At 33.7% G+C, this 72,089-nt stretch overlaps 4 protein-coding genes, 2 long non-coding RNA genes and 1 pseudogene across 18 annotated transcripts; 3 read left to right on the top strand and 4 right to left on the bottom strand.

Annotated features, from left to right (window-relative positions):
• Positions 1–15,440: 15,440 nt before the first annotated feature.
• On the bottom strand, positions 15,441–19,452 carry LOC106374448. 2 transcript variants are annotated; one of them, XR_007319763.1, is made up of 2 exons: positions 18,007–19,452; positions 15,441–17,920 (listed from the first exon to the last, which is right to left on the bottom strand). It is a non-coding gene; the product is annotated as an uncharacterized LOC106374448 (long non-coding RNA). The 2 variants fall into 2 exon arrangements; XR_001274953.3 differs by having other exon boundaries at positions 18,024–19,452.
• A 5,410-nt stretch (positions 19,453–24,862) lies between these two features.
• On the top strand, positions 24,863–26,587 carry LOC106442908 (branched-chain-amino-acid aminotransferase 6-like). The gene is made up of 5 exons (XM_048748781.1): positions 24,863–25,060; positions 25,856–25,951; positions 26,091–26,207; positions 26,295–26,390; positions 26,471–26,587. The coding sequence occupies exons 1-5, from the start codon at positions 24,863–24,865 to the stop codon at positions 26,585–26,587; spliced, it is 624 nt and encodes a 207-aa protein (XP_048604738.1).
• Positions 26,588–28,665: 2,078 nt separating this feature from the next.
• LOC125582206 lies at positions 28,666–34,363 on the bottom strand. Its single transcript, XM_048748780.1, has 9 exons — positions 34,294–34,363; positions 34,016–34,189; positions 33,718–33,933; positions 33,205–33,517; positions 32,165–33,111; positions 31,320–32,028; positions 30,570–31,168; positions 29,338–30,363; positions 28,666–29,255 (listed from the first exon to the last, which is right to left on the bottom strand). Exons 1-9 carry the CDS (start codon positions 34,361–34,363, stop codon positions 28,666–28,668), a joined length of 4,644 nt encoding a protein of 1,547 aa, XP_048604737.1.
• Positions 34,364–35,745: 1,382 nt separating this feature from the next.
• LOC125582205 lies at positions 35,746–38,036 on the bottom strand. Its single transcript, XM_048748779.1, has 9 exons — positions 37,887–38,036; positions 37,539–37,800; positions 37,402–37,455; positions 36,971–37,055; positions 36,755–36,887; positions 36,491–36,675; positions 36,294–36,417; positions 36,000–36,215; positions 35,746–35,907 (listed from the first exon to the last, which is right to left on the bottom strand). Exons 1-9 carry the CDS (start codon positions 38,034–38,036, stop codon positions 35,746–35,748), a joined length of 1,371 nt encoding a protein of 456 aa, XP_048604736.1.
• Positions 38,037–47,162: 9,126 nt separating this feature from the next.
• Positions 47,163–51,909, top strand: LOC106444800 (annotated as a pseudogene).
• On the bottom strand, positions 51,804–54,759 carry LOC106441217 (probable polyamine oxidase 4). The gene is made up of 8 exons (XM_048748230.1): positions 54,383–54,759; positions 54,011–54,218; positions 53,828–53,941; positions 53,392–53,479; positions 53,106–53,294; positions 52,844–52,941; positions 52,318–52,750; positions 51,804–52,245 (listed from the first exon to the last, which is right to left on the bottom strand). The coding sequence occupies exons 1-8, from the start codon at positions 54,420–54,422 to the stop codon at positions 51,922–51,924; spliced, it is 1,494 nt and encodes a 497-aa protein (XP_048604187.1). The 5' UTR covers positions 54,423–54,759; the 3' UTR covers positions 51,804–51,921.
• Positions 54,760–54,980: 221 nt separating this feature from the next.
• Positions 54,981–59,449, top strand: LOC125581952. Of its 12 annotated transcripts, XR_007319758.1 has the most exons (13): positions 54,981–56,882; positions 56,963–57,055; positions 57,127–57,200; positions 57,285–57,362; positions 57,452–57,493; positions 57,555–57,696; positions 57,820–57,915; positions 58,005–58,191; positions 58,273–58,382; positions 58,508–58,579; positions 58,713–58,740; positions 58,826–58,855; positions 58,936–59,449. It is a non-coding gene; the product is annotated as an uncharacterized LOC125581952 (long non-coding RNA). The 12 variants fall into 12 exon arrangements; XR_007319761.1 differs by lacking the exon at positions 58,508–58,579 and having other exon boundaries at positions 58,286–58,382; XR_007319755.1 differs by lacking the exon at positions 58,508–58,579.
• The last annotated feature ends 12,640 nt before the right edge of the window (positions 59,450–72,089 follow it).

Below are 72,089 nucleotides of genomic sequence, written 5' to 3'. Positions count from 1 at the left end.
CTTATGAAGTCTACTAATGTATTTTATGCTAGAAGACTTCCCGCGAACTCTTCGGAAAGTCTTCTGCCCAAAGTGGTACAAAGGAATGATGTCAAGTGGAGTCCAAGCTTATCTATGTTGAGAAATGATATATAGTTCCCTGTGTAATAGTTTTGTTTATGGTTTGTTTTATGATTTGTATGTGTACTATTTTAGTTATGAATTCTTTCGTAAATTTGAAGAGATGTTAATCAAAAAAATTTGGTATATATGTTCATGTTTTTCCCAAAGTTCTTGACATTATTGAAGTTATTGATACAACATACCAAGAAACTTTTTTAACCATATTACCCACTCATAACAATACACAACAACACAAAAACTTAGCCAAATTTACTAAAACTAAAAGAGAAGACTTCGCAAGAAAACTTAGTCAAATTCACAAAAGATCAAACTTGAATTTTAAGTGAAAGTTGAAATTTTAAATCTCATGTAAGTTAAAAATTATACCTTATAATCTAAAAAGACACATTAAACCACATGACTTGATATTCTTGAAGTTACGTAGCAGTTTTGAAAGTTAAAAACATACCTTGAAGTTACTTAACACTCTTGAAAATCTAACGTAGAGAAGTCTTCTAGAGAAAATTTCTTAAGAAGTCTTCTCGGATTAGCTAGAAACATTAGTAAACATAAATATTTGAAATCTCATAATTATCACCAGATTAGTTATGAATTTATCTAGGAGCCCCAATATTGACTAATACACATGAATTAATAAGAAAATATTAAAAATGCATTTTAATTGTAGAGAAAATGAAAGTTTATTAAACATTGACGAAGTCTTCTACTTACGTCATTTTTGCAATTGAAATTGTAGGAATCGATCAACCATGTATTCTTCGAATGTCCTCCTGCACTTCAGACATGGGCTCTTTCAAAGATTCCAACAAGTCCAGCTATGTTTCCAACAAGTTCTCTCTTTGTGAACATGGATCATCTCTTTTGGAGAATTGTTCCACAGATGGAAGATCATCAGTTTGCATGGATACTATGGTATATATGGAAAGGAAGAAATAATAAAGTCTTTAGTAATCTGGATGTGGATCCGTTGGATACCCTTAAACTGGCAGAAACAGAATCAAAACTCTGGGCTGAGGCACAAATACTGACTGACCACAAGAGGATTCCACAGGTAGAGGCTATGATTCTTCCGGCAATTCCAGGAAGATGGTGTTTTACGGATGGTTCCTGGAAAGAGAATGAGATTTTTTCAGGTCAAGGATGGTACAGTACTCTAGAAGGATTTGCGGGTTTGATGGGTGCAAGGAATGTTCGGGCTTCTCTTACTCCTCTTCATGCGGAGATGGAAGCTTTATTATGGGCAATGGAATGTATGAAAAACTTACGACAATTTCAGGTTACGTTTGCAACGGATTGTTCTCAATTGGTGAAGATGGTTTCAGAACCAGAAGAATGGCCAGCATTTGCAAGTTATTTGGAAGATATAAACAGCCTGAAAGAGAGTTTTTTCCGAGTAGAGATTATCTATGTACCAAGAACGCAGAACAAGAAGGCGGATAGCTTAGCCCGCAGTGCTAGGAAGGAAACGTCTTTTGTAGTTCACATGGATCAAGATCTCCCAGTTTGGTTCACAGAGTCAATATGAGTCTGTAAAATTGATGACAAAAAAAAAAAAAAAAAAAAATTTACAAAAAAAAAAGACTTTTTAAGAAGTCTACTCTACAGAAGATATCTTAAGAATTCTTCCTTTGTAAATTTTGGCTTAATTAGTTTTGAATTTGAAAAATTCTCGAAAATGCCACAGAAGACTTCTCGAGAAGTCTTCTCGGATAAACATGTTAGTTTTGCAATTGACTGAACTTTGTTAGAAACTTGACTTTTTATAGAAGACTTCCCCGAGAAGACTTCTATAGAAGTCTTCTGAAAGTCTTCTCATTGTCGCAAGAAGTCTGCATAGAATACTTTTGCAATTGACTATATTTGACCTTTCCAGAGAAGACTTCTCCAGAACCCGGAATAAAATTTGAGAAGTCTTCTTCCAGAAGTCTTCTCATTAATATTAAATGTTTCACTATTATTTTTCAATTGAAAAGTAACATACACAGACTTCTTGCGACAGTGAGAAGACTTCGGGAAAACTTTCAGAAGACTTCTATAGAACTTTTTTCCGAGAGGACTTCCCGAGAAGTCTTTTATAAAAAGTCAAATTTCTGACAAATTTTGGTTAATTGCAAAACTAACCTATTTATCTGAGAAGACTTCTCGAGAAGTCTTCTCTGGGATTTTTGGTTTTTTTTCTTAATAAAGGAAAGTTAGAAGACTTCTAGGGAAGTCTTCTTGATGGAGAACACATCTAGCGAAGTCTTCTGAAAGTCTTCCCGAAGTTTTCTGAAAGTTTTCGAACAGATCTTAGAAAAAAAGATGATTTCATACCTTGAGCCTATGAGATTACTTGCTTTGCTTCTCCAAACACCCAGAACTTTATGACCACGAATCATTAGCCTCAATGTCTCTATGAACCTTACAAAGCTTGGAATCGAAATCTTAGTTTTTTTGGATGAATTTGAAGAGAGAGTGAAAGAGATGTGATTTGTGTGCATAAATAATGAGATATAAAGAGTAAAAATTGAAACTTTGGTGCATTAAGAGCTTAAAATTGGTTGTTCATAGTGGTTAGTGTATTGATGGCAATGACAATATTGTAAATACTTGGTGAAGAAGATGATGATAAGGTAAAAGAATCGTTTTCAAAAAAAGGAAATTCACAAAATGTAATGGCATTTCGTGAATAACTCAAACTTCTAGGGTGAATAGACAAAAAGTAAATTTCAAAAAAAGCATGGGCTATTTTTGTGTTTGACTTGAAATTTTAGGTCATATTTGAAAAAAACCCAACTATTTTTGAATATATTTTAATAGTTTTAGAGATTATAAATGTTCTTACAATTGTTTATAGTATATATTAAGCGTTTTTAATTTTATAAAAAGAACTTATTATACATAAACGTTTAAAATTAGTTTAATTTTTTTTACAAATTAGAAATAGTATACTGAAAACATTTTATTTTTAAATATATTTTGAATTTAAAAATATTTTTATTGCTAAGTTTTACCGATTAGAAATGGCATATTTTTTAAAAAAACAATCAATTTATAAACATTATTAAAAATTTATAAGGATATATTTTTTCATATTTTAAAAAATTTTAAAAATAATATTTAAAATTGAAAATTTTGAAAATATTTTTAAATTCTTTTATACAAATTTTCATTTTATATTTAAAAGTATTTTATACATGCTTGGTTCAATTTTCATATTTTTGTTAGAGAATTTTCCAAATATGACCATATGACATAAAAATGAAAACATAATTTAAAAATGTAGTAAAATTAGAATTTTCCAAATATGACACTTATGACCATAAGAAAAAACCAGAAAACACTTTTATGGTTATATTCATGGGAAGTCTACTCTAAACAGTGAATTATTTTCCTACTAAACTTCTCGAAGTCTACTCATCCCGTGATGACTTGTCGAGAATACTACTCATTTTGTGATGACTTATCGAGAAGTCTACTCATGTATTTAATTTTAAATTCATATAAATAGAAAATATTTTTATAGAAAATAAATTAAAATCATGTAAATAAAATATTAAATCTTATAAAATTATATTTAACAAAATTGAATTTTTTTGAACATAGATGAGTAAATATATATTGTAAGTCGTGATTGTCCATTATTTAGGGTTTGGTAACACATATGGTCCAATAATGTTAGTATTTTTAGGGTGAAATTTTTGAATCTTAAATATTTTTTCTTAAAAGTTAAAATTTGACATATATATATTATATATTTTATAAGTTCATTTTATGTTTAAAGAAGTGTTTCTTTCTATCTAGTTAAAAATATTTGATTTTAAGGTTTAGAGGTAGAAGATTTCTTAAGTAGTTTGTATTGGAGTTTGGCCTCGCACCTCCATCAATGTCCAGCCTGGTTCTGGGAAAATCCCACTTAAGACCAAGCCCCAAAAAGCAAGATCGGCCCAGCTCGCTGGGAAACGTACGAATACCGAAAGTGATGTGACGAGTTCGCGACCCATATCACCAACAGTCGTGTTGACCGGTCAGGAATATATGACGATTCAGTGATACCTCATCGCAAAGGACGGCGAACTGTCTTTTATATGATTTAGAGAGCCCTTCGGCTATAAAAGAAGACCTCTGCTAACCGAGCAAAGGACCGACTTTCCCCCCTAGCGAACTGAGATATAATTTTACTTAGCGATTTCAATACTTTGTAAGAGCGAGCTTGATTCGTATATCAACCTCGCCTCACACTTATAACTCCCTTTTTTACTTCGATTTATTTCTAATATAAACGCGATTTCCGACCTACTTTGTCCCTTAATCATATCTTAATCAAACAACTCACACTTCAATATCCTGCCAAGAAGTTTTGCATTAGAAGATTTGTTTAAAAGTGTTCTAGACGTAGGATAAATTTATGGTTAGAAGACTTCTAAAAAGTCTCTGTAATGCATTAGCAAACTTCTTGAGAGTCTACTAAATTGCAATACACTAGCAAACTTCTTGAAAAGTCTTATACACCAAATATTTTAACCAAATTGAAATTTTGTCTCTTTATATAATTTTTTTTTACGTATTCTCTCTCTTTTTCTCAGATAGTTGCAACAAAAATGTAAAGTTTTTCAATATAACTTCTCTTGAATGTCTTTAAACTTGAAAGTATCAAAATTTATATCAATTTTTTATTTCTTTGTCTCATGTTTTCTCACCATTATATTGTTTTTTTTGCAGATTTTTCATTCTATGGTTTTCATCTTTCACTCCTAAAAATAGTTGATCTATAAATTTTGGATATGCATTTTTGTATTTTGTGTGTGTTAGATTTGAATAAAAATATAAATTCAAACTAATGTGATTGTTTTGTTTATTATTTAAGCATAAAAAGTTTTTCAAATTTTTCAATGTTTTGCCATTTAAACTGTAATTCACTAGTAGACTTATGGAGAATTCTGCAATGTAAACTGCAAAAGTTGGCAAACTCTTATTTTTCACCAATACTTTTGTGTGCTTTGTGTGTTAAATCAAATAAAGTTACATATTTAACTTAATTTGATTGTTTTCTTATTATTTTAGCTTGAAGTGGCATTTTTATGGTTTATTTTTTCTCAAAAAGTAAGATATAGTTCATTAAAATTTTGATATATTTATTTGTTGTGTGTGTTAAAACCAAATAAATTTTTAAATTCAAAATCATCGTGATTTTATATTTTTGTTATTAGTTTAGCTATAAAAGTTTTAGTTTAAAAAAATATAAAAGTATTTTTATTTTTATGTGTTATATTCAAATAAAAAATATATTAGCTTTTTAATTGTTTTCTTCTTATTTAGGATTAAAATTTCTATTTTAAAAAAAAAATCTATATTTTGAAATCATTTTAAACATTTATAGATATGCAAGTTTTTCGGATACGAAGACTATATGTCGAACTTCATTAATAGACTTTTGGACATACTGTTTGAGCAGACTCCACCGAAAAAGTCTGTTTCAGAAAATTAAATTTAAATGAAATCTTGATCGCGAATATGAAGACTTCTATAGAAGTTTGTTAATGGCAGACATATCTAGAAGTCTTTTAATTCATGATCTAATTTTACTGATTTTTTTTTTTAGGGTGATGAAACTTCTTCGAAAAGTCTGCTAAGCTATATTCTAAGTCGTAGTCAAATTTCACCGAAATTTTAATTTTTTGTAGGGTTAGGAAACTTTTTCGAAAAGCCAGCTACGATATGATCACTTTTTCGTAATATACATATATATTAATTCTCTTTTTTTTTTCTTTTTAACATCTCAATATTCCTGACTTCTTAACATGCAAATAATCACTCTGTATTTAACTGACGAAGACTTTTACGAAGTATATTAACAAATAAATGTATTCCTAAGCTTAATGTGGAAAAGCCCTGGCGAAAGAACAAGAAATTAAAACTAATCTCCGCAAGTTTATCGTTCGCTCTTAAGAAATAGTTAAAAGGTAGGTGGTGTTCCATCGACATATATAATATTTAGTTTTTAACAAAGTAGTTTGGCGAGAATCAGTTTTAAAATCTCCATGTGCTGCATGCGAGGTGGACCGATGATTCTTCGAATATATAATATATATATATAAACTAAAACATGGTTGTATTTTAATAGAATTGTGTTACAAAAATAATAAAAAAATCCATCTTTATTCTTAACATAGAACTTCTTTATATGAGAGATTACATCGTTATACATAAATGGAAAGATTACAAATCATAATCTCTTGGTTATGAGGTATCCACAATCTGGTTCATAACACTCCTCATTGGATGCCATAACCATTTATAGCTTGTAATGTGCTTTAATATTGTCTCATTAAAACCTTACCAGGAAAACTCAATTGAGACAAAACTATGGTGAAGGAAAAATAGTACAACACACATTACTCCCTCTAATTTGGACATTACTGAAGGTCCCTTGGACCTCTCCAATTTTTTGCAATCTGCGGGTGATGAAGATCTTGGACAGAATATGTTTCGTCCTCGAACATGATAATTGGTTCTTCTTTACCATCAGTCATGCCACAATCGGATCGAACATATTGAGTCATCGATCTCAAATACAACCACCATGTGTAAAACATAACCTGTCTGAAAACAAATCAACAAAACCAAATAACCCCTCTTTGGGCTGGTTAGTATAAAATAAACCAAAATCAAAGGCTTCTTCATCGTCCTTCTTATGGACCAATTAGATCAGTGTCTAAAACAAGACTTCTGCATCGTCCATCTCAGGACTAAATGGACTTCTTTATCGTCCACCTTTGGACTGAATAGATCAGTGTCCAAAACAAGTGATCTCATGCCCATGTACTAGATAATGGGTGAGACTTGTCCATATTAAATCTCTTGAGTACCCTTTTCTGTATATACTATTTGATGCATAAGGATTTCATTGTTAATGTACTCAAGCTGTAATCCCAAACAAAACTTTGTTTTCCAAGATCTTTCATTTCAAACTCTTTCTTGAGATATTCAACTGTTTGGGAAATTGTATCCAGAGATTCCTAGGATATTCAGATCATATACTTTGATGACTATCAATATTGCTCTCAAGAACTTGTTGTACTTTCAGCTCAATACCCTCTAGTACTTTCATTATCCAGTGGACTATATAAATATGCAGTCACTACATCAACTTGCTGCAAGTTTAATTTTCTCTCTTATATAGCCAGACTTATGAGAAATCTAAAAGTAGTTGCATCCACCACATGGGAGTATGTCTCCTCATAATCTAGTACTGGTCTTTGTGAGAATCCTTGTGCAATATCAGCTTTATATCTCACAATTTCTATTCCTCACAAGACCCATTTATATCCACTGGTTTTAACATCATATGGCGTCTTAATCATATGGCCAAATACGCATTTCTTCCTTAAACTATTTAACCCCACGTTTCCATTCAATCCAATCTGTTCTACGAGTGCACACTCTTATATTGACGTGGGTTCATGATCCTCGCTTATATTCATAAATTCAAGTGCTACCTTGTATGCAAATAAATCATCTTATGTCGACATTCTTTATTGGTTCCATTATGTTCCAGACATGATATAATCGATTGAGATTCATTATTATCAGGACCTTTAATACTTTGCAGCTTGGCGTCCCAAGCTACATTGTTTGGTACATGTACCTTAGAGCCGGCCAACCTTATCTCCATGTCTGGGATGGTTTCCTTAGTAACCTCGGATTTAGATTTTGATTATCATTCTCTGCACCTTTCTATTGTTTCCGAGGATTCTTATCTTTTGGAACCTATTTGGTCTACCACGTTTCATACGTTGTCTAGACTCTGTAGCAACTTGACTGTGTCTCTTCTTGGACATCAAATTCATTAGTGCTTTAGAAGCTGGTTTATATATGACTTAGTCATTCTTTTTCGGGTCAGCAAATGTGTCTGGTATTTGATTAGCTAGCTTTGTAAATGTATAATCTTTGGACGTCTATTTCACATTCTTTAGTCCGAGGATCTTGCCAAGACATTGATGGTTGATTCCATTCTATTTCTTTTACCATTCTTTTACCAGCTTTATTATTTTTTTTCTCCTCATGGCCTTAAAATAATATGTGTACGTGGCCTCAAATATAATCACACATAGTTGGCTCAAAGTACTTTATTATTGTGGGAGAATCATATCCAACATATATCCCCATCATCCTTTTGAGGTCCCATCTTAGTTCTCTGTGGTAGAGCAATTAGCACATAAACAGCACATCCAAATGTCATACGATATGGTATGTCTGGCTCTTGACCCGTTAATAATTGTGATAGGGGATGTCTATGCTCACTAAATGGCCTGATGCGCATTAACTTAGGTGCATGTAAATTTCGTGTGGCCCAAGCTGTGAATGGGAGTTTTGACCTCATAAGTTATGGTCTATCAATCAGCTATTTGCGTTTTAAAAGATTTCGGCCAAGCCGTTCTTGGTATGGACATGTATCACATAATTGTCCACACTTACCCCCATGGACATACCATAATCATTTAAACGCTTGGGACATGTATTCACCAGTATTATCTAGACATATAGTCTTTATTTATGAAAAAGAGGCTCGTAGCCGTTTTACTGGTGATGGCCTAATGAGTTTCCCTTGTGTACATGCTACACACGTGAGATTCTTTGGGATAACTCTTCTTATCTTTAAATGTGTGCCTTTTGAATATCAATTTTCGCATCATGTTTGGACCTGGATGGCCAATCTGGTCGTGCCATAAAGTGTATATTTTCGCAGGCTTTTAGCCTCTATCATACTGATCTATGCATTGTCTAGGTCAGTAGAGAATGCATGTATAGTCTTTAGGACTTATTATGGCTTTGGGCGATTTTATACATATACCTGAAGGAACTCTTTGTTTCTTTCGTCCATTATTTCAATATGGAAACCATTCATTCTTATATCTTTAAAACTCAATAGGCTGCTCTTGCTCTTAGAGCTGGGTGAATATAAGACATCACTGATTTCTAGATGCATACCCTTAGGCAATAATATATTAGCCTAGCCATAGTCTTCTTTCAGACTGGTGATACCTGCTTTAGTACTTATATTGGCGTTTTTCAGTGTACTCATATAGAAAAATCATTTATTCATTTAATCTAAGTAGACAATGTAATAGAAATAAATTCAAAGAGATAAAAATCAGAGAAAGCATACAAGCAAAGCAATCACACAAGTTTGATGTCGAAATCAGATTATCAACTTGATTCTTTTAGGCAATCATAAGTCTCATATTCCATAAGATCATCTTGATCATGTTCAAAATTATTTTCACCATCTTTATAGACCAAGTGGGTTTCATGATTCTTCCCTTTCAGACTCTCTTTGATAAAGGTTACAAAAATGTTTGGGAGTCCTTCATATCTTAGCCCAATGGTTTCCCATTCCACATCTATGGCACACTGATTTGGTCGAGCTTTGTGGTTTAAAGGATATACCACGGCCCCTGCCTTGACCACGGCTCAAATTGGGTTGATACCCACGGCCTCTGCCATAGTGATTCCTACGGCCAAATGTGTTATAGTGGCCATGGCCACGTCCTTTCCACCCTCCACGGCCATGACCGTTTGGTCTATCATTCTGGACGTGGTTACCTTTTTTTTTTCTTTTTTTTCTGCGGCCTTATTGCTATCAGGTAATGGGGTTAATCCAGGAGGTCTCAATTCACTGTTTCTCATCAGTAATCCATTATTTTGCCCAGCTAGCAATAGACTCATCCACGGACTTATAGTCCTGGATTCTGGGATTCCTCCAATCAAATAGGACATTTGGTAATAACACCGTTCTTTGGTGATCATATCTCGATTTTTAACTCTGTCCAAAGGTCTAGAGAATTCTCTATAGTCAGATACTGATTTTTGAGACTCTTAATAAGATGATGGCTAATAATTAATATTGCCCTGTATCAATCTTTCTCATTGACATTATTGCCTTCTATGATACATTCACCAAGTCTTTTTGACTTTAGGATAATCTTTGTATCCAATGCCCACCGTAAATAATTATCTCCAGAGAGATTTATGGCAGCAAAATCCAGGTTGATTTTCGACATCTCAAATCATATATCACTCAATATTTAGGTATAATTTTCATGTGGCCTTACTCGTAAAAACAATCAATTCGGATTTCAATCTTGTGAGGACAATGAGACTATCACTCTTAAAGGCATTTAATCAATCAGTCAATTTCTAGCAAGTCTCGGCAATACTATTTCTATGTGCTCATAATATTATGGTTTATCAAGACTAGCAAAAACAGATTCAATTAATCATGCAATTAGGGTTTAACAATCAATGGATTTTAGCAAGACTAGTAAAACTAGTAAAAAGATTTATTAATCACTCAATCAGTTTCAAGGCTGATTTTAGCAATACTAGAATATAGATTTCAAGCATGAATTTAAATGAATCAGTTTCAAGGCTGATTTTAGCAATACTAGAATATAGATTTCAAGCATGAATTTCAATGAATCAGTTTCAAGGCTGATTGGTATTTAGCATAAACCATGTGTAAATAATTTATCTAGTATCCGAATTTATCAAACCTCAAAAACATATAATCAGATCAATCAATTTAATCGAACTTAGCATACAATCTTAAACCTCAAGACATTAGATTTTATCATGAATCTATCAACCTAGCATACGGATTCTCAATTCTCAAAGACATCCAAATCAGATCAATATAACCTATCATACGGATTATTTAGGGTTTCTATTTAAAACATATCAGATTACAAAACTATCAATCCTAGCAGATGATATTAAACCTCAAGAATCATGCAATCAGATCATTCGGATTTTAAACAAGTAAACTTCAATCAATCTATTAACCTATCGGATTATATAAGCAAAGCAAGCCAGCAACCTATCGGATTCAATCAATGTTTTAACAGGCTGGTCGGTTTAAACAATTTTAAATCAGATGAACAATTAACCAAGCATGATGAGAAAATAAATCTATCAATTTAACGGTCAAACAATTCTAGCAACATAGCATCAGATTCAATCATATTTAAAACCTCAATGATCAAAACCGAAAACAGTTTTGATTTCAAAATATTCGATTAGGGTTTTAATATGAGATTTGATAATTATAGTATAATTAATTCTGATACTTATATCATTTAGGGTTTATAGATATAGGGTTAGGGTTTATCGGATTTTAACTTGTAAAAACCGATTTGGGGTTTTAATCATGTAGGAACATGATTTAGGGTTTAGGGTATCGAACTTTTAGAGCTTCGATTTACTCAATTAGGATTTTTGATCTATAACCCTATGGTTTTGATTCATAAAGATTAGGGTTTTAGGGTTTCATTCTTTATCAATCAATCCATGTTCGATTATGGGTTCTTAGGTTTTGAATTTCCATTTAACCTTAGATGATTGTTGAATCGGACCACCAAAGGCGTTGAGCCGCGAGCTGGACACGAACGGGACGCCAGCTGGAATGGATCGAGTCGCTTATATCGGGTCGCGGCCGTCCTTTGTTGCTTGATCGGGAACGCCTTGATCGTCGGACGCGAGCTGTCTGATGCTGTCGCAAACGAGGAAGATGTCGCGTGCTGGAGCTGCTTTCGGGTCGCGAACGTCTGAGCTAGGATCAGGAACGCCTTGGGCTGAAGCTGATCGGGGACGCGAGCTGGAACAGATACGGGAACAAGAGACGAGATCGGGGTTTAGGGTTCGTTGGATCGCAGGCTAGGGTTAGGGTTTTAGGGTTTTTCGATTTGGGTATTATCTTAAGGATTTAGATTTTCGTGCTGATAATGTGTCACAAAAGTAATGGAAAAGTCTATCTTTATTCATAACATAGAGGTTCCTTATATAGGAGATTACACCGTCATAGATAAATGGAAAGATTACAAATCATAATCTCTTGGTTATGAGGCATCCACAATCTAGTTCATAACAAATTGGACATTATTTAAGTACCATTGATTTTCCAACATGCCACAGTTATCACAAACACTATGATCGGGGATGATTGTAATTACATATACTAGGAAACAAACCCGCGCGAACGCGCGGGTAACTAAATTCTTTATCAAAAAATAAATAATTTAATATTAATTGAATGTATATTATTAATAGTTATACAATTTTATTTAATATTTTTTTGTTTCATTTAAGTAGTAAAAATATTTGTTAAAACATTAGTTAAAATATGAGAATGTAAAATATATAACAAATTAAATACAAATTGGTTGTTGAATTTATAGAAAAAATTCATATACATTTTTATTAAACCAACAAAATAAATGTTTCAAGAAAAGAAGGTAAAAGTTGTAAAAGAAATTGAAAATTTGTCCAAAGGACAAATAAATCTTTAAAAAAAATGTTTGTACTTACACTAACAATTAATAAAATTTAAAACATTTAACAAAATGGTGATAGTTTAACAACAAAATTTAAAAGTACTATAAATGAAAAAAAAAACTTTTTCAAGTATTATTACACGAAATATCTTTGTATGATAAAATAACTAATTTTTGGCTCTAAACTAAGATACTGAAGATACAACTAGAATATTTGATTCTCGAGATTGGTTCCGGTTCAATTCTTTGATTCTCGAGATATAGAATCCGCTCGGGTATTTTCTAGGATCGAAACCCGAACCATATCTTTTTTAGTTGGGTTTGGTTTGGTACTTCGATTCCGGATAAATGTGTCAATGCCTATCTTTTATTATCAATTGGGGTCATTAAACTTTTTCCTTTTCTTTCTTTATTTACTTGTTTCTTGTTGTTGTATTTTTCTAGTGTCCACAACTCTTGACATAGAAACCAAATGTTATATCAGTTAACCATAAAAGATTGTAATCATTGATTACCAAAAAAATACAATGAATAATCATCAAATGTTGCAATGCTTAACCTATACAGCTTGTAAGGATTTTTATAAATAGTTGGAGTGTTTATTTAAACAAAATGTTATATATCAGTTAACCATAAAAGTTTGTAATCATTGATTACCAAAAAAAATATACAATGATTAATCATCAAATGTTGCAACGGTTAACCTATGCAGCTTGTAAGGATTTTTATAAATAGTTGTAATGTTTATTTAAACAATTGCAATGATATATTTACTTGGTTCTATGCTTTTGACTAATGTTTATTAATCTTTAGATTTTCCCATAAAATTGTTCACTTTAGTAATATATATTAGCCAGTTTTGTTTGAAGTGAGATTTATATTTTTCAATATGAATAATTCTGATTTTTTTATTACTATTTATTACTAAGATATATACAATGAAGTTGCTTATCAAAATTTTGGCTTGAGGGCATCTTAAATTTCACTCTAGGAGAAGATGTTGTAGAAATTGTAATATACATGAAAATATTGGTTTTAAAAGATGCAATTGTTTAAATAAATTCAGTTATAAAATAAAAAAATATATAAGATTTTTTTAAAAGTATATAATCTATAAAAAAATACATAATCTTGAATGACATTAATGAAATAAGTTATAATAAAGAGACATATTTGTAAAAATTGTTTGTTGGGTTTTTATGATTGTGTTTGACCTTTCAAAATTCAAAAGGATATAATATTCACTAATACATTGACAGGGTATAAAACGACGAGTTATTATATTTCTATTTATAATTTACTAATTAACAACATTATAAATGTTTAATTTTCATAGAAACTTACCGTTAGAGCACCCGCAACGCGGGTTCGTAATGAATCCTAAGCCCGATTACTTAGGCAAATGACATATAAATAATAATTAAAAAAATTCGTAACCGAAGGATTGATCCTTAATTAAGGCGTTTAAGGATCAAATCCTTAAGGACGTGGCAAGGCGGGAGTGGTTCGGCTGGGGGTTGTGTTTCGCATGTGGAAAAAAAAAACATTCACTCTCTTTCTCCGTCACGAAAAAAAGCTCTCTCGAAGGCGATAGGCGATTCGGCGATCGTGAAACGGTGAAGGTAAATCTGGGCTATTTAGTTAAATATTTTTGCATTTGGAGTTGATGCATGTTGATTTAGTCAGTTTTAGGGTTCTAACGTGGGGTTTAAATCGAGTTGGAGATTTTTTTTGATTTACGGTTTTCGTCTGGGTTTGATATTTTCTGCATCTCGATTCGGTTCTTTGTTGTTTTAGGGTTATATCGTGGGGTTTTAATAGACTGAGGGTTTCAAATCGAGTTGGGATTTACTTCTGAATTGATTTACGGTTCCGGATAGAGTTATAAATCATTTTAGGTTTCGGGATTGATTTCTAAATCGATTAAGGGTTCGGGATAGTCGAAACCATTTGAGTTTAGCTATCCTTATAGGTATATACGAATCTGATAACTTATTTTTTCTTGCAGCTTCTGAAATGGAGGAAGAACTTCGAGATAAGAAAGCACAGAAAGACTACTACAACATGGTAGATTTTGTTGCAAATGCGCAACAGGGGATTCCCAAACTGTGCCCCTGTGGATCAATCACGAAGGAAACCGTTGATGAAGAGGATACAGGTACTTTGTTTGTTTTAGCTTTGTATTTCTTTGCCTTTATAAGTCTGTTTGTAGACTCGGCTAAGAACTATTTCATTTGCTCTTCTTGTACTCAAAACTTGTTATGATGATATTTTAATTTCAAGCATCTGCGTTTCATCAACCCTTGCCTTCATCTTTGTAGACTCGGCTTTAGGTATGCTCACTGATCTCATAGATGATAAGAGTTAATGATGTAGTTTAGACATGGATTTTGTCATCCATCTAGATATCTGATCGTCGATGGTGTATTTTCAATAAAGACTACAATGTTTTCCCATATGAATGATATATAAGATATACTATAAAACTTTTCAATATAAGAAGATGCGAAAATATGTGAAGAGTTTATAATTTAACCATGGCTATTTTTTACTAAACAAAATCTACTTCTTGAAATTTTAATCATTTCCAATGTGTAAGCACAATTATGAATTTGGTTTTAACAAATAGGGATGGTTATGCGAACATGTATCATACTGCACAATATGATAGTAGAAAATGAACGCAACGGATACACTCAGTATGATTCATCTGAGTTTGAAGAAGGAACCTCGACCAGAAGTTCAAATGTGGATGTATCCGATTCTCCCGAGATGCCTCCAAATCTCGGTAATATGCTTCGCATACGGAGTCATGTTCGTGATAGGCATTTACATGAACAATTGAAATATGATTTAATCGAAAATATTTGGAACAAGTTGGTAATGATGAAGATGAATAATTATTGTATGTTTACATTTAATCTTTCAGTAAATGAATTTTAAATTTAAATGTTTTGCAAATTTCATAATTTTTAATTTCTAAGATTCAATTAAAAAAAAATAAAAAAACTAAAGATTCCATAATAGATAACACCATTGGACATACAATTAAGATTAGAGTCCTTAACTATTAAAAAAAAACAAAAAAAATATTATTATATTGCTAAGGACTCCAATGGAGATGGTCTTAATGTCTCCCACTTTTTTTTCGAGACCTAACTACCCTTCGTAAACGCACGCACAGACAAACGAGTGATACACTTGAAGATGTTGAGGTCAGGGGCAGCTCAAAACGTATATAAGCCCAGTGCAAAATCAAAAATTTTAGGTTCTTTTCTTGCACAAATAAAAAATTTAGGGCCTTTGCTTGCAAGAAATTAAAATTCTAGGACCCTCATGTATAAAGGAAATTTGCAAAAAAAAAACTTGAGGGATCTTGTGCAATCACTACGTCCGCACACGTCAAAAGCCAGCCCTGGTTAAGGTTGTGATGGATCATAGCAACTGTTTTTGTCCTCCTAAGATTCTCCCTCGTTTACAATTTCCTAGTGATGTAACTTTTTCAAATTTTGAAATTGATGTACGAAGAATGTTACATTCTAATGTAAGCCTATTACAAAAACAAATGTAACATACAACAAACACATGTTAATACGTGAAACCATTTGAAAAAAGCCAGCATTAAGAGTTTTATATAGAAGTATTATATTTCATCACCATTACAATCTTCAGATATTATTTTTTAGCGATGGTATGTAATATGATGAATATGATAAGATATGTCCATTGTGCTAATTCCAACACCAATGAAACTAACAGTTCGTATATCAACATATTCGGAAAACTCATCTGTTTCTGGGAACACTTTTCATCATATTCATATGTTTTAACCATCTAACACATTTTTTGTACTTCGAGATCGAGTTTCACTCCTTTAGCATTCAGTTTTAAGAGAATACCTCTTTTGGTAAAAAAAAAAAAGAGAATCCCTCTTTCAAAACTAATGGGCCTTTGTCAACAATTTTTCCCAATTTATAATTTAATTATGCTTACAAGTTTCAAAAGAGAAAAAGGCCAACAATAGAATTTGGAATCACATACAATCACATATGTAAACAGAACAAACGTTTTACTTGTGAAATAGAAAGAATATAGATTACGTTTATAATCGACGTGCTCTGTTTCTATGGAAGAAAAACAGAGTATTACTGAAACTTATTAATTTATTAAGACAACACACATTCGGTTGTATAGGTTTGACAATACTTGCTAAACATTGTGACTTTTGGAATAGAGATAAAACTATCCAATGTAAAGTCAGGACTCTTACACACACCTTAATAACATACAACAAAAAACTCAATTACAATTGCGATGTAACAAATACAATTTAAGAAAAAAAAAGGAGTTGAAGTCATAATCTCTAAACTAGATTTTGACCCGCGCTTTCAAAGCGCGGATTCTTTTTTTTTTTTTCAATTGACAAATATTTAGTAAATGTCATATTTTATATATTTGTGTTTTATTTTATAAAAGACTTAAACTTTTTATCTTTCTTTATCGTGTTTCATTTTAAATGACTATTTATGTTTAAAAAATTAAACTTTTTTCTTTAATGAATTAAGTTGGTATAACTTTAATAAATTAATTTTATTGTGTGGTTAATATTTTTAATAAAAAAATTATATACTTTTAATAAAGATTTATACTTTTCAATGAAAAAATTCAATTTTTTTATGAATGCTTAAATTATATTAAGATAAGAAAAAAATAATAATTAAGAATGGTTGAAAAAAAATTATTTGAACTTGGATTCAATGACCCAATGGAAAAAAATGAGAATTTGATCTGATTTCTTAATCGGCCCAAAAGGCCCAAGAGAGATCTGATGTGGACAGTGGGCTGGATCCGAAAAAATGGCTCAATATAGATGTGTTATTAATATTACTTGATTGCCCTTAATGAAACATGTAATGTTAGTAAAGAAAGAGCACACTACACTAAGTAAAAAGGACAATAGGATTCTGCTTTAATAATATAGATAGCAAGAAAAAAAATGAAGTGAGTTGATGATTGATCGTTGGCCACCCAAAAAAAACACAATTCCTCTATCTCTTTTCACGCATTCCTAACCATTCAAAAGGAGTTGTATCTCTTAAAATAAAACAACCACTGGATAATTTCTCAACAAAGACGATGAAAGTGTCTGAGAAGAACATCAAACTCTTTTCAAAGTCTAATAGTGTAATTTTACAAAGATTCTTAATCGTGGATCATACATAGTCTAATCAAACAATGATTATGCAGCGCTACCAACAAACATCTAAGCGAAAGTATTCTTACTGTAATTACTTTAATCAAGTCGGAAACTATCTGTGTAGAGCGAATGATTGAGATCTTAATTGTGGATCCAACGGACAGTATCAGATGATGTATAAGAAGCGTTACCAGTGAACATAAAAAACAGAGGAAGTATTACCATCAGCCAAAGTACCTTCTCGCTGTTATGATAGAGCGAATGAATGACTTGTATTGAATTGTGGTTTCTATAGATAATCCGAATGGGAACAATTATAAATCAACAGGGAAAATAAATTTAGTAATTGTAGAGAAATAGATAGGAATACTCAACAGCGGCCGTAGACTCACAAGAAACTCATCTAACGGTATTAGTAGAGAAATAGATCGGAAAATACAGAAACTCAACAGAGCCAGACAGAGCCAGAGTAGAGAAAATAAGATGGTCCCAAAGGATTGCAACAACAGAAAAATCAAAAGTCCAGAAAGAGAAGTAAGAAACAAAGGAAATAATGGGAGAACCCTCAAATAAATCAAACAACCTATACAACTCCTTCAATATATAATACTGAAAAGACGTGACTCTTACGGGTTAAGAGATGCCTTTGTATAGTTGTGACATGTAAGGAAGACGTCGATTGGTTAAGTAAACCAATGACGTCATAGTCTAATCTTAAACAAAATCTAAACCATTAGATTATATTTTCAAGAAAAACTCTACCATTGGATGTTAATTTTTTTTTTCCTATAAAAAAAAAATACTGTCGAGAACAAAATTTGGTTTGCTATTATATATATAGATATATAAACTCCTATTCTTTAATTTTCTTGGAATACGCTCTAAATAAATAAAAGGTATGTAGTCCGATCGTTTGCGGAGGCAACTCAATCATTGTGGGAAAGTATATGATTAACCTTGCTCATTTTAAATTAACCAATCCTATAATATACGATACATTTATACATAATTAAATATTATACCTTAACGTTTTTATATCAACTAAGCTTTTAGTGTTTTCAAATGCTAAATTAGGTGGAGATTCCAAAGTTATTTAATTAACATAAAAATTCTTCTGTTTCATTACAAGTGTCGTTTTAGGTTTCGACACACGGATTAAGGAAACAATTAATTTTATACATTTCCTATAAAAAACACTATTACCTATACACCTAACCATGTTTCAATCAATAGAAAATTAAATTTTGCATAAAATTAATAAACTTTGCATTGAAAATCGAAAAACGACATTTATTTTGTAAGGAAAAAAATTCTCTAAAATGACACTTAATATGAAACGGAGAGAGGAATAAGTAAGACCTGTTGTGACCGATTGAATTCGAACTTTCGAAGGGTTAGTTTGTTGTTATTATCCTTATAAAAGGAGGCGAGATAAGCCTTCTTCAAAATACATCATCTGTCCAAAGTTCAAACCATTTTCTTTCTTTATTTCTTTGTTTTACTCTATCCAATGGTTCCGACTGTGCACCCTTCATCATCATCTTGTCTTACAAGGTTAAAAATACCATCTTATTATAAAAAAATTGAAACGTCAAATGAAAATAAACATTTATTTCTCGTAATATGTATTGCTCATATGGCTTTATCGTGTTGATTTTCCCTATTCGCCAGTTTTCTATTTATTCAAAATCATTTTAATCATTTGGGGTTCTTTTTGGTATTGTAATGCGTTGTATTTAAAACAGTGAAGCAGATGAGAAGTACGCAAATGTAAACTGGGAAGAGCTTGGATTCACTCTGATTCCAACAGATTATATGTATGTGGCGAAATGCAAACAAGGAGAGAGCTTTTCAGAAGGGAAGATTGTTCCTTACGGGGACATTTCAATATAACCTAGTGCTGGGATTCTCAACTATGGCCAGGTCTTTGTCTATAGTGTTGGTTTTTCTTTCGATCTTATTTAGATAAGCTTGATACGGTTACAATTCAATTTTTACTTCCCGATTCGCTTTCTGTTTATAAATATTAAACCATCTATCATATAAAAACTCACTCATGGGTTGTCTACTAATTCAAGACCTCTGCTAGTTGGATACTAGAGTTGACTCCTCTATTAAGATTGCAATTATGATTGGTCACTACTGGCAAGAAAAAACTTATTAATTCCTACCATATTAATTAGACCATCTTCAATAGATATATATTTTTCTACAATGTATTCTTTTATTTCTTCCTCTTATAATAGAAATTTCTTTAGTATATATATATTTCTAATACAATTAGTACATTTATTCACGAAAGTTAAAAATAACTCTATTTATTTTTTTAAATTTTGCAACATTTTTATAAAATTATGACATTATTAAACAAAAGTTTCTTTAAAAGAGTATTATGTAAATAAAAGTGTGAATATATTTATATAAACATTATTTCTCTAAGAAATAGAGTTATTACTGTATTTTTCTCATAACTATAAAATTTCAAAGTTAAAGAACCATTTTGAAAATAAAAAGGTAATGTTATATTTTCTTCTAAATGTAAAGATGGGCTGGAGTTTATTTTCCTCTATCTTAGCATTAAGAGAAGAAAAATAGCAATGAACTCGAAATGCTTTTAGAAGATTAGTCTGGAATTCGCCTAGTTAACAAAAGACCGATTTCTTATGTTTATCCAGAATCGGATATGTAAATATTTTAGATTAAATATTTTTAAGAAAAATCTTGTAATGTTACAGTTAATGTAAGAGATCAATTTCAGATTGCCTTTGGTTTGTAGGGACTATTTGAAGGTCTCAAGGTTTACAGGACACAAGTGGGACGGATCACACTCTTTCGCCCTGAACAAAACGCTCTTCGTATGCAAATGGGTGCGGATAGGCTTTGTATGACACCTCCTTCCGTTGACCAGTTTGTTGAGGCAGTTAAGCAAACTGTGATTGCCAACAAGAAGTGGGTAGCCTATGGACTACTGTGACTCTTTGTCCAATCACTTATTAGCCATTATAAGTAGCTAAAGATTTTTATGGAACTTGTTTTTTTTTTAGGTTCCTTCTCCGGGTAAAGGAACTTTGTACATTAGGCCTCTGCTCATAGGGAGTGGTGCGGTCCTTGGAATAGCTTCAGCACCTGAATATATGTTCGTTGTTAATGAGATAAGGATATATTCCTATAGCTAAGGGATTTAGTATAAGTTAACTTTCCTATTCCTAGTTAGGGTTAGTCGAGATATGTTGTATATAAACACACCCTTGGTGAATGAATGAGATACGATTCCGCATACAATATTTTATGGTATCAGAGCCATAGATCATATCAAACATTCTCTTCTACAAATTTTTTTTTTCTACATACTATCTTCCATAAGCGATGTCGGTTGACTCCTCTTCTACGGCAATAACAACTCAAGGAGCTTCACTGAATTCTTCGCCTTATTATCTACACCCATCGGACAATCCCGGTGCCTTGATTACTTCTGTTCTTCTCACTCATGAAAACTATCAGGAATGGGCTACTGAGCTTCGTAATTCTTTACAAGCAAAACAGAAGATTGGATTCATAGATGGATTAATCACCAAACCTGCTGATGAGCATCCTGATTTGAACCGATGGCTTGCGGCAAACTCAATGATCGTTGGTTGGATACGTTCTTCTATTGATGCGAAAGTACGTTCGACTGTGACGCACGTACTGGATGCACACAAGTTATGGGAGACTTTAAAGTTTCGATTCTCAGTCAAGAACGGGACTCGCATACATAACCTTCAGGATTCAATTACAAACTGCAAACAAGATGGCCAATCAGTTCTTGAGTACTACGGCAGATTTACTAAACTTTGGGAGGAATTACAAAACCTCAAGACAATACGTACGCGCACATGTGCAGCAGCTGCCGATATTGAAAGAGACAGAGAAGATTCAAAAGTCCATAAGTTTCTCTTTGGACTCGATGATGCTCGGTTCTCCTCCATTCGGTCGCGGATCACTGACGAAGATCCATTACCAGACCTCAACATTGTCTACTCCCGCGTCATCAGAGAAGAACAGAACATGGCTACCACAAGAGCAAAAGAACAACGATCTGATGCTCTTGGCTTCTCGGTCAAAACAGAGACAACAAAGGAGCTTTCTACGCCTTCAACAGACTCCTCTCCTGCTCGCTCCAGGGATCCTTCACAAACATGCACACACTGTGGACGCAAGGGCCATGAGATCTCTGAGTGCTTTCTAGTTCATGGCTTTCCCGAGTGGTACCAAGATCAACAACGACAGTACAACTCTTCTTCATGCAATCGTGAAGGACGGGGTGGTCGTTTTAATGGAAGTAGGAGCCGTGGCAGAGGACATGCTAATGCCGCACAATCAACTCCTCAATTCAACTCTGATCAAATTGCCTCCTTAATATCGCTTCTTCAGAGTCAGCAAAGCAACTTGTCGTCAGAACGGTTGTCTGGTAAAACAACTCTTACCGATGTTATTATTGATACAGGGGCATCACATCACATGACGGGTGATTTGTCCTTGTTGCGTGATGTATGTGACATACCTACTTCTTCGGTTGCTTTTCCGAATGGTCGGGTATCACACGCAACTAAACAAGGCACATTGGTGCTTAGTAAAGACTATTCTTTACATGAAGTTCTATATATTCCCGATTTTCATTGCACTCTTATCTCGGTCTCCAAGTTGCTTAAGCAAACCGGGTGCATAGCTATCTTTACTAATACGTTGTGTGTTTTACAGGACCGTTTTTCGAGGACTCTGATTGGAGCAGGTGAAGAACGTGAGGGGGTTTATTACTTTACGGGTGTCAAAGTTGCACAAGTTCATGGAGCTAAAAAGTCGTCTTCTACATCAGTTTTATGGCATCGTCGGCTTGGACATCCTTCCTACAAAGTTTTATCTACTCTACCGTGTTTGATTCTCTTAAAGTTGATTTTTCGGATTCTAGTCAATGCGATATTTGTTTTAGAGCTAAACAAACTCGAAAAGTTTTTCCTGAAAGTATTAATAAAGCTTCTAGACCTTTTGCTTTAATTCACTGCGATGTTTGGGGTCCATATCGTACACCTGCATCATGCGGCGCAATTTATTTTCTTACTATTGTGGACGACTTCTCTCGTGCGGTTTGGACTTACTTAATGCTTGAGAAATCAGAGGTTGCGAACCTTTTCCAAAACTTCTGTGCAATGAGTGTTCACCAGTTTGGTCAATCCGTGCAAGTGATACGATCAGATAATGGAACTGAATTCATGGTTCTCACAAAATATTTTCAAAAGACTGGAATCATTCATCAAACATCCTGCGTCGATACTCCTCAACAGAATGGGAGGGTCGAACGCAAGCATCGCCATATCCTAAATGTGGCTAGAGCTTGCCTTTTCCAATCAAAACTTCCTATTACCTTTTGGGGCGAAAGCATACTAGCAGCGGCTCATATCATTAACCACACACCGTCGCAAGTTTTGGATGGAAAAACACCGTATGAGATACTACACGGCTCTCCTCCTGTCTATGACTTACTTTGCGTGTTTGGCTGTTTGGCATATGCTCATCGTCGAGCTCGTGATAAGGACAAGTTTGGTGAAAGAAATCGAAAGTGTTTGTTTGTGGGATATCTGTTTGGTAAAAAGGCATGGAAGCTATACGACTTGGAAACTAATGAATTCTTTGTTAGTCGTGACGTTACTTTCTTGGAGGATCAATTTCCTGGAATGCCAGATACAGAGACGTGTCACCGCCGATATTACAAAACAACTTGATGGATGACTGGCTTCTCCCTACTCTGCAATCAAGGGGGAGCACGTCTGGTCTGGATCAGCCAGCCTCTGCAACTGCAGAGCAGCCACAAGTGCCAGCTCCGCACCCGCCCATTACTACGGACCTCTCACCACACACGGAACCTGAACGACACTCGTCTTCCTCGATGTCTGATCCAACGACCATGCCTTATATTCCATCTACGACTCCTGCAACTCCACCTCGTACTACTACACCAGCTTCAGTGCCTACGATTCCAACCTCACCGGAACCATCACACTTGCCTGGTCTCTTGGAAGTTCTTGGTAGAGTGCATCGAACTAAGAAATCGTCTGTACTACTAAAGAACTTTGTGACACATTCTGCTTCTATGATAAACCCTCCTCACGATACTCCATCTGCACCTGCTCAGAGTTCTTCGACTACGGCTCCAGGTAAGACTCCTTACCCGATCGCTGATTACTTATGCTCCTCTGGTTTTTCGAAGAAACATCAAGCTTTTCTTGCAGCGATAACATCGGATTATGTTCCTACTTCTTACAAAGAAGCAGTTCTCGATAAACGCTTTAATGGAGCAATGAAAACTGAGATTACTGCTTTAGAGGAAAACCACATGTGGGATGTAACCACTTTACCTCTAGGGAAAAAGGCGATTGGTTGTCAATGGCTGTACTCCAACAAATATCGAGCTGATGGAGAGATTGAGCGCCCTAAGGCAAGACTTGTGGCTCTTGGAAACCGTCAGAAAGCAGGCTCCGGCTACAAGGATACGTTTGCGCATGTTGCAAAGATGAATACAATTCGTTTTCTTCTAAAACTTGCAGCAGTGAAGCGATGGGAGGTTCATCAGATGGATTTTCACAATGCATTTTTACATGGTGATCTTGAGGAGGAGATTTATATGCAATTACCTCTAGGATTTAAAGCTGATGATCCCTCGAAAGTATGTCGTCTCCGTAAGTCACTTTATGGCATGAAACAGTCTCCTCGGTGCTGGTTCTCCAAGCTTAGTAAAACTCTCTTGGCGTTTGGTTTTAAACAAAGATATGAAGACTACTCTTTGTTCTCACTCATTGAAGGGAACATCTGCTTACATATTCTCGTTTATGTGGATGATTTTATCATCGCGGGTAATGATATATCAACGATACATCGCTTTAAAAACTATCTCCACAAGTGCTTTAAGATGAAGGACTTGGGTAAACTTAAATACTTTCTTGGCTTGGAAGTGGCTCGTTGACCTGAAGGGATATTTGTTTCTCAAAGGAAGTACGCATTGGACATCATTGCAGAGTGTGGACTTCTCGGAGCCAAGCCACCTCCGGTCTCGACGGAGCTGAATCAAAAACTTACCCTTGCCAAAGGACCACTACTCACTGATCCCGGCAAGTACAGAAGACTAGTCGGGCGGTTGATCTACTTGACATTCACCAGGCCTGAGCTGAACTACATTGTTCATCTTCTCTCTCAATTCATGCAGAAACCACTGGAAGAACATTGGGTAGCAGCCTTGCGTGTGGTCCAGTATTTAAAAGGCTGTCCAGATCAGGGGATCATCCTCTCATCTACGGCTGACTTAACCCTTACGGCATACTGCGATTCTGATTGGTCTGCTTGCCCGTTGACCAGACGATCCCTGTCGGCATATATCGTTCAACTCGGTGATTCATTGGTATAATGGAAGACTAAAAAGCAGAAAACTGTCTCCCGTTCTTCCGCGGAGGCGGAGTACCGATCAATGGCGGATGCTACATGTGAGCTAAAATGGCTTAAGCGACTTCTTCAACATTTTGGCTTCTCACATCAACAACCTATGCGCCTCTTTTGTGACAGTCAATCTGCTTTACACATTGCCAAGAATCCGGTGTTTCATGAACGCACCAAACATGTGGAGAATGATTGACACACGGTGTGTGATGCGGTTCAATCCAAGCTAATTACAACTGAGCATATTTCTACAAAGCATCAACCTGTGGACTTACTCACCAAGGCTTTACCAGCTCCACAATTCGAATTTCTATTGTCCAAGTTGGGCATACAACAAATGTTCTTGCCAACTTGAGGGGGAGTAATGAGATAAGGATATATTCCTATAGCTAAGGGATTTAGTATAAGTTAACTTTCCTATTCCTAGTTAGGGTTAGTCGAGATATGTTGTATATAAACACACCTTTGGTGAATGAATGAGATACGATTCCGCATACAATATTTTAGTTGTTTACGTATCTCCCGTTGGAAATTATCATAAGGGTGTTTGTCATAGAAATAATAAAGTACTCTCGGTCCTAACATGGCCGTCTTAATAGTACTAAAAATATTATAGAAGCTATTTAATCTTTGAAATGTTGATTCCATTTGTATGTAATCTTTTTTTTTATGTAGAAACTAAAATATCGATATGTTAAATTGTTTTGTTGAACCATATGCACCGTATAGCACTTATAAATTGAGATTATTAACTTTATAGGTCAGCTCAGGCTTAAACCTCAAAGTTGATCATACGTATCGACGTGCCCATACCGGTGGAACTGGCGGTGTAAAGAGCTGCACAAACTATTCTCCAGTAAGCAAAGTCATTAGAAATACCATAGAGATATCCATGGCAACAAGTTTATTGGAATATTATAAAAAAAAACAAATTGAATGGAATGTTTCTTTAATTTATTTTTTCTCTGTATATCTATTTATTGTTTCTCTTCAAGGTTGTGAAATCGTTGCGTGAAGCAAAGTCAGCGGGTTTCTCGGATGTTTTGTTTCTGGATGCAGCAACTGGCAGAAACATCGAAGAGGTTTCTACTTGTAACATCTTCGTTGTCAAGGTCAACAATTACATTAATAAAAAGTTTAAACCATTAGATCCTTTGCATTAACCTAGTATAAACTAATTGTATTCATTCATTTTGTAGGAAAATATTCTGTCTACTCCACCAATTTCAGGAACCATTTTACCAGGAATAACAAGGAAGAGCATAAGCGAACTTGCCCCTGATATTGGCTACCAGGTTCGAGCTTTTATATAATAAATAACCTTTTGTAAGTAGACATTTTCAAGATCCGTAAATTATTATTCAAATGTACACAGGTTCAAGAACGTGATGTTTCTGTGGATGAGCTATTAGAGGCGGAAGAAGTATTCTGTACAGGAACTGCAGTGGTCGTTAGAGCTGTTGAAAGTGTGACCTTTTATGAGACAAAGTGATTAGTTTTTTTTAATATACTAGAACTCTAAAGATTAGATCTTCAATCTTTGGTTACTTAATGTCTGATTTGGCTCATACCATCTGTAACCGCAGGATAAAATACATAACAGGAGAAAATGCATTTTCTACGAAGCTTCACGTCATGTTAACCAATATTCAAATGGGCGTTGTTGAAGATACGAAGGGTTGGATGGTGGAGGTCAATGATACAATTGAAATAGATACGTTTCTTAATTAAAAAAAAAAGTAAGAAAGTGGGGGAAAAGAAGAACAAAGAATAAAGGAATCAAACAATAAAAAATGGAAAGCGTGGAAGAACTGGAAGAAAAGTTTGCTATATTTTAAAGAGAAATCGCTCTGTAAAAAGCTCTTGTTTAAGAGTTTAAATCGTCAATAAAATATATATTAAAAGAGTTTTTTATAAGTAATGGAAGGATGCAACTATGTTTTCACTGATAACTACATACCTATGCGCGGATATTATTTGGACAAATTACTCTAATTATTTTTGAGCTTAGATTATATAATTTAAGTTATATGTTTATAATATGATGTCTTCCTTATAATTTAATTTTGTTTTGTTTTTTGAAGTATATATAATGTTTGCTTGTTTAGTACATACATCAAACACACGTTTGTTTGTTAAAACCCAAAATTTAAACAAATTTGGCCCATATAATAATACTTGATAAATGTTTGTGATCCATTAATTTGTAACGTAAGTACAGTTTAAGTATTTTGATTTGGCTCATTTATAAAAACAATATAGTTTGATAAAAAATTAAAGGAAGCCTAGAGTTTTTTTTTTCCGGGCAGATCAACTACTTCAACGTGTCCTTCTAAAAAAATCAACAACTTTATTTTTTCTTCTTCTTCGACGGTGGTTCTGTAATCGATCGAAATCACTTGAATCGTTCCCTTCAAATCCATAATCAAATCGTTCAAAAATCATTCAAGTCAATCGATCTTGTGTTTTAAGGTTAGTCTCTTTTGATTTTTGTTTGTAAACACTTATATTAAGCAATCAGGGTTTGAACTTGGTTAATCAGTTGGAATTTTTTTAAACGTTCATAGATCTCTCACCTAGAGTTCTAAATCTCCCATCACAATGTTCGATTTCAAGATCTGCTTTAGTTCCGGGTCAACCATCACCAAGCTTTAGACTCACAGATAAGTTTTATTTTTAAATTATAAAAATTTATTTTTGCTGTATAAACTGGATTTAGTAATCCAATTATGTTAATGAATAATTGATTATTGATACGTTTTTGTACAGGTAACAAAAGTTTTTTCTTAAAAGGACATAAGAAGAGTAGAAGGCAAACCTGATATAGCTTATAAAAAAGTGAAGTGTACGTTTCAAACACTTTATACACATTACATTTATATAAATTGCCTTCTTATTTATTCTCCTGATCTTCTTCCTACTCTGTTTTTTAATAAATTTATTTGTTCTGGTTTATTTACGTTAACAGATCAAACTCATAGTTTATATATTCGTTAGGTTATTGGTGAGGACTGGAGAAAAGAGAAACTACAAATTACTAATTGGAACAGTCCACAAAACCAATTTCAGAAATCAAGGTTAGTACTATCTACCTCGTATATAAATTGAGGAACCGTGAACTAAACCAGTAGAATCTTTATAAGGATAGACTGTTTAGGATGCACGGCTAGACTTTATAGTAATAGATTAGATTGACTGCACTGGAAAATTTTCAGAATAGTGATCGTTGTATACTTGGTGTTAGTTTGGATGATTATTGTTCTGTGTATTGTTGAAATTTATTTGATTTTGGATTGGTTTGACTGGATAACAAACTGTATTTCTTTTGGTACAAAACATGATGATTATATTCATGTTTTGTTTCAATTCAAACCTCTGTAATGAGCAAATAGTGAAGAGCAAAGTACATTGTGTCTGGTAAATGAAAAAAAAAACTGAATTTATTTAGTTCAAAGTCAGATATGACTTTAAAAACTTCAACTCAAATGTAGATCAGAAAAAAAAAACACAAAACACCAGTTTCACGTTGCAGTCTAACACAAAAAACAATCTTTCGTTTAGACACTTCCATCACTCTTCTCTGTTTTCAAGATTATTGAAAACCTCTTTGAAAACAACATTTGTAGTTTTACTTTGTGGCTTCCCCTCTTTATCCACGATCAAAACTTTCAAACCTTTCTTCGATGTAACCCTTGATATGGCAACATATAGCTGTCCGTGAGAAAAAACTGGTCTAGGAAGAAATAATCCAACTTCAAACAGTGATTGTCCTTGGCTTTTGTTGATGGTTATTGGAAAAACCACTGCTAAAGGCAATTGTCTTCTACGCATCTTGAAAGGAAGTCTTTTATCTGTTGGAGTGATCAACAATCTTGGAATATAAGCGATTTCACCAACCTTAGCACCAGTTAAGATTCTAGCTTCCACCATAAAATCCATAAGCTGAGTGATTTGCAATCTTGTTCCATTCATTAAACCCTCATTAGGATTAATATTCCTAAGCAACATAACAGGACAACCAATCTTCAATCTTAGACTATGGTTTGGTAGACCAGAAACTTTAATGTTGTTTAGGAAGTCGGTGCTGAAAGCATCATTTTTGACTGAACCAGTATCAGAAGGATCAATACTATCAGATGAAATAAAAACCATTTCTTCACCTGAAAGAAAGAACCAAATTTCAAAAATAAGTTAGTGTCTACACAGTATAATGACAATACATGTAATAAATAAAACTCTTACCATCAAGTTTAGACAACATATGATCGTTAATCATATTAACATCCTCATTTGTTGGACATAAGATTGCTCTCTGTTGGAAAAACTTAGGATCTTGAATTCCTCTTAATGAATCTGCATCTCCATAGATGGCATGACTTATAGTTTCTATCGGATACTCTTGGTCCATAATTAAAAACTGTTCTGGAATATCAATTAGTGCCTCCCCATCATTAGGCTCTGCTATTTTCCCATCCCCAACAGCCGAAATCCATTCAGAAAATTCTTTCAGATATTTTGCCTCATCCTCAGAAAGATTGTTCGAAGATAATCTCATATTCTTAGTAAGTTTCAGAACCTTGCAATGTTCCCAGAGATAAGAAGAATTCATGGCAGCCAACACTATCTCAGCCCTGCTACCTCCAGTAATCACAGGAAGTACTTGCCGAAAGTCACCTCCAAAAACAATAACCTTCCCACCAAAAGGCTTATTGTCGTGATTCCCCATCAGATCCTTTAAACTTTTGTCTAAAGATTCAAAGCAATGTTTGCTCATCATTGGTGCTTCATCCCAAATAATTAGAGATGCTTCCTTTATCAAATTAGCTTTATCTGATCCATGAGTCAATGAACATGTAGTAAACTCATCTGGATTGATTGGTATGCTAAAACGGGAATGAGCAGTCCTACCACCTTGTAACAACAAAGAAGCAATTCCGCTAGATGCAGTATTAAGAACTATATCTCCCCTACACCTAACAGCAGCTGATAAAATTTGCCAAAGAAAGTTTTTTCCAGTGCCACCGAACCCATAAACAAAGAACATTCCACCTCTATCTTCAACAACAGCACCAATGATCTCATCGTATATCTTTTTTTGTTCATCAGTCATCTTCAGAATATCTCTGTTATGATTGGCTTGCAACTGGTCGTAATTTAATTCATCCAAGATCAAAACATTCTCGATCGGTTTGAATTCAGCAGGCAGTTTAGGCATAGATTCATAGACTGAAAGTGAACTCCCATTCCTTCTCATAAGCTTCTCAATCTCTATAAGAGCATATAGTTTCTTGTCACTGTCACTTAGTATAACCCCCGCCAATATTATGGACAACATTTCCACTTAGTACCATCTATATAAATACCAATTTAAAATTACAAATATATCAACTAATGGTAAAAATATCACTAACGTTTAATTTTAAAAAAATAATCTCATGACTGTCGTACTTTATTAGAAGAGATTGGTAGTGTACCTGGCCTATTGAAATGCATTCTGCGATTATACTCGATATCCTCAGACAACAGTTTCCAAGTTTTATCCCAAACAACCTCTGGTTGACACAGACTATCGGATAGAAGCATTAGAACAAAAAGATCACGAACAACAGCTGCAGAGCTATCATAACTGCGCCTCACTAAGTCATCTATATACTCTTGGTCATCATCCAATATTCCTCGAGCATAACATGCCTCTTTATACCCCTCGTAAACTACACCATTGTAGGTTTTGATATCGTCAAAGCTGGTAGGACTTTTGACGTAGTTCAATAACACTCTAAAAAAATAAGCCCTTTCTTGCTTACGTGGGGCATAATTAATTCTTCCAACACTAAACCCTTGCTTCCTTCTAGTCCACTTCTTCTGACTCTTTGAATATGTGTAGTAGTTGGGAATCTGAATATAAGTAAGAGTCCGAGCGAAAGCATCAACTTCATTAAGCTTAAACCAAGCCAGAAACATTGTGTTCTCGATAAGCTTACGACCAACAACATCTTTCAGTTTGTCCTTCCCTCTGAAGATAATGTTTTGTTTTCCTGGTAGATGAAATGAGAGGATCTCAACGGATGTTGATCTATAATGTATGGGATATTTAAAAATCATCCACGCTCCTTCACTAGTAGAAACATATCTACAAATATATATAAATTTCCTATTAGAATATCAGATTAAAAGCATAATAATCAGTAAAAATATAAAGAAAACTGCATCAAATAATAATATACCTGCAATCAAAGAAATCCTTTATTTCATTCTTCTTAATCTCAACGTTTTGTTTCAAAACATCACCACCAGTGTCTGTCGCTGAGTTAGCTGGAGCTGAGGTCGCACAACCTGAGGTTGCTGTAGCTGAGTGGGCTGCAGATGAGCTTGGTGCTGCTAAGTTCGCTGGAGCTGAGGTAGCTAGTGTTTCACTCCTAACTTCTGGCCCTGGTGGTTCGACAACTACAGTTACACGATCCGCTCCTTTATTAATGTATTTAAATAAATACTTAATAGAACCAACTTGATTGCACCACTCTACATTAATGTGAGCTCGATAACGAAGAGAGAGTTTCCTGTTGTAAGGGATGACCCATCTGTTATCACATTTTAAGCCATTCTTCTCAATATAACAGTCAGACTGGCGTCTTCTATAGAGTGGAAATCCATCTTTTTTCACCCGAGTATTCTCTGCGAATTGCGTAGGAAACATTTTCGAACACTGTCCATTCTCCATACATGGTGAATTCATATTAACAGCTCCACAGGGACCATGAATCATACAATCCTTAACAACATTGTAAAGATCTGGATCAGATGATTTATCTGGGATCTCAGCTGATATGATTTCATCAATGTCTTCTGTTTTGGGAAACTTGGAGGAAGGGTGCATAAAAAGCAGAATGTGAGCATGTGGCAGGCCTCTCTTTTGAAACTCAACAATATACATAGCTGCAATAGGAAAAAACTTAACGGGTCAAAAAATATTATAAACTCAAGATCCAATCAATATAAACAGTTCCGAGAATTATAACATATATAAAATAGTAAAAAGATAAAATAATAACGATGTTCGAGCAAAACTTACATGAAGATGTCTTTCCCAGAATATTCTTCTTTGTCAAATCATTCATCAAAGAATCGAGTTTCAGCTTAAAGATCCGACAAATAATCTCAGGCCTGTCATCTGATTTCAAGCCTCTTTTCTCAAGAAATCTTGTAAGTTCTGGCCATTTTGGATTGCATGTGAATGTGATGAAAAGGTCTGGAAAACCAAAATGTCTACAAATGGCCATAGCGTCTAAGTACATATTCTTCATGTATCTTGGACTCCCTGTAAAAGTAGCTGGTAGAAGAAATTGTTGACCTTGTTCATTCATATCTGAGTTGCCAGCATTTTCTGATTCTCTGATAGAGTCGTAACTGTCTGAACGTAAGCATGTCTGGTTAAGCTTCAAATACCTCAGTCTATTAGATTCTATTGTAGTATAGGCGTCCACTATGAACTGTTGAAATAACCTTCTTGAATAGAGAAGAACATGTGACTCATTATCTCGCTCTTGAAGCCTGAAAGCAAAAAACTGCATCATACTGATTGAAGGATTTTTGAGTTTCTTTGACGCTTCTGTAACGCCTTTCTTAATACCAACCCTGAAACCATCCTCACCATAGACAAATATTAGAGGATATTGTAGTGCTAGATAAGAGATATGAATCTCATCGATCCTGGTTAGTTTTCCAGATTTATGCTGAAGCACAATATCCCGTTTATCCATTCCTAAATTAAAATCACCAGGAATCAATACAGCCACCTCAGCTGCTATTGGCATATTATGTGTCCTACCATCTTTGTCACTTCTACTGACAATTCGCATATGGAAGGTTTTTTCAGGATTCAATTGAAATCTCTCTCTAGCTGATCGAAACTGCACAACATATGGATTAACAGCATTCAACATCTTGATAATAGGTTGAATAACTTCCTTCTTCAAACCGTCTTGCTTACTACCAGGTGAGAAATTTTTGGATTTGCTGCTAACACAAACAAAAACACGTACACATTTAGCTATTAAATATAAAACTCTTACAAAACGAAAACTTAGCTATGGGCATATAGATATTAGTTACCTCAGAGCATTAAATCTGTTTTCAACTTCATTATCTGTATCAACAATGTATAGTTGTCCAAACTTGGCATGGTCTCCTTCAGGTGGTGTTAAACTTCCCATCAAATGATAGTTTTCACCATGAAGCTGAATCATCTGTGGTCCTCGTCCCTTTTTCAGAGATTTATCTATCTTCCCACCAAGTGAAGTGAAAGAGAAAACCATATTATATGATCTCGTATTCCTTTGAAAATGTTTGCTAAGCTTATCAGTTCCTGTTAGAAGGTTCATTAGAAGATCAGGGGGCTTCTTTAGGTATGGCAACTGAACCTGTCCTTGCATGCAACACAATGTAAATATAGGTTTTCGTCTATATTTGTTCTTGTTTATGCGTTCCCCATATCACATAATAGCTCCACAATGTACACATTTTTGTTCTGGGTCACCCTCATCAACATAATCTGGTAAATTATAAGAAGGTAGGTTAGGAGAACATTTTCCACGAACAAATATTTAATTGAGTAATTAAACTAACCATCCTCTTTAGGAGATATTGGTTTGACTTTTTTCTTCACTTCAGAGAAGGTTTTTTTAAACATTGCCGCCAGTTTCATCACTCGTTCTGATTGGTTGTTTATTTCTGGTTCTAGCAAAATAGATTGTTCGTGATCTGAAGTATCAGAATCAAAACTTTCTTGACTACTACTGTCGAATTCTAGGTCATCATAACCATCCATGTTGCTTAGTAAATCTGCAAAATAGTTATCCATTTAAAACATACACAACAGATCAGACACTAATATAACTTGATAGCAACAGTTTATAGAAGTTACCTTCATTCAGTGGATCAGATTTCAAAAAATTATGTTCAGCTCCAGCATTTTTTGACATTCCTGAATCTCTTGTCGTTTCTATGGTCTGTGTGTTTGGTATTCTAGGAATTGATTTGTGTTGTCTTAAAGATGGGAGATGATTTTGACATGGTCCAGTAAAAGTAGTTGAGATGCCTGCATAACAAAACGAATTAGATAATGAAAGTTAAAATGTTTAGTTTTTAAACGCAAACTCTTTTGTTCGAGCTTTCATCACTCTGTTAATCGGCTTGGCATACCTTTATGTTGTCTATCAAATGTGGATATTCGTGACGCTCTTGCAGTTTCTGTGGTCTTTGTGTTAGGCATTTTAGGAATTGGTGAATATTTTCTTTGAAATGTGAGCTGACTTGGATATGATCCAGTGTAGATAGCTGAGATGCATACATAGTGAAAGAAATTAGTTAATGACAGTAAAAATGTCTTAAAAATAATTGCAGACTCTAAAGTTACAACTACTACAACTCTGGCAGTAACTATCTATATACCTTTGATTTAATGACTCATGTTCTTGTGATGAGAACAATCGTTGTTTTCTTTTTCAGAATAAACTAAACCAAGAGTTACAAATATGTGTGAATTGAATGGTACAAAACACTTTGTATATCAAAATAGGAATAGTATATAATATTCACCACCTCGTTTGTTATTAGGTTTCGACACTGTAACTGAAACTCTTGGGTGACAACTTTCTGCAATGTTCTTATTTGTAACATCATTCAATATTCTTGCAAAAACTGCAGTCAAGGGGACATCTTTGGTTTGGGAAGATTCAGTTATTTGTTTAGATGCAGATTGCGCATGTTTCCGATGAGCATCTGCTCCAAAGGAAACAGGATGCTTTCGTTTCATCCTGTGAATATAAACATTAACGTGTGCAGAAAACTCTTTGTATATATGTTCTTTGTATTATATATATAATAAAATAAAGTTAGCTAACGATTAAGAGAAATGTTAGAATCACCTGAACAACGATGGTGAAAGGAATATAATTGTTCAGAGACTGCTGATAAATCTGTTTCTATAATGAAAAGTTAATCTCAGTACATTCTGCTTATCTAAATTTTGAAGACGAATTAAGGACGGGACTTATGAAAAATTAAAATGAAAATTGCTTTAGTTAAGATTTTTTGCATAATAGGTAGTATAATATCTAAATAGATCACAACAATTTTTATATTTAGATACAATATAACAGTTTTAACATATATCTCAACCGATTTCTTTAGTATCTGTGTTTTATTCTTTAATTTTGTTTATTACTATCAAATTTGAACATTTCTATTAATAAAATAATAGAAATGACTAACATTCTTCTACGTTATTTGATGTTTTTCAGGACAGTTTATGTGTCTAACTTGAAGCGACATATGGTCATAGAGTTAACAAAAGGTATTCCAACTACAACATATGCCAAGTAAGCGATAACTTAACATTCATTTTGCAGCAGGTTAAACATCTATAATAACAAATAGGATATTTTCCACTACTTGAATATATGTTTAATGAAAGCATAACAATGAAACTTATTAGTCTATTAAAACTCATTTTATTAAAACTCATCCTTATTGATAGGAAAAAACCAACATAATACGTAGAAACTGAAAAAAACCACTATCCTAGAAAAATAAAATAAAAAAGCATTTATTTGATTTGCTAAAATGCAACAAAGTCCGTAACAGCAACACCTTTCACTTCTCCACAGTGTTCTTTTCCACCTTGATTATCTTAGAGCATTGTTTCTTTGAAGTAGAAGAAAGGTCATCAATTTCATTACTGCTTCCTTTTCGTTTTGACAGTGGAGTTGAAGATAAACATGTGTTGTCTTCATATTCAATGCTGACAAAAGACACCTTATACAAAAAAACAGATTCAAAATATTAAATAGGTAACCATAACAAATATGCTTATTATACAATATAAAAACATCACAAATTTTACAAACCAGTCCTGATGAACGATCAGAGGAAACTATGGTCGATGTATCTCCGGTGTCCTCATCGTCTGCGCGAGTTATTATTGCATCAGCAGACCAAGTCTTCCCAACATTAAATATATGGGATCCATAATCAACACTATCTTTGTTCACATAGACTCCAAATTTGAAAGTCTTCCCAATCAGAGCAGTAACTTGGTCAGGCAAGTCTTCAGGATCCTCAACCTAAATAGAAATAAACACAACATTAAAAACGACAAATGCAACCCATAATATAAAAGTGAAATTACAACTTGTATATACCTCTTCTAGAGAACCATTTAAGAGTACTTCAGCACTTACTCCCAAAATAGGTTCAGCAACAGTATCAAGCAACATCACCTTAGTTTCACCAGTGTCATCCTTTAGTAATAGGTGTATTTTGAACCTGTACGAAATTTATAAATTAGTTACAACATATAGATTGTGAAACATTTTTGTTTCAAGTTAAAAAGACATACCTAGGTGCAACATTGGTGACTGACTGATGGCATGTATCACAATACCACAGATGTTTCACAGGCACCACATCCCTATTAGTAATGTCAGTAACCTTCTTATAGTGGCACTTAGCACAACCCAAATAATACCATGCCCAATCTGTGTCTATTGCATCAACTGTTGCTGTAACAATGCATTTCTCAATCTGTACAAGTAACATTAGCTTTATTAACTTTCCACATGTTTTTATTTTAAAAAAGCTAAGATAAATATATAAAACGAACCTCAGTCGCCATTATGATATCCAAAATTGTTCTCTCTGGGTAAATTGACCACTGATCTGGTTGGCGTTTGTTTCCTTTGGGTTTCACAACCTCACGACCATCAGTAATGAGAGCAAGTTCATTATTTGGCATCCTATATAGCAATTAAACTTTTCCACAAGAAGGAATCTATGTAGATATATCTAAAAAGTATTATGATATGATCGTATAACGTACAGTCTGATATAATCTTGCACATCAAATCCAGGTGGATTTATCTCCAAGGTTGAAGTATCAAATGCATTTGTTATCTGTACTTGTCCTACAACAAACAAAGTAAATAATTGAAATAAATTAAAATACAAATCTAAATATATGCTAATTAATAGTTTAGTAGATATATTACCCTTGTAAACATTGATTTTGGCAAATCTCAGTAAACAGAAGAAATTTTTATTCACTTGACCAACTTTGTATGTATATAAAAGTTGTTCAGCATAACGACCCCAAAGACAACATGCTATTTGGTGGTCCCTGATAATAGAGGAAAAAATATAAATTATTAAAAACACGATTTGGGTACATTTAAAATGTATATTTGTCTAATGTAATGTTCATAACTTACTCTTTATCAGTCAAAGTAAGTTCCAGTTTCTTTGTTTCTTTACCTTGAACTGGCACAACCTGCATATCTCCAATATCTATTGCTTGACCAGTAACATCTACAAACATACAAAGAAATTTGGATTATTAATTTAGATAAGCAGAAGAATATAGATATATAAGGAATTATAGTATGAGTTACCAATTAGAATATTTGAATCAAGACTTCCATTCATGATTTCTGGGAAAGTGGTCAATGACAAAAATTCATCATCATTTTTCAGGGAGGAATTGGTGACATTAGAGTTACTTATGATGGTCAGCTTGTACGCATGACTGGTCGGTCGGTACTTTCCAGCTGCAGGAGTTACGGACACATTCTCAATGAACCTCCATTGTCCCACCTGAAGTTTCTTAACACGAGCCAAGAAGAGTCTCTTGCAGGTACAATGAATCTTAACACCCTACAATAACATTTGATATAATATAGTTTAGCAGACTGCAATACAACCTTTGAGAAACATAAAAGTTATGTCATGGAAACACTTACTGTCTTATCTGCGAGTATGAACTGCAAAGAGTCTCCACCGGGGTAGTTAGAACGTTGTGTCCATGAATGTAGAACCTTTACTTCAACCTTCCAAGTTGATTTAAATGGTTTGACATCGTTCAACAAAGTTATTCGGTCTGATGTAACCATTGCCATTAGCTTCTCTGTTTTTTTAATAGTGAGTTGTAGAAAGTCTTAGGCAATGGGAAGATGTTTTATAGTGATATGTTTCTAAAGATTAGATTGAAGGAGTATCGTTAGGATATTTTGATTTGCATATTTTATGAAATCGAAAACAAATTCTGGTTACTCTATTTTGTAGGAGTTGTTATATTCGGTTAAGATATGGAACACATAAGAATGTAATTGTTAAGCTGATAAATATGGCGTTCGAAATATATGGACGAATATCTTGGGAAAAGAATATCCAATCTTTAGAGGATATATTTGAGTACATTTATTCTTTTGGTTAGAATATTCTTTTGTACTTGATTTTGATAATCAAAGATATTTAACGATGGTAGACAGATACAAAATTTAAATGAACCTAAGTCCTGAATCATATAGTTGGCTTCAATAGATAAAAAAAATCATATGTAATGTAATTAGATAACAATGATGAAATTTTACAATTTCTATGATGTAAACTTATATTCAGATAATATTATGTTCATAATAGAATTCTGTATAACTGGGAATGTTTGATATGGTGAATAATGATCAAAGTATGTATTAGAATTTGTTGTTATAAAAACTGGAATGGTATGTATTACGATTTGGGTACATTTAAAATGTATATTTGTCTAATGTAATTATTAAAACTGGAATGGTAGGTATTGCAGGTGCAGAGTGTGATAACCAAATTTAAATAATTTTTAATGTTGGTTTTGTCTAAGTTGGGTATGAAGGATAACCGATTAGATGTGTATTTCTATGTTGGTTTAAATTAAGTTGTAAGTTAAACTGATATATTCAAGGAACCAAACATATTTACATGTCTCAACACTTGCTATTCTAAAGATAGTCCAAATTTAAATGACAACTTGTAAATGGTAGATATTAAATAGGACTATGTTTTAATATATTAGATACGAGGAGGTTTTTTATACAAAAAGGTTTTATGACTATTATATTTTTTCTTTGACATCAAAACACTATTTTCTTACTCAAATTTGAGATGTATTGCAAAATTAAATTGGAATATACCAACCCATAAAAGCAAAACTTTATCAAAAAGATCTTGCAGTCTGTGCTTAAAAATTTGCAGTGGAATTGACGACACGAGGTACTCGTGTAGGAAATGGAGAATGATTGAAAGTGTCTTTGGAGCCTAAAAATTTCTTTAAGCTTGTTGAGAAGTTGTTTGTGGAGAATTTGTGCCATTTTTCGTGATTTTGAATCATGGCAATCATACTTGGCAGTCTATGTCAATGATGGACTAGCCGATTGACCGGACGATGGCGAGGACGTGTCTGATGGATGGGTCGAGAAGAGGGCTCAAATTAATCAAGATGGACCTGATCTCAATTTGGAAATTGGTGGGTCTTCTTAACGATCATGTGGGACATAAGAAACATTTTTATCAAGCCAGAAATGAAGTGGATCGAGACCAAAATGATGATGGTCGAATTAAGGCCTTCTCGGCCTAAGAAATAATTGTTGACCATGATGATCCCATTTGTTTTCTGCTGGGTCTATGAGAAGATATAAAACCAAACAGCTTAAAGAGGCAATTGGACACCTGCCCCAGTCTATTGAAAATGAAGAATCATCTTTTGGTCGAGTCAACGGGACAGCTTTGCTATTCGACATCTCGTTTTCCTGAGTTTAAGGCTTGACATTTTTCAGTTCAAGTCTTTCTAGTTTTTCTACATTCTTATTATGTGTTCACGCTTTTTCTTTCCTACATAAACCTTTGAAGGTGTTTCTTTTGAAATTAACCATCATGTTTCAATCAAAATCTTTTTTACAATTTGGTGGTTCATTTGTTCTTGACGTACAACTTGGTTGTGAGGTGTGTGAACCCGAAGCAACCAACAACTTATCATGTTGACTTGGTGAGTTATATCTATAGACAAGAGAGTGGGTGAATCCAGGGTCTTTTGCGACCCTAATGTAACTCATTTAGTCCATTTATCACCCGAAATAAGCTAGTAGCTACTCAGCTCATACTATCTTTCCGATCCAACCAAAATCAGGGTGGCCAAGTCGTGGGCAAGGTTTTATCAGGTTGCATTAGAGCACCACTCTAAATATCTGTACCGTTTGGTTTAGTTTTCATTCTCATTTCAAAATTCAATTCATTCTTATCTGTCTATCTGATTGAAAGTGAGCCAACCGTGTTAAAAGAAAAGATCAAAAGAAAAGTTAAAAACAAAATTACTTCAAAGACCGATTTGTTGATTTCTTCGTAAGTCAAATGATTGGTTAGCGAAGACTCAACTTGAATGTTCTGGCTCAAGATGTCAACCTTCTTGTTAATTATGAAAATGTCTTAAATATCCGTGTACAAGGAAAAAGTCTTAAACCTTCTTGCCAGATACGCTTTTTAGGATCAGGAAAATTACATTTTCTAGGATAAGTATATTTTCATAAAGGGAAAAAGAAATTGAGAATTGTGGCTACTATATAAATATAGGTCTAAAAGATTGTAAATTATTTATTTCACATAATGAATATATATACAAACGTAAACGGGTATTTATCTCAGATCGTTTTGGTTTCTTTTCATTTTTTAAAGTTAGTTCGCGTTTGTTCATAACACTTCTTCTTCTTCGTATCCTTGATCACCTCACCATTGACAACATTCTGAACATTATCGCTTTTTATGTTGGTGTTGTAGCCTACATCAAATCAAAGTAGTTCGAACATGCACTTCCAAGTTTCTATTTTCCTAATTTTTTTTTATTTTATATATATATATATATATATATATATAAATCAATACCATGAACAATGTTTTATACGAGCCATCTTCGATTTCTCAAGAATGGTGTAATTTTGTTCCACAGATTTAAAATTTTCTTAAACATTGATGTAATCTTATATTAAGATATCAATTTCTGATCTATAAAAAGAAAGAACAAAAAAAAAGAGGTACTTAATTAATGTTTTAATTAATGTTAGAATGAGAGAATTATTGAGAATTTATTTCTGGAGAATGAAAAATATGAGAGAAAAGGAAAGTATGAGAGAAAAGGAAAGTATGAGAGAGATGTAGATTTCAAAATGTAAGAGAGAGAAGAAGAGAATAGTTTCCTTGATTTAATTGTAGATCTCGATACAAGTATTTAAAGGCAAGTTGCCTCAGTACACAATACAATAAAATATTCATTGTTTTAAAATATATTCAATGGTCTTCTTCTCTCTTTTTCTCCTCTTCAATAAAATACTCCATAATCCTTATAAAACCTTATAAAACTTTATAAGTCTCTAGCTTAATTCTCAAGTCTCGCAGTTTACTTTTCAAGTCTGGCAGCTTAATTCTCAAGTCTGGCAGCTTACTTCTCAAGTCTAACAGCTTACTTCTGCTTCATGTCAACACTCCCCCTCAAGCTTGACCATATGGAACAAGTCAAGCTTGGAAGCCATGAAGTATTCCCTCATTAAAACCTCAACTAGGTAAAACTCTTTGGGAAAAAACCCAAGTCAAGGAAAAAGAGTAGAACACTTCATGAAGGAGATATCAGTGACATGAGAGGTCTATGAGTCCCAATTTTGGATGAATGAACTCATAGACTTTAGTGGTTACTGCCTTGGTGAAGATATCAGCTAACTGATCTTCACTCTAGTATAGCAGGGTAAAATGATCTTCTGCTCCACAGCTTGTCTCACCTTGTGACAGTCAACTTCAATGTGTTTAGTCCTTTCATGGAATACTGAGTTTGATGCTATGTGGATAGCTGTCTGGTTATCACAATGCATTGTGATTAGTGTTATTGCTTCTATGCCCAAGTCTCTTAGCAGGTTCCTGGTCCAAATGAGTTCACTAGTTAGCTTCTTCATTGCCATATACTCTGCCTCTGCACTTGAACATGATACCACATTTTGCTTCTTGCTCATCCATGTGACTAGGTTGCCTCCAATGAAAGTACAATAGCCTGTTGTTGACCTACTGTCTACTCTATCACCAGCCCAATCAGCATCACAATATCCCACTATCTCTTTACTCTTATTGCAACCCATCCAAACACCTTGACCATGAGCCTCTCTTAGATATCTCATGATCCTTTCCACCATATTCCAATGATGAACCTTTGGTGCTTGCATATGTTGACTGACTTGATTCACAGCAAAACAGATGTCTGGTCTTGTAATGGTGAGATAGATTAGCTTACCAACCATCCTTCTATAGAGCTTGAAGTCGCCAAATGGAGTATCCTCAAACTCCCCCTCACGCAAGACCTTGTAACCTTCTTCAAGTGGTGTCTTAGCTACTCTTGCTCCAAGTTCACCTGCCTCTTTTAAAAGGTCAAGTGTGTACTTTCTTTGAGATAAGAAAATCTCATGTTTAGAGCGGCATATTTCTATCCCTAAAAAGTACTTTAGCTCACCCAAATCTTTAATATCAAAGGTAGACTTAAGAAAAACTTTAGTAGAGATGATACCTTCCTTGTCACTTCCTGTGATGATGATATCATCTACATAGATCAGAATCACCACAATTCCTTGCTTACTTGTGAGGGTAAAGAGTGTGTGATCAGCTTCTGACTTTACAAACCCTTTTCCATTGAGGGTTGTACTCAGCTTGTGATACCAGGCTCTTGGAGACTGTTTTAATCCATAGATTGCTTTCTTCAGCCTTAGGACATTTCCTGGCTTGACCATGTCTTCCATACCAGGTGGTGGTCTCATATACACCTCATCTTCAAGCTCTCCTTGTAAAAATGCATTCTTGACATCCATGTGCCATAGATCCCCTTCCAAGTTCACAGCCAAAGAGAGCAGAATTCTTATGGTGTGGAGCTTAGCTACTGGTGCAAAGGTGTCTAAATAGTCTTCTCCATAGACTTGGGTATATCCTCTTGCAACCAGCCTTGTCTTCTTCCTTTCTGGTTCCCCATTAGCTAGGTACTTGATGGTGAAGAGAAGGCGACTTGTTACTGCTTTCTTTCCTTTTGGAAGTTCAGTCTCAAACCATGTATCATTCTTGATCATGGCTCCCATCTCATCTCCAACAGATTCTCTCCACTCCTTGTGTTGCATAGCTTATTCATATGTTCTTGGAATGTATTCCTGATCCAATTCACTGATGAAGACTTGATGATCTTCTGGATATTGAGCAAGGGAGCATACTGCACTTATTGGGTGAGCTACAACTTCAGCATTGAAGTAAACTTTTGTATTGATCCATTGTGAGGGTTTCCCGATCCTTGTACTCCTTCTCAAAGTTGTATCTGCTCAGGTTATGCTTCATTTCCTTCACTTGGCGCCTCTACTTGAGTCTGTATCTGCTCAGGTTCTGCTTCATTTCCTTCACTTGGCGCTTCTACTTGAGTCTCAACATCTTATTCTGATGGCATCTCATCTTGATTATGAGCTACTGAGTTCTCTTCGGGTTGAGCTTCTGTAGACTGCTCAACATTTCTACTGCCCCTCTCATGATCAGGATGAGTGCTCTCAACACTATCAGCTGCAATAGATGGTATATTTTCAGGGACAGGTTCCACCCTTGGTAAAGAGGGCATACTGATTCTCAGGCTCTCCATTACTCTCCTAAGATTGTTTGCTCTATCTGAGGCTGATTGAGAAAGATCTTTGAGCTCTTCCCAACTCTTTCCATCATAATAGCCTCTAGATTCTACAAACTTCACATCCCTTGAGACAAGAACCCTTATTGACTCTGGATCATAGCACTTATACCCCTTCTGAGTTGGAGAGTAACCAATGAACATAGCTTTTGAGCTTTTAGCATCAAGCTTGTTCCTCAGCTCCCCAGATATCATCACAAAATAGAGGCATCCAAACACACGCAAGTGGTCCAAAGATGGTTTGGTCTTGTTTAGGACCTCAAAAGGAGACATGTCGTTGAGGATTTTAGTTGGAGTTCTATTGATCAGATAAGTGGCAGACATCACAACATCACTCCAGAATCTTTTTGGAACATTGGTGTAGAACATCATTAATCTTGCTACCTCCATCAAATGTATGTTCTTCCTCTCAGCAACTCCATTATGTTGAGGAGTGTAAGGACAGCTTGTCTGGTGAGTAATCCCATGTTGAGGAAGATATTTCTTGAATGCATGACTTGTATACTCTCCACCATTATCTGACCACCATTATCTGACCTTAGAATTTTCATCTTGGCATTGAAATGGTTGTAGATATGGGTCTGGAAATTCTTGAAAGCATCCAACACCCTGTCCTTAGACGGAATCAGTGTCACCCAAGTGTATTTGGATTTCTCATCAATGAAGGTGACAAAGTATTTGTGGTTCTCTCTGGACACACATGCAGCAGTCCATACATCAGAGTGAACTAGGTCAAAACATCTTTCATAGATGGTGCTGGACTGTGGGAAGACTGTTCTACAATGCTTCCCCAATATGCAAGCTTCACAATCATCATTCTTGAAGACCACACCTGCAAGCATCAAGTTTAGGGCTCTTGTATGAGGATGTCCCAACCTAGCATGCCATAGTGTGCTATCAACCCCGCTGGATGTACTAGCCAAACACTGAGAAGTGGAAGGTCTAGACATCTCTGTCTTCTGAAGATGATAGAGTTCATTGTGAACGTGCCCCTTTCCAATCACTTGGCCTGTCTTTAAGTCTTGAAATTCAACCTCATCTAGTCTGAAGACAACCTGACAACTCAGATCAACAGTAGCCTTTCACACAGATAGCAAGTTTGATGTAAACTGAGGCATATACAAGGCAGTAGATTCCCTATCAAACAACCTCAGGTTCCCTATCCCTTATATCTTAATCTTATCACCATTTGCTATTTGAACATTCCCTGAGGCAGGCTGGACATCACTAATCAAGTTCCTATCACTAATCATGTGATGGATTGCTCCTGAATCTATAATGATAGGCTTAGGGTCAAGAGAGTGTGTGCCAGCCTTCTTTGATGAGATAAAGGCTTAGATAAGGGAATGTAGGTCACTCATGGTTGCTGGACCATCAGTGTTGGCTGCACTATCAATACTTCTCCATGTTCCTTCTTCATTTGAACCACCAATGACAGATGAATACATGGTTCGACCTTGAATCGATGGATGCTCAAACTCCTTGATTACATTCCTGGCTTGATTCAAGTCACTTCTTCTTGGCATATTGCGCTTCTTATGTTGTTCCCTAGCCTTCTTGTACTCTGGAAACAACACCATGTTGGAGTTCTTCCTCATGAAGAGATATGGACTAGTGGATAATAGATTGCTCCTACTGATTTTGAGATAAACTGGACTTTGATGAAGCTTTTCCTGATATGGCTGAAGCTTTCTTGAGTTCCAGAGAATAGGGTACTCCTCTATCTTGAGTTCTGGTGAGGTTCTTCTCTTATGAAAGACCTTTGGACCAGTGGATAAAAGGATGTATCCAACAGATTTTGAAGATAATCTGAGAAAGAAATAAAGAAATTTGCGGAAGCTTTTGTGAGGTTCAAGAGCTTATTGCTCTGATACCATGTTAGAATGAGAAAATTATTGAGAGTTTATTTCTGGAGAACGAAGAACATGAAAAACATGAGATAAATAGAAAGTATGAGAGAGATGTAGATTTCAAAATGTAAGACAAAGAAGGAGAGAATAGTTTCCTTGATTTAATTGTAGATCTGGATACAAGTATTTAAAGGCAAGTTGCCTCAGTACGCAATACAATAAAATATTCATTGTTTTAAAATATCTTCAATGGTTTTTCTTCTCTCTTCTTCTTCTCTTCAATAAAATACTTCAATATAGTAATCCTTATAAAATTTTATAAGTCTCTAGTTTAATTCTCAAATCTGACAGTTTACTTTCTCAGGCAGCTTACTTCTGCTTCATGTCGGCGCTTAGTTCTCTATATCAAAAACCAAAATTTTAGGTCGCAACAGATCTCTGTCGACAACGACCTGTTTTCTATTCTAAGATTACAAACGCATGTGAACAATAAAAAGCAATAATGCAAATGGATGGTCACACTGCGATATGTCAGGTATTTCGTGCCTAATGTTTTAAGCAACTATTATTATATCATAAATGGGTATGTCCTTCTCAATGACTTAGTTTATGTCGATTCTTTCAAAATTCGGCCATCCGTTTGGATGTGAACTCACCTCATTTAATGATTTTTCTGGTTTTGAATTGCATATTCTAATTAATTCGTTTAGTTTAAAAATTTAGCCATCTATTTTTCTCACTTATTATTCAGCATAACTCTAAACCTATTAATATTTGGAGGCAATAAAGGCATTTCAAAATGGGCGAATCTCCAAAATAGCAATTTTCTAAGTTTATATCACAAAAATAGCAGCTAAAAACTAAAATGACCAAAATAGCACATTTCTAAGTTTATCCTTTGAAAATTTTAATTTTTTTATTTTTCAAAATTTGAAATCTTAAACCCAAAACCTCATTTCTCAACTCTAAACCCTAAACCCTAAACTCTAAACCCTAAACCCTAAATTTTAAACCCTAAACTCTAAACCATAAACCCTAAACTCTAAACCCTAAACCCTAAACTCTAAATCCTAAACCCTAAAATTTAAACCCTAAACTCTAAACCCTAAACCCTAAATCCTAAACCCCACCCTTTAACTCTAAACCCTAAGTTTGTGACTTTTGATAAAACATTAAGTGCTATTTTTGTGACTTTTAACCTTAAGTGCTAGTTTGGAAACAAAAACTTGATTTAGTGCTATTTTTGTTTTTTTCTCAATCAAAATCAGTCAAACTCGGTTTAGTTTTCGACGTAATAGCAGCACATGTTGATTTAACCTTATGCAGTTTCCTTATTCGAAACTTACTCAAGGTAAAAAAATATGAATGTCAGATATGTTGACTTGCACACAGGTAATCCTTTTAACTTGAGTGGAGTTTTGAATGCGTATGTTCTAATGTACCCTAGGCAGATTCAGTATATAGAATGATCATCAAGTGACACTCAACATGTGAAATTATCACATTATACAACCTTTATAACCAAAAAAAGCAAAGTGATCGCATTATCTAGTTTGGTCGCTTCCAAAACGGTAGGCAACCTGCATGGCTGGATGTCATTAACCAATTAGTACTAATATTAGGCACGACCTGCATGTCACTATCCTACAATTTTCTCTATATAATGTGGATTTGCATATCCTTATTGCCCCACAAATATTCACTCATACAAGATGGATATTCTGACGATATGTGAAGCAAACAATGTTCCTCTAACACCCATAACGTTCTTGAAACGAGCTTCGGAATGTTACCCCAATCGAACCTCCATAATCTACAGACAAACTCGTTTCACTTGGCCCCAGACCTATGACCGTTGCTGTCGACTTGCCGCCGCTCTTCTCTCTCTTAATATCACCCGAAACAACATCGTATGCTTATCCCTTTTACTTTCTCTTTTCCTATGCAAGGCTAATAATTGTATGGATTCCTCGTTAGCCATTCTAACGATAATATGATGACATATATAGCATATGAATCGCATAACTTTTCCTTTCTCTTTGTTTTATCTTTATTGATGCCTTACATACTGAATATTTATCTATATCTGTTTAGGTCTCGATTTTGGCCCCAAACGTACCTGCCATGTACGAGATGCATTTTGCCATTCCAATGACCGGGGCCGTACTGAATCCTAGCTATTAACACTCGCCTGGACGCCAAAACCATAGCCATCATCCTACGCCACGCCCAGCCAAAGATCTTATTCATTGACCATGAGTTTGCTCCTTTGACCCAAGAAGTCCTCCATCTCCTACCGTTTGACGACCCAATACCTAAGCCACTAATCATATTCATTAATGATATGGATTCCACTACAAAACATTCCCCTGGGGAGTTGGAGTACGAGGGTCTCATCCGTACAGGAGACCCTTCGCCATCCATGTCCACAAGTACGTTCTGTGTCCGCAATGAGCATGACCCTATTTCTTTGAACTACACGTCTGGTACAACAGCCGACCCAAAAGGTGTGGTGGTTAGCCACCGAGGGGCGTACTTGAGCGCTTTGAGCACGATTATGGACTGGGAGATGGGGATTTCACCGGTCTACCTCTGGACCTTGCCAATGTTTCATGCCAATGGATGGTCGCACACATGGTCTGTGGCTGCGCGTGGAGGCACCAATGTATGCTTAAGGCACGTGGCTGCCCCAGAGATCTATAAGAACATAAGTTCTCATGGCGTTACGCACATGTCTTGTGTCCCTACAGTCTTGAGATTTCTTATAGAAGGACAGCAGAGTGACCGGTCACACAGCTCACGGCCTGTTCACATTTTGACCGGAGGTTCTTCCCCACCCACTGCACTTCTTAAGAAGGTAGAGCAGTTAGGGTTCCGAATAATGCATGGCTATGGGCTTACGGAGACCAGCGGACCCGTTCTCTTTTGTGAGTGGCAAGACGAATGGAACAGGTAATATATAATATAACCATGTTAAAGAAATTTCTTTAACAGTGATGTTGAAAATTATAACGCTTGATAAGAAAATTCTTCTACACAATTTTGAACAGACTACCAGAGCATCGACAGATGCAGCTGAAAGCAAGGCAAGGGATAAGAAACATAACGCTAGCAGACGTTGACGTAAAGAACACGACAACTCAGGAGAGTGTCCCACGCGACGGGAAGACAACAGGAGAGATCCTCATCAAAGGAAACAGTGTAATGAAAGGCTATCTAAAGAACCCTAAAGCAACATCTGAAGCGTTTAAAGACGGATGGTTCAACACTGGAGATATAGGTGTGATTCATCCTGATGGGCACTTAGAGATCAAAGATCGATCCAAAGACATCATCATCTCGGGAGGTGAGAACATCAGCAGTATAGAGGTCGAGAAAGTCCTTTACGAGAATCAGAAAGTGGTCGAGGCTGCTGTGGTGGCCATGCCTCACCCTCTTTGGGGTGAAACTCCCTGTGCATTTATTGTTCTAAAAGTTGTTGAGACTAGGCAAGGACCCCGTGAAGAGGAATTCGTGACCAGCGAAAGAGACTTGATTGCATATTGCCGTGATAGTATGCCACATTTTATGTGTCCAAGGAAGGTTGTGTTCCTTCAAGAGCTGCCAAAAAACAGCAACGGAAAGATCCTCAAGTCTAAACTGAGAGACATCGCTAAGGCTTTTGTAGTCGATGAGGACGGTGTGGGTTCCAAGAAAGTTCAACGACGCGGTGTTGATCATGTTAGTTCTAGGCTTTAAAGCCATATCCATCCATGTATTTCTCTTCTCTTTGTTTCAGTATTTGTGCTTTGCTAGACAGATCCAGATCGCTACCAAAAATACCTTAATTATATTTACATCATCATATCATGTTTTTAAGTCCTAAAGAGAATAATACTATTTTATTAAATATTTTACACAAAAGTATAACGTTTTACCTTAATAGTTAGGGAAGCTTTTTTTTATTTTTGGAACATCACTTATTTTAATTCATTCAAATTGATTGGTTACAGTAAAAAGAAATTGTACGTCGTCTTTGACGCAAAGTATAAAGAACAACATCAAAAGTAATGAAACGATATAGATACTTGAGATAACAAAGTAAGTACCACATTAAAAAATTAGAAAAGGAGTCTCTAATATATGAAGAAATGTCCAACTCCAATTCGTGAGGTTTTTTGGGAAGGATACCAAAAGTAAAACCATGCGAGCTTGCCTAAAATTCAAAGTAGACAATATGGTACTAATCAAACAATATAAAGTTAGACATAGATTTATAAATCCCAACAATTGGTATCAGAGCCAAATTGACAAAAAAATCTGCAAGAAGACCAAAATACCCATCGAGTTAATATTGTAAGGTATGGGTGACAGAGATCAAGTCAAAAGATTCTGAAAGTTAGTTGTGGGACACAAGATGAATGTGATCCTTAGTTTGAATGAGAAGAATGTGAGATAACAAACTAAATCCCACATTGGAGAATTAGACAAAGAGTGTCTAATATATACAGAGATGTCCAACTCTAATTAGTACGAGACCTTTTGGAAATTAAACCAAAAGTAAAACCATGCGGGCTTGCCTAAACCCAAAGTAGACAAATATCGTACTAATCAAACAATATAAAGTTGGACATGGATTTAATAAATTACGATTATGAATCACAAACGAACTTAATAAGAATAACTCTCTTATTAATCTCTTAATGAAAACTCACTCAAAAACTTTAAGCTCACTCACACAATTCATAATCTCTCACAAAGACTCATAAGTTATACCAAACATTGGTATCAGATTAGATTTCTCCTAAACTCTATGAATTTATCATATTTTATATTTCATTTTCCTAATCTTTTTACAAAACTATAATTCAGTAGGATTAAGTTTTTTAACTTATTTCTCAAGTTTCTTTTTTCTTTCAAGTTTAATCCAACGAGATCTTCAAAAGACGATGATAGTGAACTCATAAACAAGCTTGAAAACATCAATAATGTCTTCACGACAAAGTCAAACAGCTAAGAATTAGTCACGGTTACATGTGACGTTAAAAATTAATTCTCATCTACAAAAGAACACGAGGTAATCTTGATTGCCTCTTCTAGCCCCATAAAACCGCTATAAAAAAGTTGGGCTCTTGGACTTCAAAGGAGCTATCAATGGCTTGTCGCCGTACTCTCATTTCTTCGGTAATTGTAGGTATAATATGCTTCTGGATGTCTGATTTCCTTTAGCCAAAGTGTGTAATGAGGAAAATTAATAGCTTATGTAGCTCATTTCTTTGGCATGGTACTATTGGCATCTACGGGCGCAAAGGTATCTTGAGAAGAACTGTCAGCCCCAAAGGCCGAGGGGGGTTTGGGAATGCGCAATATTTTTCACTGGAATGAGACCTGTATTTTAAAGCTTCTATGGATGATCTTCAGGCTCTCTTTGGGTGGCACGGATAAGAGATAACTTATAAATACATCTCTTCTTCTTTTTTTGGGCGTTAAAAGATGAAAGCTATAGCTATTTTTGGATGTTCAGAAAAAATCCTTGGCCTGAGATCAAAAGCTTTGCTACTACCTCATGGCTACTATTCATTCTTAATCGTAACCCTACCTTTGATCGCATTGCAGCTTGGAATCCGGACTCTGAGGCAGTCTGTTTGTTGTGTGGAAATAGTAATGAAAGCAGGGAACTTTTAGCTGCTCTTTCTCTTCAGTTGTTTGGAACTTGGTTATAAGCTGATTTCACATTCCATCTTGGCCTTCAGCTTGGTTGGATGTTTAAACTGGTTGCCCATTGCTCATGTGGATAAAATAATTAAGCTTGCTATTCTTCAGGTTTGGCAAAGGCAAACTGTGTGTTTATGAGCTCTAGAGAGAACGTAAGAGACGCCTTCATGATGGTCTTCCTTGGTGCGTTCTTAGGATCACTTTTCTTGACTGCGTGACAAATGCTCCGCTATGACTTCGCAGGGTCTTTCACGAGGTCTTACTTCGGTTTGATTTGCCATAGATTTTTTTTTTTTTGATCAAAGATTTACCATAGATTTTAGTCCCACTTTACTTCTATATTGGCTGTTGTGCGCATATCATCATCTGCTGTTTCATCTCCCTCCTTTCTTTTCACAGGTGTTGTTTCTGTTGGTGTTTGCTTCCTTGTAACTTTTAATCTTTATTAATGAAAATTCTTTAACAAAAATAAGAACAACTTCAACGGTACATATACCCATTTGAGGTTCTTAGTGCTAAAATATTTAACATTTTTACAATTATCTTTTAGTTTATATTTAAATTTTAGTTTTTTTTCTTCTAAAAGCTGCTTAACCCAAAAATATACCCATGTGCTTTCACCATGCAGAACTCGAAATGTTTATTTGTTTTTGTTTTCAGATAGGAAAAAAAAAAGGACCATTGCTTGTGTTTTAAGCAGAAAACTAAATGAAAGTAAAAGAAAGATAAGAGGTAGAACAATTACATCCTGGAGATCTGGAGAGGAACAGTTCCAGTTTCAAGTATATCACTGTTCCTCATAAGAGAAACAAGTTTGAGTTTCTCCCAAGCCCCGAGTCTCTCGAAGATATACCTCTGACAATTCTGAGAGGCTGAGACTCCGGCTAAGAAGGCTCCGTGAGCAGACCCTTGATGCTCGACGTTCACAGCTTCTCCTCCAAAGAATATGTTATCAACCGGCTCTCCTAGCCTCGCGTATAGATCTTCCGGCATCCCAACTACGTCATATGCGTAACAACCCAATGTGTCTGGATCCGTTCCCCACCGTGTCACAAGATACTGAGCCTGTTTTCGTTTGTTTGTAAGTAAAAACAACATATGAGATACAGGTTGTGCAATAAGATGATGATTTCTTACCGGGTCAGGTGCGTCTGGAAACATTTTCTTAAGTTGCAGCATTACGAAATTTGCAGTAGCCTCATCGGATAGCTTTTCAAGGTCCTTAGCGAGGTTTCCTGCAGCCATATAAACAAGCACAGGATGGCCTGTTGCTTTGTGAAGATTCAGAAAATAGCCACAGGAGTAAGGAGTTGGTGCAACCATCCCCAGGAACTCCACATTGGGCCAAAACACGTTTTCAAATCTCAGGGCAATCTTATTCTCGTTGCCTACTCCAAGATCAGATATCGCAGAGGTCTTCCATTGTGGGAGCTCCGGCTCAAACTGAATCAGGTTTGCCTTGAGAACACCGATGGGCACAGTGATGATCACAGCATCAGCAACGAAGTTGGTTCCCCCTTCAACTTCCACTATAACCTTGTTATTAGATGTTCTTGACACTTTAGTAACCCTGAGTTAATTAAATTACAAAACACACGTGATAAGGTTTAACTGTTTTAAGTACGATACATGTATTAGCTCTGTATGAATTCTGATGAGTTACCTGTGGTTCAAGCGAATATCAATGTCTTTTGCAATTGTTCTGATCACTGGCTCATAACCCTGCACCATTAGACCATGGCCACCGGAAAGACATTCATCCTGCACAACAATTAAAAAGCTTTGATGAGCTTTTTTTCTTTAGTGTATTGCTATCACTAATAAACAAATTAAAACTATTCATATATAGACCATCCTTAGAACTACTACATGAAGTTACAGTAGGCAGATAGTTTATAAATGTACAGTAGAATTGGTTCGCTTGCCTGATCCCAACATTTGAGCGATATCAAATTCGCATCTACGGCAAACCATGCTTCCATCCTACATATGTACCATTGCAAAACTTCGTAGGCAATTCCTTCTTGCCTTAGTTCTGGATGTCTATCCAAGACGATGGATATTCCTTGAAGAACTGACATGTCATTGGCAGTTTCATCCCTTATTTTCTCCGTCTAGAAATCAGCAAGGTAAGCAAGCATGTGTCAACTTCTGTTATTACGACAAAAGGATGCTAATTCAAAAATTTAATCAAGCAAATGCAAAGCTTACCTCTTCGAGAATTCTCTTGAATGCATCTCCAACTTGAGTGACCAACAGCGGCGGAATTTTATTCCCGTGCATGTCATAAAGTCCATAACTGAGGTAGGAAAGCCAGTTAAACAGGGCAATTGGGTTACAACAGGTTTCAGACTGAAACCCATCTAGTTATAGCATGTACCATGGTTCTAAAAATCAGTCTAGGCGGTGCTTGGTGGGTAAATCGGCTAAAAGATCTTTTAAAATTTGATTTATACGACTCAATCCGGTTTAAACCTTTTTGAATCGGTTTTAAAACATTCTAAATCGGTTTAGATTGGTCTAAATTAGCTAACTATTAGTGTTAGTACAAATCCACAAATTGGTTCTGTCTGTCTAGCCTTTTAACTAGCTAGGGTCTAGCGATTTCTTCAAAGATTAGTACGGCGTAAAGGCAGGAAAAGGTTACCTTTCGAGATCATGGTCATACAAGATGGAGTCATCCCCGCTAGTTCGGTATAGAGTGAGCCCTAGACGGCGTATAATAGGAGCCAAGGGGTTGTCGTTGGAGACTCCATGTAACCTAAGACAACGTGGGTTATTAGAACAACAAATCATAAGGGCTGCAGATCCTTAAAAAATAGAAACTCACCAAGAAGCTCCCATATCAACAGGACAACCAAAGGAGTAATCGGTATGGATGCGACCACCAATCCTATCACGTGATTCGAGAACAATCACGTTAAAAGAAGCTTCAGAGAGGCTCCTAGCAGCAGCCAGACCTGATATGCCACTGCCTATCACGATCACACATGGCTGCACCACATTGTTCTGCTTCTGGAGAAGCGCTGAGATTGTGCCTGCAAGAAACACATGTTACAATTAATCATTCATCAAATCTCTTTCCAAATTAAATAAAAAAAGATTGTTGTATCAGGCAACAATGACAAAAGCATAAACCAAATAAACACCGCATAAACAGATTCGATTTAATCTTGAAACCGCAATGCATAATCTCAATTACCATCAGGAAGCTCATCGGTAAACGAAATCTTCTTATCCATTGAAGAAACAGAGAAATTTCCAAAAATTCGTGAAAAAAATCAACTAAACGATCTGATTAAAGAGGAGCAGCAGCGAAGAAGAAGCTTATCGGACCAGCTCATCGCAAAAACGGGAGATCGAATTATTCAATAGCGACGATTCAAAAACGAATAAAACTTTGAGATTAGAGATCGATAGACGGCAGGCGTGTATGGCTTCGTTCCCGCAGATCTTGCAATTTCGTGATCGCTGCATTTTTTTTTTTTCTCTTTTGTTTTAGAAGACGAGAAACATGAATTCCCTAAGAAGAAAGATAAAAACAACAACGAAGAATATGCTTCGGTTTCGACGAGGTGGCTTTCGTGAAAACCAGATAGCTTAAGCCTTTTATACTGCTGCAGGTGCCGACTATTACAGATTATTTTTCCATCATCAACGTATGAATGACGTTTTTGCCCTTTTTTTTTTTTTTTGGGTTTTATTCTCTGGTCCAGCGTTTTCCTTCCATTTTAGATACTTTGTGGCTCTTTCTTTAATTTGTGATTACTATAGAAAACAGCTCACAAGTTACAACTATTGATGTCGATGTCACTGCATTGCATATATATATATTTAAGTTTTGCATTTCTGTATTGTAAATAAAGATATTTAAATGGATATTTAATCTGGATTAATTTGATCACTATAATTTCAAAAACTTCAGCCATTGCCAAACTTTTCAATAAAGCTAAAAAAATATAACAACTTTTCGAAGATCATTCCAAACATTCAAGATATATTATATCTTTTAGAGATAAAATGCAATTTCTGATTCTATTCTTAGAACTACAAAATCTTTTTATAGAAAATTTCTTATGTCGGTTGTTCTATTGTGGTCCAATACTACTTCTATTTTGAGCAATAGACTAAATTTTTTAATTTTATTAAATATTTATAATATCTTAATAAAGTTTGATATTATTACCGGTTTATAACATCTTTCTAAAGTTTTTGGAATATCTTCATGAATTTGATATCTAAATTGTATAAGGATACTATACATATTTAGAAGCATCTTCGTAAATTTTTGAAAGTTTTTATATAATGATTAATATTTTTCTAAATATGCATATAAATCAAATTCAGGAATATAACATTCATATTTTAGAAAAACTTCCCAAATATATATACAAGTTATATTTGATAAGTCTATTTATACATTTTTGAAGATATTCATGAATTTGAGAATTTTTATAAATTCATGAAGATATAATACATGTTCATAAAAGTCTTACTGATTTTTTTAAAAGAAAAATTGTTTTTCCATAAAAAAATTGAAATAAAAAATTTAAAATAGTTTCAAAATTTTTCAATTTTTTTTCATTTTTCAATTTATTTAATAAATAATTAATTATAATTATAAATGAGTATATAATTGTCATTTAACCATTTAATGAAAATTATTTTGCTCACTTTGATTTTTGAAGCTATTTAGAAAACCAAAAAATCACCAAATAAAGAGATTCAAACTATTTAGAAAACTAAAAAATGGTTATAAAATCTTCACTATACTAAAAGGAATCGTTGACAAAAAAAATACTAAAAGGAATCAATCATCATGTGATGGTGGCCACCACGGGGATCAAGTTGTCCATAAGAGAATATGGCCTATGCCTATAGTGTTGTTTGGTGAGACAATACAAGACAATGGACATAATGCGGGACCAGTCAGAAGTGGCTTGAATCTCTTTATTTGCAATATAAAATGAATATTTGATTTTTACTAATCACATCTTTTACGATATTGAGTCGCATTTTGCGTACTAGCCAAAGCAATGAAATCAATAGATTGTGATATTTGATTTTGTAGGGTTGAACAACTAAAATAAAGACAAAATCGAAATGATTGCAACTTTTATATATATCTAATTATATAAAATAGACTTTCAATCCTTCCCAGAGGGTCCACGTATGCTTCCATGTCACTAATTAAGATGATCTCAAGCCGATACGTGGCTGCTTTAACAAGCGGTTCATTAAACGTTGTCATGGCTTCGCAATTAAAAGCCAACATTTGGTTTTCATATTCCCAATAATAATTAACATGACCCAATAAAATCTAATACTTCAGGCCCATGAATAATATATTTTTGACGATCTGAGTTTCGTCCTCTTTCTCTTGGGGGAACCAAGCCATAACCTCCGACGGATCCGTTCCCCTTCAATTACTCGACGGAGTAACCCACTGTGAAAATGGGAGGCAATCAATTTGTTCTTCAATGCAGATTTTTCACCTCCTATCAAACAATTGTACTATATATGTCATTGAGTTACTGGATCGAATTCATAAATCTTAACATCGCAATCATGCAAAAGAACAATATTTATGAATTCTTCAGAGATTTGCAGACCAGCTTGATACCTTTTTGATATTTAACACGATCAATGTATACTAGAGTGGACTTCTGCAAGAGATTGTGTGGCGTTTCAGTGATCAGAAGGTATCTATCACATCACTATACTTTCTCATTTCTTTTCGAGGCTGTGTCTCTGATTAACTCTATGTTTTTAGTATTTACAGTGGAGAAAGCATGTAGAACACACTAAGAGCTTGCTGCAACAGTATTAAGATTGGTAAAATCTTAATACACATAGAGAAAAATGATGGTGTCAGGTCGGTTTCTCTTCTCTGAGAATACGTTTTCTCACATCTCAGCTCAATGATTGAATTATCTTTCCATGCAGTTGATATATGAGAAGTTACCAAAAGATATCGCAAGCCTGACATGTCTTCCTCCTTGACCCTGTTATAGCTTCAGGTTCGTAGTAACCCACACAAAAGCTATAAACAAAGGTTAACAACAATGACTAACATTTAAGAATGTTAACATGAAATTCTGCAGTGAATGCTATATCTAATATCTTTGCTTATCAGCAAGGGAGTTCCAGAATCACATATTATCTTTCTTAACGTCATAGCAGTAAACACCATCCAAACAAAACCTTTGTATACTTTTCCTCACTCAAGTTATCACCAATGTTTTGTACTAACACAAGAATAAAACTGCAGGCACCTCAAGGGATTCAAGGGCTCTGCAAGAAACATCCAATGGTAAAGATTATGACTTCAGAAATCAATGCCTCACTCACTGAGGACTCGCGTGTGATTCCAGGTCTGGGAGAATTCGCAGACCATTACTTTGGTACAGACAACTCAAAAAAGTATCAAGAATATCCAGGAATGCCGATTACTTCGTTCCATTTTTCTGATTTAAAGACGGTTGCTTGAGAGCTCATGGCTGTGGACTTCGTTAGGTAACTAATCTACTATTTCTGAGTTTGTTTGGACTCAGTGTTAACTCAGATTATAGATGAGATCAACTTCAACAACATATCACTTCAACCCCATGAAATATTTTTGTTTGAGCTGGCGAATAGAAAACACCCGACATCCCTTCGTGAAAGAGTCATAACACTCCAAAAACAGCGAAGAATGAAGGTCTCAACGGGGCTTTCACAGTTAGCCAAGACAAGGTAAGGTATTGAAAGAAATATTTAATAAACACCTAGCCGATCAGTTTCCCTAATATTCTATACGTCTTCTCCATTTATTAATGTTGCAGGATCTATTACAACATTCAAAAGAAGTGGACAAGTTGCAGGTCATGTTCCCAATCTCTATAATTAAAGTTAAGATGATAAGGTTCCATATTGCACCACATTTTTGGACACAGCTCATCTCGAAAAAGCTGCAAGACTGGCTAGGAAAAATATTGAGGGACTCAAAAAAGTTCTCACCTCCTAACCTCGGTAAGTGGTCACTAACCTTCTGGAATCAATTCTTCGTATCTCAGGAAAATTGCTTGTGTACACTAACACGTGGTTCCATAGTTTTTAACTGCAGGTCACTGTCGCCATATCCACCTGCACACGTAGCTCCGCAGAGAAGTGGGGAATCTAGAAGTCTTCAAGATTGTAGTGTTCAAACTTCTCAGAACCAGGTAGACTATAAAACTGTTAAATGCAAATAATTTTCCTGCAAATCAAGGTGCTACCTCTCAAACAATTATTACCATTTACGTCATTTAACCCAAATTTCTCTTCCACATCCTCTTATTATTCATAGCTAAAGCTAAAGAAAACAGAGCTCTCAGGATTCAACTTATAAAATTTAAACATCAGCAAAGTATGGCAAAAAGTAATATATTCTCCTCTCCAACCAGATACTCATTATAACACATGCATAAATTATACTTTTTCGTGCATATGCACGGAGCAAATCACAGTGTATTTTTTGTGTGGCAAATAAATAATGCTATTATTTCTAACAGAGCCAAACGCACCGTCCATGAACAGCAGGTTCACATATTCAACCTTAATACGTCCTCCTCTATTCAGCTAACATAAAACACTAACTAATCTCTGGCTTCCTTACTTGCAACAGGACCACTTCAACCACGTACAAAGAACATAGGTTACACATTTACCTTACTTGTGCCTGCTCGGACCGCCGCATTTAACTAACAACTAAACCAAATTTCTAAATGTGTATAGGAACCAGAAAAAGCAACAGCTCCAGCAATTGAGATTTGGTAACATGTCCTATATCTAATACCTCAGTGAGGACAGGTGAAGCAGTAAGGATAGTCAACCAGCATGCCAATAGAAGGTTCTACATATGTTGTAACAAGGAAGTTGAGCTCCTACCACTCCGCGAACTTCCTTCACCTTTGAAAAAGCTCCTTGACGCACCAATGTTCCGAGTTTTAATACGTGTTGCGAATGGAATGATTGCTTTTACTTCATCGGGTGCTCATGTCGATCATACTATCACTGGAAAACCTGGCCATTCATTTACCGAATACATGGTCAAAACCAACACCGTATCGGTTCACTCTTGTATGTTGACGAAGAACCACCACAGTATCTCCAGCTATATATTTTTATACTGTAAATAAAATAGGAAAAGAAGAAAGCCTTATGAAAAGGAACATCAACTATAAACTTAGACAACCAAGTTTCACATTTTCCTTCGATTTATATCTCAGTTATCCCATCTTCGGTTTAATTATTTATAAATAAATATTTAAGTAAAGAGAGTTCTAAATACAAAATTGACGTAGAATAACTTAATTTTGTATGAAATGTTCAGAATTAAAAAAAATCACAAATCTTTAAAAAATATAAAATTTGGAAAAATTTTTTTTAATATCTCAAATCTAAAGTTTAAAATACATATCTAAAAACTAAGAAATAAAAAAAAATGAGCCAAAACATTAAAAAAGGTTTGGAAGATAAAAAACATAAAAGACACGAGTGGATGGCTAATGTCAGCATAGTATTCAATGTATCCCATAGATTAACATAACACTAATGATCGAGTAGTCCAAGTTGTATAGATATGAATGAGTAATGAATGGAAAGAGAAAGTTGACTTTCAATAAACAATGGTGTTGTTAAAGACATAGTGACTAGATAGTTGCACAAAAGAGTTTGGTGTATATAAAAACCAGATGTGATTAAAATGATATATATGATAGATTGTGGATTTCACGGAAGGAACTATTCAAGTTTTCATACTTAAATACAAAATTTCCAGGATAAATAGAAAATATTTAAGAACAAAAGAGAAAAATCTAATTAAATAATGTTTTTGAAGTGATTCTAATGAAATTTGTGTTTTTTGCACTGAGCTCAGTTAAAGAAATTAACAAAAAGAAAGATGGAAACCATAACGAATGATTAATAAACCATCAAAACAAATATTTTATAAAGATTATATTAAAATTAAAGTTTAGAAGATATAACAGATAAAAATGAAAAATTATTGAAAATACATAATATAACTGCGAAAATAAGTCAACAAAACAATAATTTAGTGAAATGCATATCTAATCTAAAATATATATAAACTTCCAAAATATCTAAAAATCATAACAACCAAAAAAAAGGAAATACATTTGTGATATAATTTTTCACGTATCATCAAACTCAAACCAACGGAAAAAAAATCTATTCACACAAATATTTCTAACTTTACAAATTGATATGAAATTGATGGAAAAATACAAGCAGTGAATATACATACTCAAAACATTTTATTTTATTTTAAATAAAGTTATCTAATAAATAATAATAAAAATATCCATAGGACTATCACCAAGTATCGACACAATTTTAAAGAATCAAAATGACATCATAACATTATTTCTTGAACTTTTATATTTAAGCAAATAATTACAAAGTTCTGACTAACCGCGATACACAAAAGTCTACAAAAAAACATGTGATAGTAGATGATCTCAAATAAATTCATAAAACAAATGAAATGCATCATCTAAATAAAAATAATTATTATTATTCAAAGAATTACAACTATGTAATTATGTAATTTAGTCATCCATACCTACTTCAGCTCTCAATTATGTTTCATAAAAATAGATAACCAGTCTTTCAAAATTTAAAACAAATGTACGATTTGAACACTTAACTACGTCAAAATCCCGCGCGAAGCGCGGGCTTGCCCTAGTATATATATATAACTGAACAAAAAGAGTACAAAAAGCGTGTTTGGAAAATAATACGAAGGAAAAGTTTCTCATCCGATTTTTACCTAGATAATATTAATATAATTATGTCATGGATGAATTTGTTATATACTCATAAGAAAGCAAAAAAATAAAAAATATAATCATGCTACAATGGTAATTGTTAGATGAGACAATTTGAACATAATTTTGATCTTATACTCCATGTGTAAGCGCATGCGCTTATATTTGAAATACATCATGCGACGTACTACTAGATTTTGATCTTTTGATAAAATTTTCTTGAATTTAAATTTTATTAAATAAATAATTTTAAGTTGTTTTATCGTAATGTTTGAGTTTGAAGCATCATTTTTATATCCAACCCTGACTCTTGGTCGCATCGATAGATTCGACGACCCATAATATAATCCAGTTCACATTTATAAAAAATCTGATAAACCTAATAACAATCCAAAAATATGCTACTAACCCGTAATACGATACCGATTGATCTCATATAAATTCAAAAAACATGATTAAATTTTTGATTAAATTTTTCATATATTTAGAAAACTAAAATTGAATAAATTTGTGAATTCTTAGCTTTTGATTAAAATGTATTATATCATTCGAAAAAATATTAACAGAAAAAATAAAATTTATTGATACAACAGTATTAGTTCTTTTTTGTTATAAATAACTTAGTATAAGTTTATGTTTTCATTTTAAGGTTTAAAAGTTAATTTTATGATATTTTTTCTTTAATTATTTATTATGTTAATTTTCGGTAAAATTTTAATTTGGTTAGACGAATATTCAAAGAATTTCTTTTTTATGATGGATGAAAATTAAAATTAATGATATTCAAATGTGAATATGATATATGGTTTAGGGTATAGGATTTAGTTATATTAGAAAAATATTAATATTGAATATATGCATAATATTTGAATGATTTATTTTAAATATTGATACATAGTTTTTTTTAAATAATTAGATGTTATTTTGTTTGTTAATCTATACCCTTTTTTTCTTTTAGTTCTGAATGATTTGAATTGTAGAGAAAAAACATAGATAAGTTGTTAATTAGTATAAAAATCTTAGTGCATTTTTAGTATGTTTACTTAGTCTTTTTTTTTTTTTTTTTTTGACAGCAAAAAGATTACAGACTCATATAGACCCTGTAAACCAAAGTGGTAACTCTGAATCCATGTGTACGACGAAAGACGGTTGTTGCCGAGCACTACGTGCCAAACTATCCGCCCTTGTATTCTCCGTCCTAGGTACATGAACAATATCTGAGTTGACGAAACTCTTCTCAACAGCTTAATATCTTCCAGGTAGCTTTCAAATGCTGGCCATTCTTCTGGTTCTGAAACCATCTTCACCAATTGAGAACAATCCGTTGCAAACGTAACCTGAAACTGTCTTAAGTTTCTCATGCATTCCATTGCCCAAATTAATGCCTCCATCTCCGAATGAAGCGGTGAAAGACAAGCCCTTACATTCCTTGCTCCTAGTAAACCATCAAACCCTGATAATGTACTGAGCCAACCTTGTCCTGAAAATAGGTCGTTATCTTTCCAAGAACCATCTGTGAAACACCATCTTCCTGTGGTTCCTACGTTAGGCCTAACTTTACTTCTTGTGCACACCTGTTGTTACTAACCTGTGCCTCAGCCCAAAGTGTTGATTCTAGTTCTGCTAATCGAAGTGTTTCCCTGGGATCAATATCAAGATTACTGAATACTTTATTGTTTCGACCCTTCCAAATGTACCATAGTATCCATGCAAACTGATGATCCTCCATCTTTGGATTAACTCTCCAAAATAGATGGTCCATATTAGCAAAAAGAGAGCCAATAGGAAAAATATTCGGATTTGATGGAATTTTAGATAGTGCCCAGACTTGACGAGCTGGGGGACATTCAAAAAACACATGGTTTATTGATTCTTCAGGATCACCACACCGTGCACAGCACGTATCTCCTTGTATTCCTCTTGCCCTTAGATTTTTCGTTACCGCCATACATCCTGATATCAACTGCCATAAAAAATGCTTTAACTTTGGAGGACACCTCACTTTCCAGCAGAAAGCTTTAAGTATATCAACATTGGGTCCATAAAATTCTGGTGGCTTTTCCTTATCAGGATAAATCCTTTCCACTTGGTACCCTGATTGTACTGTATATTTCCCATTCTTGGTGAAATGCCATCCATTCCTATCTTCCATCCGATTTCTACACAATGGTATACTTTCGATTATTTTTGCATCGTGTGGATCCACCAAATCCCTAATTGCCTGTAAATTCCATGTGCGGGATTCCGAATTAATGAGAGAATCCACTGTGAGCTCCGGGTAACTATTATGAAGGTTTTGTTAGCTGGTCTCGGGCGAGTGGATGGGAGCCATGGATCATTCCATACTGAAATAGATGATCCTGTTCCCACCCTTTTAATTAGTCCTTTACAAACCAGAGATCTAGCAGAAGTAATACTCCTCCAGCCATATGACGGGGAATATGAGCGAATCGGATCCAGGGGTGAAGCATTCCTGTAATACCGTCCTTTAAAAACTCGAGAAAAAAAGAGAATTTGGCTTCTCGAGCAGCCGCCACAGTTGCTTCCCAAGCATGGCCGTATTAAAATCAGTCAAGTCCTTAAAACCTAACCCACCATTATCTTTATGGACACACAATTTATCCCATGATTTCCAATGCATACCTCTTGTACTACCTCCTGGACTCCACCAAAACTGCGCAACAGCACCCGTTAGCTTCTTCACAGTCGTTTTCGGTAACCGATATACAGACATCACATGGTTTGGCAGAGCCGTAATCACCGATTTAATAATCACCTCCTTGCCGCCCTTAGTAAAAAATCTTAAACTCCATCCATGTGAATAAATATTTATTCTATGTGATTTGATTCAAAATTCGAAATGAATAAATAAAATAACCGCTCTTGTATTTGGTAAGATACCATACTGACCTATTATTGTGGGGAGGGGATGGGGTATAATTTTGGTCAATTTTATTGTTAACTTAAGTGTAGTTAAAGCCCCAAAACCAAAAGAATATTCTGCTATTAATGAATGTTTTATTCTCTGTTAATATTATTGATACTATATAAAAGAAAACATGTTAAGTTTCTAACAAATAGGTCTAACAAACTTTTTGTCAGTAGATTATTTAGTACTCCTTTTCTTTTAATAACTAGAGTTTGACCCGCACGTTCGTGCGGATATATTTCTATTTTATAAACGTATACATTTAACATTATTGTAAATATTTTAAATATATGATTTACATTTTATTGTTATATATTGTGTAACTTTATAATTTTATTGTTTAATTTTTTTATTCAGCATTTTTAATATATAATCATTTGTTTTATACTTGTTACTTTGTTTTAGACACCATTGTCGAATGATAAAAAACACACGCAATGAGCCATACTTGTAATGAAAAACATAGAGATATCAGTAGGTGTCACAACATAAAAATTATATTTTTGTAAATAACACATGAACTAAAAGTTAGCAATGACTATTATGTTTTGTATATAATCATTTTAGATAATATATTGTTGTGAGTTTCAAATTAATTAAATAATATATATAGTTGTAGATATAAAAGTTTAAACATTTTAACATATGCTAATATTTTTTGTATAAAATATGCATACTTTTTTATTTTAACCATTTTTAACGGTGAATGATTTTATTTAATTAATTGAAAAAAATGTTTGTGTTTTAATTAAATGTTAAGAATGATAGTTTATTTTATTATTTAAATTAAAAGCAATAAAGCAATGATTGTTTTTTTTAGTTTGTTTTATTTATTTTTAAAATTGAAAGCAATTATGATTTAAAAAATATACTTTTTGTTTTTATTTTTATTAAATTGAAAGCATATTTTAAATAATTAAAATAATTTTAATTTACAAACTAATCAAGATTTTTTATAATAATTCAAATTTAGAAAATAGTAAATATAGTTAGACAAAATAATAAAGAAAAGACACAAAAATTTATAAAAAAAGACAAAGAATTTGATTTTTTTGAGAATAGAAAAAAAAAGTAATTATATTAATGTATAATAATATTATGATTACTAATTACGAAAGTAATTATTGACATGATTTAAAAAAAAAACTTTTCATAATTAATTTAAACTTTAAATAAGATTTTGGGTGGTGTAGATATTTTCTCAAGCCTTAACAGATTTTATACAATATAAATAATAAAATTGATTAATTCTATATTTTTCAAACTGATTTGTTAGATTATTATACAATACTAGCTTATATTAAATTAATCAATTAAATTTATCTGTCATATTTCTAAATAATCACTCAAATCTAGTCCTACTAAGACTTTTACTTTTAATTTCATAGTAGATAAAAATTATGACCCTCATTACAATTAAAATTGTTATTGATATTTACTAATTCGTAATTAGTATATTTTTTGAAAATCAATGATTCTGATCTTTCTTAAAACCTAATAATTTTTAAGAGACATTAATATTATCGAGGATATACAAGATACAGAATCTAGGGTTATTCTATTCAATCCACCAAATATTTTTGTTGTTCATGCCATAGTCAAATGTTTGTAGTGAAAATTTGTCACTCATCTTGTTGGATTCCAGAATCATTCCTTTTTTCTTCCATGATGATTTTTTTGCATGTTCTTGAAAGATGGTCTAACTGGGAATCAAAGAACATTTTTCAAAATTTTGTTCACAATTTAAATTTACAAAGATTACATAATGAACACAAACATTAAAAACCAACATTTATATTCATTAAAAAAAAAATATAAGTAAATTTTCCAAAAATTTTCAATCATGCCGAACAAGGAAACATAAACTAAATTTTTGGGTTTTCTTTCATAGTTGTTGATATTTTTTTAATTTTTATGTATGCAGTAAGCCTTATACGTCTTGATTTGTTCTAACCAACATTTCAATCTTTTAACAATTATCTTGTTTTGCATTATTACTTGTATGACATTAATTTCTTACTAGAATGTCCTATTTTTTTTTATAGAGTGTTATAATTGATTTTGTCCTAATTCATATTTATTTAAGTCAATAAATATGCTTGAAAAATATTTGCTAAGCTTTATATAATTTAAATTATATTTGCAATTGTATTTTTCAAATTTTCTATAGCTTGAAATTAGATTATACAATAATTCATTTTTTTACTTATTTTCTTTGCCAGCTTTTTTTGACACACATTATTTATATCCTATGGATACCTCTAGATTCATAAGTATCAATGAGATTTCTGTCCAACATTTATTCACAATCTCATTTAAAAACTGATCTTAAATCTCTGAGTATTCGAACACCAACATTAAGCCATATTTGCACATAAGAATAATTTTAAATGATAAATATTTGGTTTATGATTCACACAATTTCAATCATAATGATGATTTTGATGATAACAATTTATTACTTATTGGCATAATGTGAATTAATTATTTTTGTTTCATTATTATGTGTCTTAATATAATTTATAAGATATTTAACACTTATCCCGATGGATGATACTTATCAATAATTAATTATAAATATTTAAGATGTGAATTCACATAGTGGTTATAAAACAAATGTATAGTTGGTGATCAATCCACCAATATATTTTTGTGTTCATGCCAATAGATTCCAAATATGATTAGCTAGTGAAAAATTTATTGTCAACTCACTCTTGTATGCAAACAACATGTGAAAATCATTCAGAAAAAATCTTATTTTTCTCAATAGATATTCAAATAAATATTTTTGTTGCATTGTTCTTGAATCAAGATGGTCTAACTGGTTATGTCAAACATTAAAACATTTTTCTAAATTTCTGGTTCATGGACTTACTTTATAAATGATTCACCATTTTAGTAGTAAGTAACATAATCTTTTTTGACATTTCACTGTTATAGAAAAAACTAGATTTTAAACACTCCCCTCGAGATAATAGCACTATAAAAACTGAATCTAATTTTAGAATCAGCAATGTTCTTACTTGGATCATGTATTCTTCTACTTTGACATTTAAGAAAATATAATATATTAATTTTTTAAATTTATATCTCTATATGTAGTAATATTTATGTATTCTTCGAAAACATCTATATATTCTCCTTTTGAATATTCATTAAAATTTTATACTACTTTGTATTGTTTTTCACATTAGTTTTTTTCATATTAGATGATGAAAATATCTATTGTTTATTACATTTTTAATTTTAATTTAATTAAGTGAGAGTATAAATCTAAAAAGAAACTCTTGGGTCTTGATTTTGTTCTTTCTCATATTCACATTCACGTCTGCAAACCAATTTACCCCATTTTCTTGGCCAATATTACAAGTGTAGTCATTTCTTTTTTTTCTTCCTGGTATAAACTGTCACTGTTTTTTTTTTTCATGATTTGCTTTAATAATTCATTAGTTTTTCCTAGTCTCAAAGAGACAGAACGGAGTCCATAAAACATTATTAATATAGTTTTCGTAGTAACCATGTCTTATAGACAATTTCACTTTATAATATATATTTTAATGCGTCAATATAATTTCTTTAAAAGATTTCAATTTTAAACTAAATTTTCAACATATTTGAAATTTATATATACACTTCAAGTCATGTGATCTGTGAATGCAAAAAATCATAATAAGCTTTAGGTAAATACACTTTTATAAGGGTGAATTTGTTGTATACTCGCAAGAGAGCAAATACTAATCTATCTATATATATAAAGTTGGTTTTTTCCCCTTTTCTGACAAGTGCCAGGGTTTTTTTCGACACATGTCCTCATTTTTTTTTGTATTTTAGATCATTCTTCTTTTTATATTACTATTTAGTCCCATCATTTCTAATTGTGCATGATCTAATCATTCTCACACTAACCTTAATCGTAATTTGAGAATCTATTTTATGGTCACTAAAATTCAATAAATAAGTAAAATCATATAATATATTTTAAATGTAATTATTTAATTTATTCACATGAAAGTATCATAACTTCTTTCACTATTTTATTATTTTTATTATTTTTTATTATTTCATTTACAAACTAGATTTTTATTAAATTATTAAAATCACAAAATAGCCAAATTAAACCTAAAATCTCAACAATCACTGAAAAAACAAAATGCCATTGTAATACTAACTCAATAAAGATCTGGAGCGGAAAAGAGATCAAGACCGAAGATAACTTACTTTACCGGACCATAGAGTGTCTTGGCCAGAAAAAATAAAATATAAGAAGGGATATAAAGATAAAATCAAAAAAAAAGAAATCACAGAAAACAAAGAAGCTTTATCAAGCACCAACAAAATCAGTACTACATTGGTGCCGTCTTCGAACTATGAAAAAGAGTATAGAAGTAAATCACCAAAAACTAGATCTTAAAAACCAAGACGAGCAGGGACTATTGACGGTAAGCAAACAACGAGAAAGACAACAATCAAAAGACGACTAAATTCTGATCCAACCCAGGAGATATAGTTCCTAACACCAGCTGAAATCTAAGGAAAAAGAGGAGCAACTAATATTGAATGAACAACCTAAGATGACGGGAAACAACCGCACAACTGGGAACTCCTAAACCCGATCTACAACAATACCAGAAAATCTCAAGGTGAAGAAGGAGATAAAAAAACAAGAGCAGGAGGTCTGCGTCTTTTTCGGTGATGGTGAAAAACACAGCATACCAGAAAGGTAAACAAAATACATAGAAGTTGACGGATCAATGCCAAATATGGGAAGAAGGCAAAAAAATATCTTAAAAGTTATAATGTTCAAAAATATGAAAAAATAAAAGACAATTTTAACACTGAAACCGTTCAATCTTAGAATCAACAAATATATAAATGCAAAGTATTGAATTCAATATATTTTTTTATTAGAAGCTCACTTCACTACTAACAAGTATTATACATACAAAATACATTATTGAAAAAAAAAGATAAAATATATTAAATATCACTACTACTACTACATAACCAATAACAAAAATCAAATAATGTTCTTAACAATAAAAATGACCACATAATTACATATCCAAAAAATCATATTCTTAACAACACTTATAAAATAAATTCCGTACGCACGACGCGGATACCCTCCAGTAAAAAATAAATCCATGCGACAGTAGTAACTATTGGATGGGACAATTTAAACATAATTTTGACCTTATACTTGTTATCGCGAGCGCGTATATCTGAAACAACATTATGCACAAGGGCAAATCTCCAAAATATCACATTCTAAGTTTATATCACAAAATAGCACTCAAAAACTAAAATGACCAAAATAGCACATTTCTAAGTTTATCCTTTGAAAATTTTAATTTTTTTATTTTTCAAATTTGAAATCTTATCCCAAAACCTCATTCTCCAACTCTAAACCCTAAACACCCAAACTTTAAACCCTAAACCCTAAACTCTAAACCATAAACCCTAAACCATAAACCATAAACCCTAAACTCTAAACCCTAAACCCTCAAATCTAAACCCAAACCCTAAACCCTAAACCTAAACTCTAAACCCTAAACCCTAAACACTAAACCGTAAACCTTTAAACCCTAAATCCCTAAACCCCACCCTTTAAACTTAAACCTAAGTTTGTGACTTTTATAAAACATTAAGTGCTATTTTTGTGACTTTTGACCTTGAGTGCTAGTTTGGAAAACATAAACTCGATTTAGTGCTATTTTTGTCTTTTTTCTCTTATGCAAACATATATTAAGGTATTGGAAAAGAAAATCCGATCTTGTTTTCAACAGAGGATATAATAGCACGATATAAAAATGAATATAATTTATAATCAACAATGTGCTGGGTCATGTATTCTTTCTTAAATTCTTCTAACATTGAAATTTAGGAAAAATATATTATTAAACAATTTTTAGTTATATTCGTATACAGCAGTAATATTTATGTATTCTTCTAAAAATCTATTTATGTATTTTAATTTTTTTACAAGGCAATCAGTTCTTGGTATTTTTTTAAATGATTTTGTTTTGATAGCAATGGTCTGTGTTGAATCGCAACCGCTTTTCTAGAGTACAAGATTCGAGAAGCTCAGGGAAAGACAGTCGTGGCCAAAGAAGGATGTCCTTCAATGTGGGGACGCGTTGAAGGCAAAGCACTCCAAGAACCAGGAGGTGGTCCACGCGCAAATGGAAGCCAAGCTCAAGCAATTGGAGGTCATCGAGAAGACCAAAGATGAGAAGATCAAGAAGCTTGAAGCTTCAGAGTCTTGTCTCTCGTGATTGCATCGAGGGTGTTGAAACGTGCGGGGAAAGAGGCTAGGATCACGACTGAGCAGCGTAAGGCTGATCTCGTAAAGGATCTAACAGATGCATGCCAGGAGAAAGGGCACTCAACAATTGGCTCGCGCGTTGGCGCAAAGGGCTAGTGAAGAGGAGCTCTAGAGGCTGACTGCGTTGAAGGCAAAGGAGATCCTAAGGAGGAGAAAAGAGCTCGACGATCGGTGGTCATGAAGTATAAGCTGCGTTTTGACAAGAACATGCAGGATTTGGTCGATTTTGAGGTCATTTATAACAACACCTTGTGATTTCCAGGCGGTTACCCGAACTGGTATAATGACGAGCTATCGGCAAGGGGATTTACGGGCCTTGAGGCCGATTGGAAGACATGGGCACATTCTCTAAAATATTTTCAAGTGACCTCGACAAGATGGAAATCATCCAATTGGATCCGGAGAGAGATCTGAGGGCTTCTCTGTCTCCATGGTTCCAGGTGTAACAGTCTCCTATTGTGCCGATTTATGAGCTGGGACCTGCTCACGAGGTGATCTCCAGTGAGAGTCGGGATGAAGACCTTCCTGCTGGGGAGGCCTTTGGTCATCAACCAGTTCGGCTTTGAAACTTTCTTCAATCTCCGCCGAAGATGCTTCGGCTGCTGTCCTGCCACACAAGCCCGAGAATAGGCTCTGTACGGCCTTATTCTCTTTGCTTTTCTTTTATTTTGAACAAGGTGTTTGCCCCCAATTTCGCGCGGACAGTATATTATATAAAAAATATATATTACTACTCTGTTATAATTTTGAATAATAATTAGAAATTTAAAATTTTAATTTTTAATTTCAAATATTTGGATACTAAAAAATTTTAGTATATATTTTTAAAAAGATTGTGAAATTTAAAATAGTTCAAAAACATAAACCTTAGTCATAAAAAATCTTTCTCTTACAGAAAAAAAATATTATAATTAATTCAGATAATTGCTTGTAGAATTACTTTATATTTTAGTTTAACACATGAAAAACAGAAAAATACTCTAGCTCTCAAGAGAGAAAAAAAAAGTGTGTTTTTTGTGTAACTCCAATATGACAATACAATGATCGTAAGCTTTTATCATGAAAAATATTTTGTAAACGGTTTTGTGTGGGCTTTAAAAACAAAATTTATTATAATTCTAAAAACATAAATTTAGTATGATTCTTTTATATAATAATATATAACAATTAAATCTATTTCTATAAAAATGCTAAATATTTTATTTAATTATTATATAACTAAATGTTAAAAATAAAGAAAATTGATAAGCATATATATTCTTTCTCTAATTCTACAATTAACTACCATAAATCATTATTTGTAATATCATTTGTGTTTGGTAATTTGTATTAATTAGTTCTAGAGTTACCATTCATTTTTAGATCTGATTAAAATAAACTAATAGATGTTAACAACCAATCAGATTATAACTATTTTCTTAAAACTTAACCTATTAAACATAAAACATGTATTCGGAAAATTGTAGTTTAAGCAATATTTCTCATAATTTGTTCCAATCACACTTTCTCATCATTTTTTTTTAATTAGTATTTAACATAAAACTCAAATGGGTTAAGCAAACAAATTATTCCTTAAATTACCTTTGATCATCACACTATTTTATCAAACACTAACTCATTCAAACACAATGTTTTTAGTTAAAACTAATCAAAGTTTATATATTTTTAAATTATTGTTTAATTTATATTAATGAAATTAAACACATACCTATATTAATTAAAACTGATTAACTAATAAGAAAAAATATAATTAACATTCTTTTTTAAATACCCAAATGTCGTTATTTTAGGCATATATACTTAATATTATGTGAGATCCAATATTATATGAAATAAAATATTT

This window comes from Brassica napus, chromosome C2 (assembly GCF_020379485.1).
Source record: "Brassica napus cultivar Da-Ae chromosome C2, Da-Ae, whole genome shotgun sequence".
In the NCBI taxonomy this organism is placed as follows: Eukaryota; Viridiplantae; Streptophyta; class Magnoliopsida; order Brassicales; family Brassicaceae; genus Brassica; species Brassica napus.
This window is presented reverse-complemented; position numbering and strand designations above follow the sequence as displayed.

Excerpts from the sequence above, each read along its gene's own strand:
- LOC106442908 (XM_048748781.1), top strand. The coding sequence starts at position 24,863 with ATGCAGAAACCACTGGAAGAACATTGGGTAGCAGCCTTGCGTGTGGTC. Across the intron at positions 25,061-25,855 it reads TTCAACTCGGTGATTCATTG|GTCAGCTCAGGCTTAAACCT; the intron begins GTATAATGGAAG and ends TTAACTTTATAG. Across the intron at positions 26,208-26,294 it reads GTAACATCTTCGTTGTCAAG|GAAAATATTCTGTCTACTCC; the intron begins GTCAACAATTAC and ends TTCATTTTGTAG.
- LOC125582206 (XM_048748780.1), bottom strand. The coding sequence starts at position 34,363 with ATGCCTAACACAAAGACCACAGAAACTGCAAGAGCGTCACGAATATCC. Across the intron at positions 33,112-33,204 it reads AACAGATTTAATGCTCTGAG|CAGCAAATCCAAAAATTTCT; the intron begins GTAACTAATATC and ends TGTTTGTGTTAG. Across the intron at positions 30,364-30,569 it reads AATGCATTTCAATAGGCCAG|AGATTGAGAAGCTTATGAGA; the intron begins GTACACTACCAA and ends ATGCTCTTATAG.
- LOC125582205 (XM_048748779.1), bottom strand. The coding sequence starts at position 38,036 with ATGGTTACATCAGACCGAATAACTTTGTTGAACGATGTCAAACCATTT. Across the intron at positions 36,418-36,490 it reads GTCACCAATGTTGCACCTAG|GTTCAAAATACACCTATTAC; the intron begins GTATGTCTTTTT and ends AATTTCGTACAG. Across the intron at positions 36,216-36,293 it reads TAAATGGTTCTCTAGAAGAG|GTTGAGGATCCTGAAGACTT; the intron begins GTATATACAAGT and ends ATTTCTATTTAG.
- LOC106441217 (XM_048748230.1), bottom strand. The coding sequence starts at position 54,422 with ATGGATAAGAAGATTTCGTTTACCGATGAGCTTCCTGATG. Across the intron at positions 52,751-52,843 it reads GATATTCGCTTGAACCACAG|GGTTACTAAAGTGTCAAGAA; the intron begins GTAACTCATCAG and ends TAATTAACTCAG. Across the intron at positions 52,246-52,317 it reads TTCCAGACGCACCTGACCCG|GCTCAGTATCTTGTGACACG; the intron begins GTAAGAAATCAT and ends AAACGAAAACAG.